General features: G+C 36.7%; 1 protein-coding gene across 1 annotated transcript; it reads right to left on the bottom strand.

Annotated features, from left to right (window-relative positions):
- Positions 1-20,898: 20,898 nt before the first annotated feature.
- LOC126974461 (lysosomal alpha-mannosidase-like) lies at positions 20,899-70,631 on the bottom strand. Its single transcript, XM_050821971.1, has 13 exons — positions 70,621-70,631; positions 52,466-52,651; positions 51,132-51,337; positions 50,175-50,311; positions 40,282-40,415; positions 37,999-38,091; positions 36,604-36,733; positions 35,559-35,637; positions 31,503-31,623; positions 28,139-28,244; positions 25,996-26,086; positions 22,500-23,041; positions 20,899-22,142 (listed from the first exon to the last, which is right to left on the bottom strand). The coding sequence occupies exons 1-13, from the start codon at positions 70,629-70,631 to the stop codon at positions 20,931-20,933; spliced, it is 3,048 nt and encodes a 1,015-aa protein (XP_050677928.1). The 3' UTR covers positions 20,899-20,930.
- Positions 70,632-72,089: the final 1,458 nt, after the last annotated feature.

Genomic DNA, 72,089 nt, shown 5'->3' with positions numbered 1-72,089 from the left:
GTCATCTTTATAATCTATATACTTATAATATATCTGTAGAGATCAAATTTCTGTACAAAGAATAAGAATTATCAAAACCGAGTCAAGGGGATGTAAGAAAAGAAGTAGAACAAGTCCCGATTTTTTTGAAATTTTTCGTTTCTCTGTCTGTTTGTACGGGCTAATCTCTCAAACTATTGGACCGATTTAATTGAATTTTTAATTTTGCATGATGATACTTTACATCCCCGGTCAACATGGACAGTAAAAAACCTTTATTTACTCAAATAGCGTAGTACACCAAAACTTTTGCACATAATTTAATAATATTTGGCATGTTGATACCTTATATTGCCGTTCAAAATCATAGATTCTTTTCATCCCATCAAATTAAAGAGTTCCCGTGGGACAGTTGAAAACCTCTAGTTACTTATATTGCGTAGTTCACAACAACTTATGCACCTAATTTAGTAAAATTTTTGATGTTGATAACCTTAAATTGCCGGTCAACACTTTAAATACTTTTCATCCCAGAAAATTAGAGTTCCCGTGGGATAGTTAAAAAACTATAGTTTCTTATACAGCTTAGTACACAACAAGTTATGAATCTAATTTAATATTATTTGGCATATTGATAATTATATTGCCGGTCAACATCTTGGATACCTTTCATCATGGAAAACAACGAGTTCCCGTAGGAAAAATAAAATACTATAGTTTCTTATATAGCTTAGTACACAACAAGTTATTCACCTAATTTAGTTGATACCTTATATTGCCGGTAAAACAAGTAAGTACGTAGGTCACACTAAATGTTTTGCGTAACTTAAAATAACATGTTATACCTTTTATCCGACTCCAAAAATTACAATAATCTTAACTAGAATTAGAATAATTAATTAGATTGTATAAAAATTCGCAATTATTTTTATACTTTTTAGTGCATTTTATATCTAGTGTTTTTGAAGTTGGTTGTTTTTTTTGTTAAAAAAACTTTTATTTTATGATTCTTAGTGAATTTGAAGTAACTAACAATTTGGCTAAATATGTGTAGATATACAAAATTTTTCAATGCAGCAGTAAGCGCTTTGCAATTTGATTACAGACAGTAAGAAATTCTGCCTCAGATCGCACCCTTACTGTAAGTCGTTAAGGAGTCCCATTGATCATCATATTCGACTACGACAATAACTTGGCGATAACTATGTTATGGTAGATGACTTAAATATCGAAATACCATAAAAAAGATTCGGCCGAGTATCGTTAATTTGCTCCTAAGAATTGAAGAGTTCCGTTTCTTTGTCATGGATTCCGTAATCAGAACCTCACCAAACTCATTAAACTATCTTTGAAGTATATCCTTTCCTATAAAAAAAAAATCATCGAAATCGGTAGGCGTGATTTTGAGATATTCCACTTTGCTATACGTATGTATAGCAAATTTAAGACTTTAATGGTTTTCTCATGGATGCCATCGTCAGATCTAGACCAAATTACAGTGGGACCACACGGGAAGCACCAGCTTTCAAATAAAAAAAGAATTATCAACTTCGGTTCACCTAGTCGAAAGTTTCGAGGTAACAAACAAACAAAAAACATACCGACGAATTCAGAACCTCCTCCTTTTTTGAAGTCTGTTAAAAATATTAAGTTTATTGCTTTTCAAAATACTTTCCTTTACATTTTAAAATTTTTTTCATGTGATCGAACCATTTTTTAAAACAGAAGGACCATAGATCTGAAGGCATGTTTTCTACGTGCTGATTGTACGCTATCACTGCCTCTTCGGAATTGGTAAAAGTTAAACCTCTCATCAAATCTTTGATTTTGGGGAAAATACAAAAATCACAGGGTGCTAGGTCGGGCCTATGTGCTGGATGGGATATGTACATTTTCGGAAGCTAAAATTGACTTACAAAACTAAGTTTGGAAGCGTTGTTGATCATTTTTTTACCAAAGTTACTCGCCTGCCTCACTTTAGTTAGCCTGTTCTCATCTTCAAACACCCATTCACAAGATTGCTGTCTCCTGTGACAATGTCATAAACAGCATTAGAATGTCCGTGGTCGTAGTTCATTAGCATCTGTGAGCACCATTCCACGCGAGCCCGCTTCTGCACCGCTGTCAGTTCATGAGGGAACCAACGACAACAAAGTTTCAGAACTTTCAATTCTTCATGACGTACGGTATTCTACTGTGGGTTCATGCTGCTGACATTGATATAGTGTTTTCTCTGCAAATGAGAGCTGTTTGTGCTATATATCAGCTTGGTTATAGACACTCTTTCAAAGAAAAATTTAAAGAAATAAATATTATGACTGTTCATTGTCAGTACATTTATGAAAATTTAATATACGTTCACAAAAATCGTCACCCTTTTGCTCTTAATAGTGATTATCATTATTATAACACTAGAAATAAGGGATTGCTTGTAACTAATTCTAGTAGGCTTTATAAGGTACATAAAGCTTTAAGGGTAAATGTATACACTTTTATAATAAAGTCCCTCCACTGTTCAGGCATTATCTATAAATAAATTTAAATCTTAATATATATAAATTACGTGACATATTGTTTGTCCGCGATGGACTCCTAAACTAATGAACGGATTTTAATGAGGATTACTTCATCGAGTCCAGTTCAGTCCAACTTGAGAGATAGGTTAGATTTTATTTCGATTTGAGACTTATAATTATTTTTAATTTATATTTGTTTTGTATGGACATATTTTCTATGAGAGAAGTTATTGACGCGCAGTTTGACAGTTTTGCTGTGAAACAATTTCATTATAACAACAGGGAGAATATTTTACGAAATAATTCTTAATGTTATGAAAGAAATATTATTGACAAGTTCATTAAAAACAGTATTTTATTTATTATGTACAGAACAACGTCTGTTGGGTCAGCTAGTGGTTTATAAAATATGGCTCAGTCGTAAATCCTATTACTCCACAGCTGAATATCTAAGTGATCGGACAGCTTGGGACTAGATTATGATTATTTTATAGCGATTTATTGAAAAGTGCGCAAAAAAGAATGCTGTGAGTTTCTTACGCCGCTTCTTCTCTCTCAGAGCGCCATTTATTTCTATATTAGAAATGGCATCAAAAAGAACTCTTAAGGAATCAATTTTGAGAAAATAAATGCCTTTTATGCCTTTCAGGTAAAATTTTCTGAATTTGGCTCATACCAATCCCCAATAGTCCCGAGTTGTCTCATAGGTAACCTGCAGGTTTTCTTCAATTAGCTGCTTAACAGTAGCCCCATATGATTATTTTCTTTGATGGCAGTTGAAGGCCGCCCTTCACGAAATTTGTCATGTAAAGAAAACCGACCTCTCTCAAATTCAGCAAATCATCGCCTCACGGTGCTCAAGCAAGGTGCTTCTCTCGTAAAAGAATTTTGAAGACTAGCGGCACTGTCTTGCGGACAGAGAGATCTTTTAAAATCATAAAAATCATCCCTCTAAAATATTTTCGACTTAATTCCATTTTCATTGCGTACGTAGAACTTTTATGTGTGATAAAAAACAATTGACAAATGATTTTCCGCCAATTATTTTTTTTTTACTAAGAAGGCTGCAACGTTTCAAAAAATATAACATTCGAAATTCAAATAGTTCCGATTAGCTAGAAGTGCAAAAATTCTAGTGTGCCCCATGTATTATAATATTTAAAAATCCCATAAACATCCATACATCGATACATACTAAACTTAATCTGACAACTCTGTGAAAATCTCAGCCCTACCATCCGGCTTTCCAAAGAAGTATCTACTCACATTATAAATAAGAAAGTTTGTATGAATGTATGGATGTCTGGATGTATGGACCTGTGAAAATCTCAGCCCTACCTTCTGGCTATCTAACGAAGTATCTACTAATATTATAAATACCAAAGTTTGTTATTCTTACAAACTTTATATATGGACGTCTGGACGTATGGATATATGTCTGTTGCTCTTATTATATGGATTTTATTCAAATTCAAATATTTTTATTCAAAATAGGATGTGAAATCACTTATTGAAAGTCAAAAAAAAACTACCACCCATTCCAAAGTGAATGCCTCAGGCCTGAGACAGGGCGCAACAAACTCAGCGGGCTTTTTTTTTCATCAAAAATATGTTTTACAATTAAAGTAACATTTACAAAGTAACATTGTACAATCCGCGTAGAAGATCAATCGCCTCTAGTACAATGTACCCGATGTCTCACGGAAAGCGACACTGCAAGAGCTTCGCCGACTTGTGTAGCCACTGTGCCATTTAAGATCAGAATGTGCTGAATGGCTTGCGGGAACGGCCCCATCATGCAAGAACTGCTCGACAGCGAAGTACGACCAAAAAGAACACAACGCATTCAGCCAAGCATGCCCGATCCGGAAACGGTGGGACACATTGGCTAGATCGTCTGTGTCGTACTGCTAAGGGCACCCAGACAGCATCAAACCCGTACCTTATTCTGCAAGCAAATCTCCAAAGAATAAAGTTGGACACCGAGGAGCTCATATTAGAAGCGGAAAAACGCAAAGAGACGCTGGCGCTCATACTTATTTATTAAATTTTATAGAAATAACTACGGATTAAACTCTCCCATTCAACTCATATGTGTAAATTCAAATTCAAATATTTTTATTCAAAATAGGATGTGAAATCACTTATTGAAAGTCAAAAAAAACTACCACCCATTCCAAAGTGAATGCCTCAGGCCTGAGAAAAATGGGCGCAACAAACTCAGCGGGCTTTTTTTTTCATCAAAAATATGTTTTACAATTAAAGTAACATTTATAAAGTAACATTGTACAATTAAACTTATTATTTAATAGCTTGAGGGCGGTCGTTCCATTCCCAATCTGTGGTATCATTAAGAAAGTCATTTATGTTATAGTAACCTTTACCACACAAACGTTTTTTAACAATTCTTTTGAATAAATTAATACTTTTGTTTTGAACATTTTCTGGGATCTTGTTGTAAAAGCATATACATCGCCCCACAAAAGACTTACTAACTCGACTTAGCCGAGTAGTAGGCATCATCAGTTTATGTCTGTTCCTGGTGTTAACATTATTTTTATAACAGTTTCTGGCAAATTCACTTATGTGCCTATGAACATATATTACATTATCAAGAATATATTGAGAAGCAACAGTCAAGATGTTAATTTCTTTGAATTTTACTCTCAATGATTCTCTAGGACCTAGGTTATAAATAGCGCGAATAGCCCTCTTCTGCACAAATATTGTATTAATATCGGCAGCGTTGCCCCATAGCAATATACCATAGGACATAATACTATGGAAATAACTAAAGTATACTAGTCGCGCCGTATCTATGTCAGTTAATTGTCTAATCTTTTTAAACGCGTATGCTGCAGAACTAAGTCTGTTCGCCAATCCTTCAATATGGAAGTTGTAATTGGAAAGTTCCCCATTGTAATTTGGAATCTAGAGTTATGCCAAGAAATATAGCAGATTCCACCGGTTCTATCACCTCTCCGTTTAACAAAACATTTGTATTTACATTTTTGACATTTGGTACGGTAAATTTAATGAATTTAGTTTTCTTGCTATTTAACAATAGGTTATTAGCGCTAAACGAGTACACGATGTCAGATAAAATATCGTTCACTTCTTCAAACATAGCTTGGTTTCTTTTCACTTTGAAAATCAGTGAAGTGTCGTCCGCAAACAATACTACCTTATGTTTTTTCTCTATAAGATTAGGAAGATCATTTATATAGATAAGGAAGAGGAACGGTCCAAGATTAGACCCTTGTGGTACCCCCATACTGAGAGGAGTCCCAGGAGATCTCCTGCCATTCACGTCGACCCTGTGAATTCTATTGTTTAGATATGAAGTCAGAAGATCGAGCGCAGTTCCTTTTATGCCATAGTGGTATAGCTTCCTGACCAGCGTTGAATGTTGAACACAATCAAAAGCCTTAGATAAATCACAGAAAATGCCAAGTGCATTCTGCGATTCCTCCCAGGCATCAAAAATATTCTTGATCAGCTCAACACCTGCATCCGTTGTTGAACGTCCCCTAGTAAAGCCAAATTGTTTCAAATGAAGTAACTTATGAGAGTTAAAGTAAGAAAGCATTTGGCTTAAAATTATTTTTTCAAAAATTTTACTAAGGTTCGGCAAAACCGACACAGGACGATAGTTGTTCTGGTCAGAAGAGCACCCCGACTTAAATATTGGTGTAATTTTACTATGTTTCAGAAGGTCAGGAAACACGCCACGATTAATACAATTATTAAATACTATCGCAAGATATGGTGCTATGACATCAATTATTGAACTTATTATTTTAACAGAAATGCCCCATATATCAGCAGTTTTTTTCATGTCTAGAGATTTAAAAGTTTTAATTATTTCTCCAGGACTAACAAAACTAAAATTGAAACTTTGTTGATACCCTATCACATTTTCATATATGTGGAGTTCACATATGTGGAGGAGACAAGAGTGTTTGTGATAATAACTGGAATCTCAGAAAAAAAAATTCTCAAAAGCAGTAGCAACTTCCTGCTGAGATTGAATTATTGTATTGTTTATTGATAGATTATATTCAATATTGCGGTCTTTCAAGCTTCCAGATTCCCAGTTAATAACATTCCAAGTCATCTTTATTTTATTTGGTGCATTTTTAATTATTTGTCTGATATGCATAGACTTTGCAATAAAACAAACACTTTTAAATAATTTAGAGTATTTTTTAACATACTCAAGAAAAGATGCATCATGATTATACAATGATCTCTCACTAAACAGTTCATATAGTCTTTGTCTGCTCCTATGAATGCCAGCTGTTGCCCAATCATTAAATGACAGGAGACCACCTGATTTGACTGTCTTAGAAGTAAATATAGTAGCAAACTCTGTTTTAATGATTTTAAATAACATATCATACATTTCATTTGGATTAATATTATATTTGAATAAATCCAAATTTGAGAGTTTAACTGACACATTGCCTCTATATTTCTCCATTCGCCTATTATTCACAGGAACAAACGTAAACTTTTTAATTTTAGACCAAAGTGGTCTGAACTCAGTTTGTTAATTATTGCCTGAGAAATATTAAAACTAATAAACTTATTAAAACTTTACAATAATATAGCTTACATATCAGATATTATATACATTATTTATAGTCTATACTATATTATTTGAACAAATAATTGGATAGTAATGACAATAAACAACTATCAACATTGTCTGGCTAATGAGGACACATCATCTACTTATTACTCTAGTATTATATACTAGCTGACCCGGCAAACGTTGTTTTGCCATATAAATTATTTTTAGTGTTCGACTGTTTTTTCTCAGACTTACTTTTTAAAGCCGACATTCACGATCACGAAAAAGTCTTTTCCGGTTAATATATTATAGTATAAGACACTCCCAAAAAATGTAGCTTTCTATTGGTAAGAAATTATTAGAATCGTTTCAGTAGTTGAAGAGTTTATCATTATTAGAAAGTATATTATTTATCGTCAAAATTTCAATGTTTTTATCTTATTTTGCTATTCGGAACGGAGACAAATCTAACAACTTAAAAATCATAAAATCAGTCCAGCCAGATATAAGTGTTCGAACAACTGTGTAATGTATGTAAATTAGTACTCCACGCCTCTTTCGTAGACGCTACGAATCACGTCAGGCTAAGCAGCAAATGCAGTTTCCACGTTGTAGTGCTCCGAGCCATTAAACATGAAAATAAAAAAAAAACATTAAAAATTATTTCATAAAATGCAATTAAGACGTATTCACTATGTAGTTCAACATCGTGTCATGTTCCGTTATGTAAATGTAATCTTGATATAAAATAGTGGCAATGAGTTTCTTGCTACTTCTTCTCATTAGCTCAACCCTTTACGAAGTAGCGGTAGATTCAATAAGAAAAATATTTTTTTCATTCATAAGTGTCATTTCGCTATCACGCGGTCTTGTAATCAGTAGCTTTTAGTAGATGAAACCCTTTTTGTTTTAAAACTACCTTCAAGAATAACATCGAACAATTGGTAAATTCTAGGTTTACCAAACTTAAAAGTTAAATTTAACTTGAATCTTCGATGACGAAACAAGAGCCTCCGTATTGTTTTCTAAAGGTGTGACGTCACAATTGTCAAATTGCTGGTGATCACTCATAATTGGATCATCGAAAGAAAACTGCAAGAGTATTTGACCACCTTCGTATATTCTACAGGAAATGTTATGACGACCCAGAGAGACCCGTACCGTACGACAGCCCGAAATAAATTACACGGCAAAATAACGTTTTCCGGGTCAACTAGTATACTATATAATGTGACGTGGTGACCGCCATCAGAACGTTCATGGTGTTGCTGTGTTTGCCAGCTCGACGGGATATTAGGTCAAAGAATGTAAGGAAAGATTTGAGAGTATGATGTCTGTGAGCTCTATAAAACAAGATACTCATTTTATAATTTACTTGTTTTGTTTCTTTAGTATAATATCTTTGAAACGGTTTAAATTGAAGCTGTAATGTTACATTGTATTTTAATAATAATACATATATATAATGTGTTGTGTCGGCAGCGGGTGCAAGCGGGGCCGGAGCGTGTGGCAGCCCGGCGCCGCAGGTGAATATGATGTTGCAGACGGAGCGAGGCGCCGCGACCGGGAGCCAGCGACACGGAACACCACGACCGACTGACTCTGTCTACAGATAGAGACACTGTACCGCGCGGCGTCATATAAAACAAATGTTGATTGTGACGAGAAACAAGTGTGAGGCGGACAGACCCGCGATCACTTGTGAACAGGGTAGTGATATACTGTCCCCACATCGACGTATTATATGAAGATAATCTAATTTATAACTTGAGCCTGAACTTATATTTTGTAAATAAAATAGTATATTTTGTAATAAGATGAATTTAAGCGTAATCAATCCCATCCATTTCTAACCAACAAGAAAATTCATTAATTATTGTTAAATATGTGTGTGTGTGTGTGTGTGAGGAGGGGGGGGAGACATCTGCTGTGAGCCAATAGTTCCATAAACGTCGAGCGTGGCGCTAGAGTCGCAGGAGGGCATCGCGTCTTGTTAACAGACCATTATATTTGTCACGATTATAAATACTATGCAAAGATTTGTTTTAATTGATCATTAATAATATAAAGTGTATTATTTGGCGCTCTATTAAGTTGGCCGCTTGCGACTGTGGCGCCCTCATCATTACGCACACTTTGTGAATATAATCATTGTTTTCACCGCAGTACGGCGCACCTAGGGTTGCCACTTTTATAAGGTAAATATGGAGTACAGACTTCCAAACAATAGATTTAATAAATGACAATTTATTTTATATTTTTAAAATGGTATTTGTTGCACGTGTCATTAGTGGCTGCGTTCAGAAACGTCCAAATATGGTTTAGGAAATTGGGGATACCAACTTATTAACAGTAAATAGTCGACATTTTTTATTATAATAATTGGTTTTCATTATATAGCACGACTGGCACTAGTATAGTAAACATTGTGTACAAATATAAAATTTGAAAACAAAATTTTATGAACTATGCGGGACTCGAACCCGCGACCTCTCGCGTTCCGTGCGAGCGCACTGTCCACTGAGCCAACCTTTCGAGTGACTTATTGTTGATAACATCTTGTATACTTTCTTCAACTCTTGAGGTTGTGGCTTCATCTACAGGATCTACTTTACAATTGAAAACTGTAACAGTAACATTGTTCATAAAATTTTGTTTTCAAATTTTATTTATGTATTAATCCTAGAAGTGAGGGTTATCACTTGAAAAACATAACAAATTGTTTAGATTGTGTACAAAAGAATATTTTATATGCATACTCTATTTTAAAGTGCGGTTGGCAACTCTAGGCGCACCGTCCACTATGACTGCTAACACTCACAACAGCTGTTACAAATAACTCCATGAAGGCCCAACACCTGGACAACGCTGAAGCACCGTGAGCACGGAGCGACTCGCGTCATTGGCCTGCCTCGAGCTACACGAAGCTACCTCCCCTTCTATCAACAAATCTTGATAGATTTATGATCAGATGTCAAATATGTGATAACAATTCGACGTGCCCGTGATGACTTCATGCGGGTATATGATACTGTATATTTGTATAGTGAGTAGCGTAATGTAATGTAAGGAAATGTAGGGTAATGTACACTCCGTTGTATGATATTGTAATGAACATTGTTTTGATCGGAATAAATTGTTCACTATGTTTTGTGTGTTTATTGCTCAGTAAGAAGGAAATGAGTGACACGGCAGCGTGGACCACTACTGGAGTAGAGTCACTAGTGATATGATGACGTCAAACAGCGCGGTACTATCGCGTACAGAGTTATAAAACTAACTGCGGTTCAATGACTTTTTTGTTGATCCAAAACCTGTTGGCACCGTTTCGGATCTACAATTGCTCGTGAACAACTATGAAGCTAAAATTTACGCAAATCCACTCCATACTTATTTGATCCAACGTAAATGGACCAATCACAGATCGCAGCCGCGTTCCTTGGTTAGAATAATCAATTTATAATTATATAGATAGGTTAATTATGAACCTTATGTTTAATTACAATTTATTCTGCGTGTCAGAAAATTTATGAAATAGAAACGGAAAAGTAGACGAAGTATATGTGTATAATGAATATAGTAAGTATATATTAGGCTTTTTGAAGAAGAACTATAAATCGTGTAAAATTAAATTAATATCAATCAGCTACAGAAATAGAGAAATACCACTCTAAAGCGGAATCAGTTAACTTACACATTAAATATTGGATACGGTGAGAGTCTGTCAGTTCTTTATTCTCATGAATATTTGTTTTAAATGACTCATAAAAAACAAGCCCTTTTTCTGTCTTTCCATCGAAACTAGGCAGCTCAATGGATGTAATTTTTATATGGAAGGAAGTATTGTTGTTCAAGCGCGGCTATGTGTGTGTGGCAAAGACAAGTGTTGGCGCAACTAGAACACCTACAGGACCGGTTCTCGCGTCAAGCCTACGTCGCGATCCCCGCTCCGGTACCGACCAGACTGCACCGTACAATCGTAGCGGCGACACGACCCGAGAGATTATAATTAAGAGAAATTGTATATTATATTCCTTACATATTATTAGTAATAGTTAATAATAAATTCAGTTCGAGTACTATCCTGAAGTTTTAATATCAAGAGAGCTTAGTTGAGGAGTATACCGAACATATTGGCGACCGTGAACTGCTAAAACCACGTGGATGTGTGGTGTGAATCTGCATAAAAGAATAAAGGAAGGAACTTCCCGCTGTACAATTAATACTTGGAATTAAATTGGATTGGACATATTGGATTTGGATTGGAGAATTGATGTACCCCCGCGCCGATTTTAAGAACAAAGGGAGGTTTGCCCGTTCCTTATCTTAACTTTAACTGTGTTAGCCCTGTAAAGCTTGGATTGTGTGAGCAGATCTCAATTTTACTTATTTAGTTTCATTAGTTTTAAATGTATTAAGGTCAATTGCAAATACCTATTCATAATTGTATTACGTAAATTTTTATTTAATTGATTGTAGGTACTATACCTAATGGACTGAAATGCATAAGGTGTTTTTCTAACGATTCACATCTATCTACCCAGATATATTACATTTTTATTTGTGCATTCAATTATTAAATTTAGTTATTACGATTATTGCATTAGCCATTTTTGTAATTAGCGCTTGCTACCTGTTTTATCTTGTGCATTTAATATTGCATTCGCTTAATTATTTCGCTAAATTATTAATTTTTCTTAACAATCGCTTATCTTATTGCATCAGCATAATAGCCGCTGTAGGTGTGTAAATAGTTTTTATAAAGGTTTGGCCGAACATTCCAGGGTCCGGCCCGCTCCCCCGCACCGATCCCGCGGTGGCCCGCGTCGAGAACTGGTTTCTATTGTTTCGTTATCGCTGGACATCTGTTTCATATTAAGCCATTCATTGAGGTATTTATTGCATTTTTATCTATTTTAAATTAACGGATTAAAATTTTATTACCTATTATGTCTGACGCAGAGTTGAGAACAAAGAGATCTTCGATTAAGGGTCGTTTAACGTCGTTTAGAAATTATTTAGAAGATTTTAAAAAGTGTAAACAAGTAACGCAAGCGCATCTTAATGAAATAAAGTTACGATTACGTAAAGTAGACTTATTGTTTGAGGAATATGATAGGGTTCAAACGCAAATTGAAGTTATTGAAGGAAAGGGAAAAACTGAGGATCAGATTGAAAATTCGGAGAAAGTATTTTTTTTAGCTATAAGTCAAGCTCAAGAGTTGATCGCCGCTAATGAGCCTTGTTCCTCGCAAGATAGACAAATTGATGGTAATCTGGATGCGCGCTCATCCCACAGTGTATCCGGAATGGGCGTGAGACTTCCCACCATCAAATTGCCTACCTTTGATGGAAGTACCAACAAATGGTTAGAGTTTCGTGATGTGTACATGTCAATTGTTCATAATAACGATAGTCTTAGTGATAAATGCAAGTACCAATATTTAAAAGCATCCTTATTAGAGAGCGCAGCGTCTGTTATCGAATCATTGGAGATATCGGCAGATAATTACGCCGCGGCTTGGAAGCTGGTTAGTGACAGGTTTGATAACAAACGTCAGCTGATTCACACTCACCTTAAGACATTATTTAACGTGCCTTTTATGGGAAGGGAGTCTGATAAAGCTTTGCGTTCTCTAATTGATCATGTTTCGAAACATTTGAGGGCTTTGAATAGTTTAGGTGAAAAAACTAATTACTAGGACACGCTTATTATATTTATATTCTCTAGTAAATTGGATGCTTCTACCAGTTCAAAATGGGAAGAGTATAGGAATAGTATAGCAGAAAGTCCCTCTTTAGATATATTTTATGATTTTTTGCGAAAAAGAGCCGATGTCTTGGAAATGATAAGCGCGAATACTTATGAAAAAATTGATACTAAGGTTACGTTTAAGCGAATGGATAAATTACAAAGGGCTTTTGTTGCTACCTCAAATGATATTAATATTTCCAATACATCGAGCAATTTGAACGTGAGCAATACGCGTGTTTGTCGTATTTGTGACGGTGATCATTTATTATATAATTGCGAAAAATTGAATCAAATGACCGTCGATGAAAGAAATATTTTAATAAGAAAACTAAAAGTATGTATTAACTGTTTAAGAGGTGGCCACTTTGCCCGCCAATGTAAAGCAAGTCTGTGTGCTATATGTAAGCGTAAGCATAATACGCTCTTGCATAAAACAATTACAACTAACCCACTTATAGGTGTAGAAAGTGAGGAATCTGTGTCTACGCCAATTTCATTATCAGCCTGGGTTGAAAGTCAAGTTTTACTTTCAACTGCAATTATTGTGGTGAAAAATAGCAACACAAATGTATCCCATGAAGCCCGCTGCTTGCTAGACTGCGGTTCTCAGTCGAGTTTTATTACGGAATCACTGATGAATAAATTAGGTATACAGGGTGAGCTTGTCGATACAGTTCGGGTGACGGGTATCAATAAAATTTCGTTTAATGCATTAGAAAGGTGTTGTGTTTCCATTCAACCGCGCCTAGGTAGTAGTAAAAAGCAAATATGTATGCAAGTAAATACCTACGTTATCCCTCAGATAACGGGCCAGTTACCAACAGAAAAAGTAGATGTATCGGATATTATTGTACCTCAAAATATTACCCTTGCTGATCCTAGCTATCACAGTCCTTCTCAGATTGATCTTTTGCTTGGAGCGGATATTTATTGGGATATTATTAGAAGTGAAAAATTAAGGCTTGGTCGCAATAAACCAATGTTGCAAAATTCTATATTTAGTTGGCTGATGGTAGGACCTGTAATAGTAAACAGCAATACTAGTATGTCGCCAAAAGGTACACACTGCAGTTTTAGTATGGAAATTCGCAACCAGCTTAGAAAGTTTTGGGAGTTGGAACAAGTACCAAATGCACCAGTGTTGTCTCCGGAAGAGGAGGCGTGCGAAGTACACTTCAAGCAAAACATACGACGCTTAGCTGATGGCAGATTTTGTGTTACGTTGCCTCTTAGGTATACTCCAGATGTATTAGGTGATTCGTACAGGCTAGCTAGGAGACAATTTCATTCTTTGGAAAAACGTTTTAGACGGCAGCCTCAAGTAAAATTGCAGTACGTAGAGTTCTTGAGAGAGTATGCCAAGTTGCAGCATTTATCAGAGAGTGAGAAGCCAGAAAAAACTTATTTTATGCCACACCATCCTGTTTTAAAGGAAAGTGAGTCGACAAGGTGTCGGGTGTTGTTTAACGGCTCGGCAAAGACTGATTCTGGCTATTCACTTAATGATATTCTTATGTTGGGCCCCACGGTACAGGATGACATCTTTTCTATTCTTTTAAGATTTCGTGAACATGCTTTTATATTTTCCGGAGATATAGAGAAGATGTATCGACAGATAGACCTTGAGCAGTCACAAAGATATCTTCAAATGATTTTGTGGCGTGAGAACGAAAGCGAGCGAATGAAGTATCTAACGTTAAATACGCTGACGTATGGTACTTCAAGTGCACCGTTTCTCAGCACTAGGTGTCTGGCACAGCTAGGACATGAGAGCAGTGATCCCTTGGTACGAGAAGTGATTATTCATGATTTCCTAGTTGATGATTTGATTACTGGGTTAAACAACGAAACCCAATTAATTAATCTTTACCAAAAAGTTAACAAAACACTAAAATCGGCACGATTTAATTTGCGAAAGTTAAAAAGTAATTCGAAGGAATTTCTAGATTATATAACTACAACTAGTAGCTGTTGTCAACAGGATAACTTGAAAATATCAAGTCTAAGTAACACTTTAGGTGTAGAGTGGAATCCCAATGAGGATAACATTCTTATTAAATGTTCAAAATTGCAGTTGATAGGTAACCGTGTAAAGTACACTAAAAGGACAGTCCTTTCTGTAGCGTCAAGTATTTTTGATCCTTTAGGATTGTTAAGTGTATGTTTTATTTTATGTAAAATCTTCTTGCAATCACTCTGGTCACAGAAATTGGACTGGGATGATGAAATTCCCCAGGCGCCGAACTGTATCTGGACTAGACTTATAAACAGTATAGCTTATTTAAAAGAAATAAGTATTCCACGTCACGCAATCTGTAAAAATGCAGTGACAGTGGAAATCCACGCATTTTCGGATGCCTCTTTAAAGGCATATGCTGGATGTATTTATTTAAGGTCCATAGATGAGTTAGGAAATTGCACTGTTCGACTTCTATGCGCTAAGGCAAGAGTCGCGCCTCTAAAAACATTCCCCGTTTAGAGCTTTGTTCGGCTTTATTAGTTTCGCAGTTGTGTGAAAAGGTTGTACAAGCCTTACGATGTAATATCACAGACAGGTATTTTTGGTCGGATTCTAAAATCGTATTGGGTTGGTTACGCATTCCATCACATAAGTTATGCACATTTGTTTCACATCGAGTTGCTGAAATAAATCACAAATGTTCAAATGCCGTGTGGATGTATGTCCCCTCAGCCCAAAACCCTGCTGACTTGGCTTCTCGTGGAGTATACCCGGATGAGATTCAGTCGTTGTCACTGTGGTGGGAGGGACCTGCATTCCTGCAGGATAATACAGCAGGTCAATGGCCAGAACAGCACGGAGTAAAAAACGAAACAAGCTTACCTGAGGTACGTTCGCATGCCATAGCCATTGAGAAATCGATACAAGTACTAATAGATATGTCAAGGTATTCAAGTTTTCTTAGGTTGCGTCGAGTATTTGTCTATGTGAATCGGTTTGTCGATCGCTTGATGCATAAACAAATTAATGGTTCAGATTTGATAACGGTGGATGATCTTGAACGAGCAGAGACGAAGCTCGCTTACTTGTCACAATGCGAAAGCTTTCCTAACTTTAATAATAATGCAAGATCCATTCCTGGTTTGTGTAAATTAAATCCGTATGTTGACGGCTCAGGATTGATTCGTGTTGGTGGAAGGTTAGATAATTCTAGTTATAATTTTAACAAAAAACATCCAATCATTTTGGATATAAAGCATAACTTTACAAAGTTGTTATTTCGATATTACCACCTAAAGTTAATGCATGCACCCCCGCAGCTTCTCCTTTCAATAATTCGAGAGCATTATTGGCCTTTAAACGGCAGAGTGCTTGCTAGGCGTATTTATTATGATTGCACACGCTGCAAAAGGATGAAAGGAGAAGTCGCGCAGCAAATAACGGGTAACTTACCACATCAGCGCATTACACCTGGCTACGTCTTTGATGTGGTAGGAACTGATTTTGCAGGCCCATTCTTAGTAAGTGACAGGAAAGGTCGTGGTGCAAAGCTAACTAAGAGTTACTTGTGTGTATTTATAGACTTTAAGGTGAAGGCGGTTCACCTGGAACTTGTAAGTTCTTTAAGCACAGAAGATTTTATTTAAGCGTTACGTCGATTTATATCTCGGCGAGGACCACTTCTAGAGATATTTTGCGACAGTGGGAGGAATTTTGTAGGAGCTAATCGCGAGTTTGGAGAATTTCTCAATGCTGCTTCCAACTCTGTGTCAGATGCATTTGTAGATGACAAAATTAAGTTCTATTTTTCGCCTTCTTATGCTCCAAATTTTGGAGGGTTATATGAAGCCGCTGTCCGGTCCGCGAAATTCCATATGAAAAGGGTGATAGGCAATACCCATTTAACTTTTGAGGAGTTAACTACTCTGTTTGTACAAATTGAAGCAATACTTAACTCTAGGCCCCTCTACCCTATGTCCTCATCACCACACGACCTAGCTCCCCTGACCCCTGGGCACTTCCTCATTGGGAGACCACTTACCTCATTGCCGGCACCTGACCTGCAAGATGCAAACCCTAACCGCTTGCATCGATATGCCAGGATCGAGCAAGCAAGACAGCATTTCTGGTCAAGATGGAGCCAAGAATACATCTGCGAGCTACAACAGCGCACCCGATGGCAGCAACGACGACCTGATATCAAACCTGGTCAGATGGTCTTGATAAAAGATGAGGCGGCGCCACCACTGAAGTGGCCATTAGGACGAATACAAGCTGTGTATCCTGGCACCGACGGAGCATGTCGAGTCGCAGATATACTTACTGCTAAGGGCACTGTGCGTCGAGCACTATACAGAATCTGTCCATTCCTCGACGAGGACAAGGAAGCTTAAAGCTGGATCTTTAAGAGGCGGGAGGATGTTGGCGCAACTAGAACACCTACAGGACCGGTTCTCGCGTCAAGCCTACGTCGCGATCCCCGCTCCGGTACCGACCAGACTGCACCGTACAATCGTAGCGGCGACACGACCCGAGATATTATAATTAAGAGAAATTGTATATTATATTCCTTACATATTATTAGTAATAGTTAATAATAAATTCAGTTCGAGTACTATCCTGAAGTTTTAATATCAAGAGAGCTTAGTTGAGGAGTACACCGAACAACAAGTGATCCGATAATATTTTATTACTAACCCTTTTCATTTTAATATATATAAATCATCAAATGATTCTATGCTTTCAAAATTAGGTGAAAAATCTGGTTTTAAAGTTAATTTAATATCAATAATCTGATGCAATAACTTTTTATACTCTACCCTCAACTCAGTTTCTGAATCGGCTAAAAACTGTTAATTAACGACGAAACCAGAAACATTGACGGATAAGTTATACAAAAGATTTATTCTTTTAAATAGTATTTCCTTTTCACCGTTCAACATACAAAGCTGTTTTGAGAATTTGTCATGATCCATTTTGTCTTTACTCATTTTAGTGGAACGAAATTTATATGATGAATATTAAGCTAATTGATTGTTGTATGAAAATAATTAAAGAAATATATTATTAATAATTTAAATACGTAATGATAATTATATGCTGTAAAATATCTGGCTCGAAGGACCATAAAGTATGGTAGGACGTTTTAACCCTGCACATAAATGATGGTAGGCTGTCGTGTAAATAGACAGTCTACCGCGGGGAACGTAAATCGAAAAAATTAGCGGATAATTATGGTGACAACTAATGCAAGAACCAATTCACTAACCTGTATTGAATCTAGAGTTTCCTAATGAGGAATACTCGCAGATCAGTTGATTCGTGGCTTGTTGTTGTCGCAGCAGAACGAATAAAACAGCAATCAGGGGGTCTACTCTCTTTCTCCGAAACGAAACTTCGTAAACGAACGAAATTTAAACGAAGTTAAACAAAAAAGAGTAGGGTCACCCTACTCTATGTTGTGTTCAGACACATCGACGATGTTCCGAACCATAGACAATATTCGTGAACGAATGGTGACCGATTGAAATGAACATTATATTTATCCAACTAATTTGAAGAGTTCTATTTCATTTCAACGTTGGGTAGTAACGTATGACAACCAAAAATGTCTGTATTACAGACGCAATGTAAACATGTCAAATTAGTACTTCAGTAGGTCTACTCTAATTCATTCGTTTCGAAGTTTCTTACCGAACGTTATTGCTTGACATTTCGAATTTCTAAACCTACTCTAAATCATTTACGTTCCGAACGAAAATATGAAGATGACGGCTATTTGTTGGGAATTTTAACGTCAATTTGACGAAACCAAACGTTACCTTTTGATTTTCGTTTGTGTGTATTTTGTTGCAAATTGGCTTGCTCTACGTGAAAAACAAAGAACATTGGTCATTGAAGAAACCAACGCCGCTTATGCAATCAATTTAATATTATTGAAATTCCCGACTTAGAGTTTGTAGGAAATTACAGTATAAAATAAAGTATAACATGCTATGTCTTACATAACTTATATATCAAGGGTGGTATTAATATTCCCGAGTTCACCGAGGATGAATTCCAATGTGAATGAAGCAGGCGGGTTCCCTCTTAATCAGCTGCGTCTTCACTTCAAGCTCTACAGGCAGGTCGAAGGGCATGAACTGCATTAGTACAACTGTCAGAAAGGATAGAGATACAACTTTATCTTAATTATTCCTTCCTAACAGTAGGTAGTATTCCTATCTTTCAAATAAATTTCATTTTTGTTATTAATGAAAGAACAAAATTTATTTTCTATTTTATTTTATTATAATTAATAAAGAGTACCTACCTACTCAGACATATAAAATAAAAAGTATAGCTTCATCATCATATGTGCAGCAGCAAAAGATGTACCTATAAAAGGATGGTAATATGTAGAGCGAATTCTTTTAGTGAAAAAAAAGCAAATAAATATATAACTGATATTTACTTGAAACTTTCTGATAGAACACAAATAGAATACAGACATCTTTGGTTGTCATAAGTTACTACCCAACGTTGGAATGAAATAGAACTCTTCAAATTAGTTGGATTAATATAATGTTCATTTCAATCGTTCACAAATATTGTCTATTGTCCCGAACTTCGTCGATGTGTCCGAAAGCAAAATAGAGTAGGGTCACTCCCGAAGCTTCGTTTAAATTTCGTTCGTTTGTCCCATCTGACAAGTGGGTCCTGTCTGGGGACTTGTCAATAATTGTACCATATTTAATAAAAAAATATTCGATTTTATTAACTTACTTACGCTTTTTGCATATCGATCTTATAAAAATAAAATAACCTTACCGATGATAAGTCACACCATCTTTTTTTTTGAGTTGTTAATGTATTATTTAAGCACTTTTTATAGCACACTTAGGCTTGTTGATTGACACACAGTTGACGCACGACTAAGGAGAAAAGTGTGCTTACATTGTCATTAAGCACTCTTTTGCCGTTCCGTTATCAGACTGCGAATGATATGTCCATATGTATAGAACGTCATTGTATATATGCATTAATTTGAATAAGACTGAAATATTGTTTTAATAACAATTATTACTTGAATATTATGCCTACGTCAATATTTTTAACTAATTTTATTTTAAGCAATAAATTAATTATATCTAAATTTTTTGAGTTATCTTGAGTGTAAATTTCTTGCACGCGACAGATCAGTCTCGTGCCAGAATCTGGCGAGTCAACATCTCCCAAGGATGCTTCGTGTAGAGGCGAAACACATGTCGAATTGATTGAAGTCGACATGTGTAGTCGACATAACCGGAATTTTCACTCAAGATAACTAAAAAAAATTGAATAATTATGAATTTCCGCAATCTAAAGCTCAATTCAATAAAATATACCTATATTATAAAAAAAAGTGCATTATTTCTAGGTATTTCAAATATCTTAAAAACGAATAGCATATTTGAAGTGACAGAATGGCGAAGTTTCAATCGAATCTTATTATTTGTCCATACTCTGGTGTAACACCGAGGGATTTATTTTTAATTTAATTAGCCAAAACATCGAAGGATTAACAGGAGGATTGCCAGCCTTTCATGGTATGTGCGCTTTTTTTGGAGGTATCCATGTCGTATCGTCACATCGTATAAAAACATTCCACACATTTTTTCATGGCAGAAAGGTTCTTGAATACCCATTGTTGAGCTACACATTCAGTGACGAGATAAGTGACTATGACATTCAAGTCTGCGGTGTGTCGTGCGAAGGAATTCGGCGGCAAGAATCAGGTCGTACTACGCTTCAGAATACTCCCTGCGATAAATAAGGTAGACAATAATAGACGAGACGAGCAGGACGTTCAGCTGATGGTAATTGATACGCCCTGCCCATTACAATGCAGTATCTCCAAAATATCTGAGCGGCACTACATTTACGCTCGTCATCTGAGACATAAGTATGCCCAACAGTAAGAGGCTTTATTTAAACTCTAAAGTCTAAACGTTTAACTTATCTAAGGTTTCAACATTAAAATCATCAAGTGCAGGTAAAAAAATTCAATTTTCTATATAGGCTAACCAATTACCTAGCCTCATGAAATGCATGCATGTCTGTTGTGAGGAAAAATTAAATCAAAAGCCATGTGTCGGTTGGTACAATAGCGATATATTTCTACATTTATTCGTAATTAACAATGAATGTTCTAATTTGTTTAGCCCTTAATTTTACTCTATAACCATCGTCTACAACATCTTCAACATCTTCAGCTTTAACACTCTCCGCGAAACTATCAAACTCCTTATTAAAACTATCAACGAATTCTGTCTCAGCATTCCAATACCACTTATCTCTTATCTCTTGGTTTGCAGCCAACATCACCTCTTGCATACCTCTCAATTTAAAATCAAACAAACTATCCAAATCTATCTCAATTGTAGAACTATTCGACTTATTCTTATAATTCTCAAGACGTAACAACATCTGCTTTTCCCTCCATGGTTCCAGCGTCAACAAATGCAATCCATCCGGCAATTCACGCCTTAGGCCTTTAAAACAGTTGTCTTTTGTTAGCCATTCTTCATATTGCAAATGTTTGGCATCAGCTACAAAAACAACTGGAGGCAAATGCAACTCTAGTATAGTTTTAGCTTTGAATTCATCATTATTTTCTGATGCATTACTGAAGAGTAACACGTGCTTTCCTCTCATCACTAAGCCAGCACCTTTTGCAGTTTCATTCAATGCTTCACCGACGCCAAATGCATCGTCATGCAACAGTCGTCTATGTAGCATCACTTCTATTGCTCCCTCTTCTAAGGAACCACCTCCTTGAGACCTATCTGTGAGTATAGAAACTCTGACTTCATTGTCTTCAATGTATATCTCATTAGTTATCGGATAGTAGTTTCCTGCAATCGGTTCTTCTAACGTAAGATTCCACTGCGGCCGTTTGTTTAAAACTCTCTTCAAGGTCTGTCTTCCGTTGGAATCAGTGTAGAAAATTCCGTTGTTGAGGAGATTTGTTTCATATCTTATAACGTATTCTTTGCCCTCTCCGTCAGAGACATCAATTGGTCCTACAACAAAGTCTAATTCAAAGACTTTAGATCCGTTGTAAAGTCTGGCGATGCTGCCAACGTTTTTGTCACTTTCCACCCACATTTCATGGACCACGTTTCCTTTAGGATTACCGACAGAGCGGTATTTCATATCGAATGGTCTGGTCGTTTTCGGTCTGAATATATAGGCGCCAGAAGATCGCTCGGAAGGGCTAGTGTTGTTTCCGACGCAGCCAGTCCAGTAGTAAAACTGAGCGGCTAAATTAAATGTAATATCAGGTAGCATGGCGTGGGTCAGTAGTCCTGAACTGTCGAAACGCAGTTTGAGATGCTGGAAGAATAAATGGAAAATTAAAAAGGTATGAACCGATCACACAAAAATAAACTAATAGTAGAATTATGACTTTATCTTTTATAATATCATTTGATATTCAAAGACTAAAACCTAGATTAATATAAAATTGTTCAACCCATAGAAATCTTTATTATATGAAAATAGCATTGGCTGTATTTTATTTCAAAATATATTTTTGAGGTCCCTACGAAATTGAATCAAGTTCGCTTCAAACTAAAAAAAGATACTCTAAATATTAATTACATTACTGATTATACTTTCTTTTCGAATCTTTATCGAAAAAAATCTCGGGTAAAGTCGGAACAAACTATGAATCTTCAATACAAAGCTTACTTCATTCTCCAAATAGGTCTCATCATCCCTTTCCACGAGGACTGGCTCATCGGACAGCATCCTCATTTCTTCATCGCTCAACTCCGGGAACTTGCGTCCGGTCGCTCGGTCCCTCTCATCCACAAGTCTCCGCAATTCCTCAATATCTAAATTATCACCATCTTTATCTTTCAACACGTCAATATCAATCGGTTTCATCGAATTCATAGACTTTTCAGAATTAACGCCGATGCCAGGTTCTTTGGTCTTTAAATCATTGTCTTCATAGTTGGATTTGAAAACGGGTTTCAACATCGGATTGTTTTCAAATTCAACCATTTTGGCGTTGTCGCCAATTTTAAAATAATCATTAAAATGTAAGTAGTAATCGTTCATTTTACTCTCCCGTTTTTCTTTCTTTTCTCTTTTGACGTAGAAAGACTTGACTCCCATCGGGTGGAGGTGAGCAAGGAATACAACTTCATGGGTCGCGTTCGACTCTCGGGTGGGGATGTTTTTAACGAAGTCAGGTATTCCTACCAGCTGTGAATCTATCGCTTCTCCTGTAAATTAAATTAAAAATAACTGTTAAATTTCTTTTCAACTATGATGATGACAGTTAAACGTCACTAACAAACTGTGTGACAGTACCGTACTACAGAGAGAGAGAGAGAGGCAATGTCACAAGTTGTCACGCTCACGATTTCGGGATTTCAAGATTCCTGAGCGCTGTTGTAATTCAAAAACTACTCACAGTTTGGCTAGAATAATATTATGATACATTAAAAGATTATCTTTTGTGTAATGCCTCCGCAGTTGTTTAGGGCTTGGCACCGACTTAAAACCTATCAATAGGTAAACATATACAAATAATAGTATTTTATTAATATTAAAGGTAAAGTTTGGCATAAGAGCTGTATTAAATTAAATTTTTAGTTATTTGATACTTTTCGGTTTTTGAAGTCGGTGTTTTTAAACGTAGTTTTTTTTATTTTTTACTTTTTAGTGTCAGTTAAGAATAATATATAATCGACCGGAATGAAAACTCCTAAAAAGTTGTACACAAAAACAATTATATCATCCACGTAGACAATTTAGACACAGAAAATTTTCACAAAATGAAAACTACTGGGCAAAACTATGTAATTTTTTTATGGGACGAAATGGCATTTATTTAACATCGAACTAAAGAAGGATTACGTAAATCGGATAATAAATCTCAGAGAGACAAGTGTTCATACATAAAAAAATAGCGATCGAACTGAGAACGTCCTCCTTTTTGAAGTCGGTTAAAAAATAAGCCCTCAACCAGAAAGATCCAATTATCTAAACAAATACTAACAATTAAATAAAACTTAAAACATAATAATGTAAAAAAATAAATATCCCTACTAATATTATAAATGTAAATGTAAGTTTGTTTAATACGTTTTTACGCTGGAGCTACTGAACCGATTTTGATGAAATTTGGTACAACGATAAAATAGAGCTAAGGAAAGGAGATAGGCTACGTTTTATCCCGGAAAAATTCATTGTTCCCGCGGGATTTGTGCAAAACCGAAATTCACGTCGATGAGCTATTACTATACCAATAGTAGGTTTAGTTTGCCAGAGCAATCTTCCTCGAAATAAGATTTATATAATATGTTGGGAACGGGAGCGAAAACGGGATAGGACATGATAATTTTTCAATTCCAAGCATGCCTATTTATTAAAAAAACCCTTTATCTACGCGGACGAAGTCGCGGGCAACAGCTAGTTAATAAATAAAGGCTCATTATTATAAAATATACACAACAGACGAAATATGGCAATTGGTAACTCAATACAAGTTATATTGTAACAATTGTATACAGATACAAACTAAATAAAGACTTATTGTGCTGGTAATAAGAAATACGACTTGGGTTTAAAATAGAATTGTGTGGTTTTATGAAACCACGGGAGCACATTCACATTACGTGGAGCACTGGCACAAATGAGTAATAGATATACACTACACGGTCAGCTGCTGCGAACTATAGGCGCCGTCCGACCGTCACGCGACATGCAACACACAGACGAAAAATTTTGAGACGATTAAAAGCTTCACTTTAAAAAACGCCAAAGGTTGTTAAGGCTCGTGTGATTCCTCTGGAAATGAAATGAAATTATTTATTTTGCTATGGAATAGAGTATGTCCAGATCATTACAATGTGTCCTCTATCCAGCTTCAATTAAAAGCATGCAAAAACTTAACACTTATTGAAATATTCATATTATTGAAAGTATGGATTTTTTTAACTCCAATATTTTCCAGGTCATGTTAATTCTTCTGGCTAGTTTGTCTAGGTGAATTGTGTTCTTGATTTGTATTCCAAGTTATATAGAGTTCTGTCGGTATTCAAGAGGTGTGTTGTGTTTTGACATGTGGTTTATTTAAATATTCATTCATATTATAAAAAATATTTTCAACCAACTATTTGTAGAGTCTTGGTACATATATACATTTTATTTGACAGTATTTTCAAGTCCTTGGGAAATTTGTTATATAATTTTATACACAGGTTATGGCTATTCTTAAGAAAAAGTGTTGTTTTAGGACAATGTTTCAAAACCAGTCTATCTTGTTACTGTAGCATTCACCTCAACAGCTGACGTGAAAAGATATCTGTGATTACGCACAAATTACAAGCCTCGAAAATGTTAATACATTTAGCAGATTATATTTTATAAATATGGTTTTACAAGAGTGCCACGGCACTACACCTACTATTGCACGTAAGCAGTTTTTTGGGCAACAAACACTCGGTGAACATATGATCAATTAATATTAGTAGTCCATACCGTAAAACTGATGCAACGTATTTACGTAGGTTCAAGGAGTCCATCACTTACCATCAAGTGATACCTATGCATGCTCGACGGCCTAATTCCAATAATATTTATTTATTTATTACGGCTTACCAACTACATACATAATTGAACATATACGAATAAGATAAACTAATAATAAGTAATACTATTTATATATCAATATTAAAGGTATGCAGCACAAAGTTACTTAACTAACTAATGCTAAAATCAATTCTAAAAACAAATAAAAATAACAAATTTACCACTAATTACTTAGTAATCAATATTTACGGCCGTTTTCTTTAACTTACTAGAGGTCGACAAATCTATCCTTTTACGCTTAATTGCATTTCAATAACCTATCGACATAAAGCATTGTAAAACTATGTTGGACATAAGTATGGATAGATAAAATCTTGTCATTAAACGGTGACAGGAATGTATCCGTAACTAGAGATACGTTATTGAAAACGGCTGTTAAGTTTATTTATGACGAGGACACCTGTTCTTTATAAAAGTTAAAATTTGAAAAAATATCGATTTTATGATCAAACTTAAATATTTTATTATAGCTTACACAATATGAGTGGGATGGGAGCGTCTAATCGGTAGTTATTTCTATAAAATCTAATAAATATTAGTAGTAAATGACCCTTATGGCGTATATGGAAGGTTAGCTCACCATTGGGCGCGTACACCGTGTAGGTCCCCTCCATCACCGGCACCCTGACCGGGTACTTCACCTTCCACCCGAGCGGGTTGTAAAGTGTCACCTGAAATATGCCGCTTGTTAACAAAACACTTCAACATCAAAATTGACAATTATACGAATGCCAACACAACATTAACTTCTTTGGCGTAACAGAACAATTTGAATCTTGAATATTTTTATGGTTCCGTAGACAAATGACAAAAAACGGAACCCTTATAGATTCGTCATGTCTGTCTATCTGCCCGTGTATGTCACAGCCACATTTTTCCAAAACAACAAGAGTTGAAACTTGGTAAGATGTATTCTGTGAACCGCATTAACATTTTCACACAAAATTAGAAAAAAAAAATACAATAAATTTTGGTTTCCCATACTTAGAACTAAAATTAAAAAATATATTTTCATCAAACCCATACATGTTTATAGGATAGTTCTTCAACAATTTTCTAATATTTAGTATTTTCACCTAAACTGAATATATTGCGTAAGAGACATTCTCAAAGTGGTAAAATGTGTGTCCCCTCCCCTCAAACTTCTAAAATAAGAGAATTATTATGCAAACTTCCATCGAAAATTGGTTTGAACGAGTTCAAGTAAGTAGTTTTTTTTATACGTATAAATGAGATGATGAGAGCTCATTTGCGCTGTATTATTTTGAGCAAAGATTTTTGCCTTTTCCATTTAAAGTCGAGTTTGTGTGTCGCGGTCGGTGCGCGCGCGAAACAATAACTTTTAAAATGTGTTTTTTTTATAAAAGAGGGGGTAAACGGGCAAGATGCGTGGTGATTTGTGGTGAGACAGCCGCCCATGGACATCCTTTAGAACAGGTGTCAAGAAATGCGTTGCCGGCCTTTAAGGTATCGGTTTACCAGTGAGAGGCTCCTTTGCACATGAAGTCGGCTAGATTATTTGTACCACAACGGCGCCTATTTCTGCCGTGAAGCAGAAATGTGTAAGCATTATTGTGTTTCGGTCTGAAGGGCGCCGTAGCTAGGGAAAATAAAAGGCATAAAAGGCATTTATTTTCTCAAAATTGATTCCTTTAGAATTCTTTTTGATGTCATTTCTAATATACTAGATACTACTACCGCTTGGGTAACAAATGGCGCTCTGAGAGTGAACCGGCGCAAGAAACTCTCACAGCATTCTTTTTTTGCGCTCTTTTTAATAAAAATATACAATATTGTACATTCGTTGCTATTGCTATAAAATAATCATAATCTAGTGCCAGGCTGTCCGATCACTTAGATATTCAGCTGTGGAGTAATAGTATTAACGACAGAGACATTTTTTAATAAATCATTTAAATTTATTTATAGATAATTCCTGAACAGTGGCTGGGAATTTATTATAAAAGTGGATACATTTACCCTTAAAGCTATTATGTATCTTATGAAGCCTACTAGAATTAGTTACAAGCAATCCCTTATTTATAGTGTTATAATAATTCTTACTTAAATACTTGACAAATGAGAATTAACATCTTACGTCTCAAGGTGACGAGCGGAATTGTAGTGCCGCTCAGAACTTTTGGGTTTTTCATCATCATGAATCCTGAGCGGCACTACATTCAGGGGCGTACACTGGTTTTCACAAGGCACTCGCATTGTAGATCTAACTACTCGTAGATTACGCTTTAGTTCAAAAGCGCTATGTTTTTTTTTTCGCATAAAGTTTCCTTAAAATCTGGTCAACCTAATACCTATTAGGAGTAGTTTGTGTTATTATAGGTACAAGTAGGTACTTGTACCTTATATTATTAGGTAGGTACCTAATAATGTAATAGTTGGAAATTTAGGTATTGCAAAAAACACTAAACACTTATTAAAATAAAACAATTTTAAAACTAGTACTATAATTATTTAGGTTCCTAATGAAATTGGCACTGCCTAATTCACCATATGGAATGTACGCCCCTGACTGCATTGTAATGGGTACGAACTTCCTGTTCGTCTCGTCCCTTATTCTCATAAATAAAAAAAACTTTAGCTGGCTATGGTCATTCCTTAAGGAGCGGTCGCGGTGATCACTTATCTGATTAGGTAACCACTCGTTGCAGTCTTCCTATGGCTAGGACAATAAAATAAATGAGATGTTTTAGAGCTTCACTCACCACAAACTGGTCACTCCGTTCGGTTAGATCACAGCTAGACTCGTTGAAGCTACACCGCTCATATTGGAACAGCGGCGGCTTGTCTCCGTCACGCTGCACTATTTTGCTGCAAGACATTCATTGTTTAGTGAATCATTTCTTAGTAAAGGTATAAAAAGGCATTTATTTTCTCAAAATTGATTCCTTTAGAATTCTTTTTAATGAAATATACAATAATGTACTGTCGTTTCTATTGCTTTAAAATAATCATAATCATTTATTTCAATAATTATATATATATATATATCAATATTTTACGACAGAGCCATTTTTTAATAAAACATTTAAATTTATTTATAGATAATGCTCGAACAGTGGCTGGTACTTTATTATAAAAGTGTATACATTTACACTTAAAGCTATTATGTATGTTATGAAGCCTACTAGAATTACTTACAAGCAATCCCTTATTTCTAGTGACACTCTAACGCTCCACTCAGAGGTAGTAGAACTGTCTGTTCATATATTTTGTTCACAGCAATATAATTTTTTGTATTATTTAAGTGTTTATTGATTCTTTGATCTAAAATTTGCGGTTTTTTTATGACAATAATAGACGAGACGAGCAGGACGTACAGCTGATGATAATTGATACGCCCTGCCTATTACAATGCAGTGCCACTCGGGATTATTGAAAAATCCAAAATATCTGAGCGGTACTACAATTACGCTCGTCACCTTGAGACATTTGAAGTTAAGTGTCATTTGCCCAGTCATTTCACTAGCTACGGCGCCCTTCAGACCGAAACATAATAATGTTTACACATTACTGCTTCACGGCAGAAATAGTCACCGTTGTGGTACCCATAATCTAGCCGGTATCCTGTGCAAAGGAGCCTCCCACTGGTATTCAGTACCGAAGTTAGCTTTAAATTTTCCTTAAAGTCTAAAACTTATGTCTACGTCAAAATACCAGTGAATTTGAACTTTTGGTTTCCCAAAGAATGCACTAACCCTTGCAGCCTGTCTTCTTGACTGTGCCACAGTAGACATATGTACCTTAGCTACCTACAAACGTTCGAAATGACACACTCACACAAACATACGCATCGACGAGGTCCCTAAGCGGTTTTCGCGGTCAGTCCAGTCGAGTGTCACGTTGTTATTTGTTTCCGCGATCTTTTTAAAAATGCCAGCGTGGTAGATATATGGCTATTTGAACTAACTAATAACTCCAGTTTTCGATTTTTAAAGTATAAAGTAGTATAGTATATAAGAATGATTAATTATTGTTATATTATTATTATAATTAGTACGTATTCGAATTATAAGTCTTCGAAAGATCGATTATAACTAATTCGTGAACATAATTCACAATTTACACTAAGATGGCGACTGCAATATTTATTATCATTTTTTATGAGTGTGGTTTAAGGGTTTTCTATGATGTTTTTTATATTTATTTATTTTGGACAAAAATACTTGCCCTATGTTATTTGTCGTGGTTTTTGTGAGTGTTGAAACCAATACCAGCTAGTGCTGTCAAAATGAAAATTCAAGATGGCGGCTGCAAAAAATTATCAAGTTTTTCGTCACGCGTGTCGCTTTCATGGTTTTCGAGGGTGCTGAAATAGATGGTGGTGTCAGAATGTAAATACAAGATGGTGGCTGCATGAAATTGACAATTTTTGCATCATGGGTGTCGTTTTCATGGTTTTTGAGGGTCCTCAAACTGATAGTACTGAAATAGATAGAACTGTCAATGTAATATAAAAAAAATATAAATGTAAATCCAAAATGCTGGTCCCATGAAATTGACAATTTTTTCGTCATGGGTGTCGTTTTCATAGTTTTTGAGGATGTTGAAGCTCATAGTGCTGTCAAAATGTAAATCCAAGTTGGAGCTACATTAAATTATCAACTTTTTTTATCATGGGTGTTGTTTTCATGATTCTCGAGGGTGTTGAAGCCGATAATGCTGGACTTTTAAAATAAAATTGTGTGTTCACCGATACTCCCGAACATCTCAAAAATGATACCCACATTGATTTTATTGAAAATGTCACATCCGTCATCTGGATCTTGAAATGGGTATTTGTAATTGACACTCCCGAAAATCTCGAAAATGATACCCAATTTGATTTTATTGTAAAAGTCATATCCGCCGTCTTGGATCTCAAAATAGATGTCATATTCGTTATTGACACTCACGAAAATTGCCCCGTCCAGACATATTCGTGGGATAACTGCAGGGAAGAGTTTCTTAAGACTATGGTAGAAGTGTCATATATCATCGTATTTCAAGGTTTCCCGTCAATATTTCAACGAATACAAAAAATATTCAAAAAAAAATATTTCCAAGAAAAACATTCGATAAAATGTTGTTTTTAAAATAACATTAAGTACATAACAATCATCATGTAGACTGTATAATATTGCATTATACACTGAACAGCTATCATACATACACTATACATAAAAATCTTACGCTCAATACACTGAATAGCTATCATACATACACTATGCATAAAAATCTTGTTTACACTCCGCAACGCCCCATAATGAACTTCGTTCCAAAACTCCTTTTAAAGACGGTTAGAAAAATAACCTGACAACCCTATTGCTTCAATGGAACATGCAGGTAAGTATTTTATCAACAAGGCTTAGCTTCCATATTGATACATATGTCTACTGTGACTGTGCTAAAGGTATTTTTTATTCAGGGCGTCCCACGGCGATGTCACATTAATTATTTAAAAATCTATGACTGCAGTAAATTATTTTTGTCAATTAAAAAAGACTTCTTCAGTAAAATGTTACATAATATACAATATTCAAGGTATTACCCCTCCAAGTGGCATAACCGTGGGACGCCCCGTATATAGAGTACACAAGAACTTTATGGCAAAACCCCCCAAAAACATGACAGACAATGTTATACTGATCATCAGATACATATGATGCTCTGAACTGTATCAATAGTACAAATAAAGTTTTAAAACAAAATTTTATGAACGATGCGGGACCTCACGCGTTCCGTGCGAGAGCTCTCCCAACTGAGCCAGTCGTTCGGGTCACGTATCGTTGACAAAATCTTGTATGCTTTGTTCAACTCTCAGGTTTTGGCTTCATTTACAGGATCCACTCTACAGTTGATAACCTGCTCCACCCTAATATTAGGAAATTGACTTGTCGCTCTTGTAAATCTAAACAATTTATTATGTTTTATTAAAACATAGAAAATTGTTAAGATTTCTAATAAATACCAGAAGTAAGGGTTATCACTTTAAAAACATAACAAATTGTATCAATAGCTTTATTATGTGGATCTTTTGCGGTTGACTGTACCTGAAGGTCAGCTACTTCCGAAGTTGTCTGTACTCACTTGAAAGCCTGCTTGGCGATGATGCTGGAGTCCTCGAGCGCCTCGTGCAGGATCCTCTCGTAGTCGTGCGCCACGTGCTGCTTCTCAGTGCCCGTCACCGCGTCGTGATGCTGCATCATGCCTGCACCACAAACACGTAGCATGTATATGAGATATTGTACCCTAGACGATAAATGTCGGCAATACTGCGCTTCTTGTTCCTCAAAACATGGATGAAAGACATTACTATCACCGCTACCATATTTATGTTTTCCTAGTGTTTATTTAGTAATACGACGTGAGTATGATGTCAGAATATATTAAGGTATACTGGCGTCATACATAAGACAATCTCTTCATCAGCTACGATCGCCTGGTACCACAACACTGTATAATGCTTCCCATCTCATTATCTCCCACGTTAAATCATATGAATTTATGTGTCTGTCTCTTTTTACTCTCGCTTTTTCGTTTAAATTACAACAATGCTAAAAAGTTTTCACTTCAAAAGCTAATGATTAAAAATCAGATAATCACAATCCTCGCAAATACAATAGAACAGATACTTGTCATCATGGTAGGCACCTTAACGGGTCCCATATCACAAAACAAGCACGTTTTCACAATCGGCGTAATGAACAGTACGATAAGTGCAGAGGCTGTCTAGCCGACGACGAAATGGTCAATTATATAATCCTGGAATGTACAGGGGTGGCCAACCAACGGGCAATAACCTTAGTGGATACAAAATCGCTCCAAGAATTCTATGAACACCCCTGGAATGGTCTGAACTTCTGAAAGGACCTGGGCTGGTTGAACTGGCCAATACTGCACGCAAAATTGACCCAACTGAGTGTTTTTTTTTTATGGAATAGGAGGACAAACGAGCGTACGGGTTATTATTATGACAGTAACAGATTCCCCTATACCATACCATACAATAATAGTCACGCATAGTTCTGATGACGTCAGCCAACTACTACCTTTTATTGTGTACTTATTATTTCAGCTATCGCCTACTACGATAGGGCCGTACGACACTTTAATTATTGGGGGCTTTTTTTTTTTTTTTTTATGGAATAGGAGGACAAACGAGCGTACGGGTCACCTGGTATTAAGTGATCACTGCCGCCCACACTCTCCTGCAACACCAGAGGAATCACAAGAGCGTTGCCGGCCTTTAAGAAAGGTGTACGCGCTTTCCTTGAAGGTACCCATGTCGTATCGTCCCGGAAACACCGCACAAGGAAGCTCATTCCACAGCTTCGTGGTACGAGGAAGATAGCTCCTTGAAAACCGCACTGTGGAGGACCGCCACACATCCAGATGGTGGGGATGATATCGTAACTTGAGGCGTGTCGTGCGAAGGTGAAATTCGGCGGCACGAATCAGGTTGAACAGCTCTTCGGAACACTCCCCGTGATAAATGCGGTAGAAGACACACAATGAAGCGACGTCTCTACGCAACGCCAAGTGATCCAGCCGTTCACAGAGTACTGGGTCCCCGACAATTCGAGCTGCTCTGCGTTGCACGCGGTCAAATAGATCGAGCTGATACTGGGGTGCGCCAGACCAGAGATAACAGCAATACTCCATGTGAGGCCGGACCTGCGCTTTGTAGAGCGCTAGAATGTGGGCCGGCTTGAAGTATTGCCGTGCTCTATTTACGCCCAGTTTCTTTGAAGCCAGTTTGGCTTTGCCCTCCAGATGGCCACGGAATTGGCAATTGCTCGAAATTTCGAGAGCCAGTATTCCGATACTAGGCGAAGCTTTAAGGGAAGTGTTCTCGAAGAGCGGTGATACGGCAAATGGGGTTTTTTAGTGGTAAACGCGCAACCTTGAGTCTTCTTGGGGTTAAATTGGACAAGGTTCAACTTACCCCATTCCGCGACCTTCTCGAGAGAGGACTCGATAGAAGACACAAGTTTCTCCCGGCACTGGTCGACGTTTTCCCGAGAGAGACCTGCTTGGCCCGTGTATACGGCATCACCAGTGCTGTCGTCTGCATAGCAATGCATGTTGGCGGTGTCCAACATATCATTGATATGCAGAAGAAACAGCGTGGGAGATAGCACACAGCCTTGGGGCACTCCAGCGTTCACGGGCTTGGGATTCGAGCAAAAACCGTCGACAACGACCTGTATGCTGCGCCCAGTGAGGAAGCTGGAGGTCCACTTGCATAAGCTCTCGGGAAGCCCAAATGATGGAAGTTTTGCGAGGAGCGCCTTGTGCCATACACGATGAAAGGCCTTCGCTATATCCAGACCAACTGCCAGGCCTTCCCCCTTGCTTTCAATAGCCGCCGCCCATCTATGTGTTAGGTATACCAGAAGATCGCCAGTCGACCGACCATGGCGAAAGCCGTACTGCCGGTCGGCCAGAGCCTAGAGCTGGCGGTTAATTATGCTCTCCATGATTTTGGAGAGTAGGGAGGTAATAGCAATAGGCCTGTAGTTTGCCGGATCCGAACTGTCTCCTTTTTTTGGGATCGGTTGGACAAGGGCTGACTTCCATGAATCAGGGACTACGCCTTTTGAATAAGAGTGCCGGAATAAACGCGTTAGCACCGGTGTCAACTCAGGGGCACACGTTCTAAGCACGATTGGAGAAATGCTATCCGGCCCGCTCGACTTCCTGACGTCCAACGAAAACAGAGCTCGCCTAACAGTTTTCTGTCGGAACTGTACTTCAGGCATGGAGCTCTGACACCGCGGGATGGTCGGCGGTGTATTTCCGTTGTCGTCAAGAGTCGAGTTGGAGGCAAAAAGAGTGCACAGGAGATCGGCTTTCTCTTTTGCCGTATGGGCCAGGGTGTCATTCCTCATGTGCAACGGCGGCATGGACGGCTGGTTGAAGTTACCAAGAGCAGCTTTCGACAACGACCAGAACTTGCGTGTTCCGGTCGGGTAACTGGAAAGCTGCTCGCCAATTTTGAAGACGTGCTTCGATTTCGCTCGGGCGATTTGCCGCTTAAAAAATCTGGAGGCACGGTTATATTTCCTCTTCAGAACTTTGCAGTTCGGATCCTTTGAGCCCAGCGCCGCAACCCAAGTTCGATACGCCTGTTTTTTGCAGTCAGATGCTGCTTTAACTGACGCATCGAATCAGGGCTGTGATCTGCCACCGATCGGTACTACAGAGCTTGGTATAAAAATATCCATGCCCTGCAGTATCACATCAGCTACTGCAACGGCGCAGGCACTAGGATCATCCGAAGGGAAACAAACACTGCCCCAAGGGTAGGATGCAAAAAAGGAACGCATCCTATCCCAATCTGCTGACTTGTAGTGACAAACGCGGCGGTTCGCTGATGGTCTGCGACGTTGGCGTCGGATATGCACTACACTCCTGACCAGGCAATGGTCGGACGTTTCGAGAGGGGCGTCGACAGAGATCTGGTAACCATCGGGATGTGTAGTCAGCAGAAGATCTAATAAGGACGGCATGTGGCTATCCACATCCGGGAGCCGCGTCGGCTACTCAACCAATTAGGACAGACCATACGCCAATGCAAAATTATGCACAGATCGCCCTGCGTAGTCTGTGGTACGTGATCCAAGCCATTCGGCATTGTGCCCGTTGTAATCACCCAAGACTACGATTTCAGCGGAGGGGATCTGAGCAAGCACGTCATCAAATGCCGCTTGAACGCAGCCCATGAGGTGATCCGTTTCTGCGTTACCACTATGGGACCTGTAGACACACGCATAGATGCGGACGCGGTCCTCTAAATCTACGCGGAGCCAGAGAGTAGACAGGCCCCTACCCTCAAAATTGGCCTCCGGTCCTCGACACTAACCTATGCGAAACATAGCGGCACTAGGCCGCTACTTCACGCCGGTATTCTGTGCGAGTGTGGTAAGTAACCCGGACGAGTCTGGCCCGATTGTGCTGACGTCATTAGACAGCAGCGTGACTCTCCCAAGCACAGCGTGCAGGCTAGGTTGGTACCACGTTGACACCTTCTTATGCCCGGAAGCAGTAGTTGTAGTAGCTGGGAGATGCTGCCTGCTGCTGGGAGAAGATATCTAAAGTTCCTGTAAGTTTAAGAAGAAAGTTTATTAGAATATAACTCACCCATGGCGCTCTTGAGTTCATTCAGCACGAACATGTTGTGTTCTGGTAGCTTGGCGAGGACCTGCAGATGTTTCATGGCCTGCAAACAACAACGGCACTAAAGAACATTTTGTGGTGGAGACAGTTTTCTCTACGGACCCTACGATTCATTTGAGACTCTATGAAAAGACTGATTGAAAAGAGTGGCCGCTGAGTTTCTTGTATTTTCTTCTCACGAGCTCAACTTTTTCGAACTTGTTGACTTAAATTGACTTTGAAAACTTAAAAACTTATAATTTATTGTTGGAAGAGGAGAACAACCGAACATGTTTGTGTATTAATGTATCTACTGTACTCAATAACTCTTGTTTTTACTTATTAAATTCCATTTACTTTTTTTTATTTACTGGTGTAATGCATTGACTATTTGACGTTTGAGTATGTTTGTTGCATCACTTTACATATTATATTGTAATTTAAATGATTTGTAAAACGATGAGGCTGTGAATGTTAGTTTAAAAGAGTGGTAATGGGTTTTGATTTGCTTTTTTCTGATTTGCTGGTGTTGGGAATTAATAAAAAAAAAATAGAAAAACTATTGACTCTAAAGGCTATCCCTGCAACTTCCCACTAATTCTATACCTAAACGATTAAAATATGACGATTTTGAACTCTTCGAGCTCAAAAATATAATTTGTGTTATTTTTTTCCTAGTCTACCGGTCTGAGTCGGCTGAATTGTATTCAAAATCTTAGTTTGGTCAAGCCCTTTCGAATGGCGCCAACCGCGATGAAATCGGTCGAGCCGTTCACAAAGCTATAAGAGGTTTACATACATCCTCACACACACATATACACACACACACGCACACACATACATACATGTACAGACGTACGGACACCAACGCGGGAATAGTCAGGGAAGCTTCTTAAGACCTTCAAACGTGGAGATCTAATGAAAACTGGATTTTCGAAAAACGGGGTTAAACCAATAACTTTCCGATTTAGGAAAATTTTCAACCAGGAAGTTAAAAAAGCTGTTAACAATATTAGTTGTCACAATGTACCTGCAAGAAGTCGTTTCCTTCTCGTTCGAAGTACTTGGTGGTCGGTCTGGACGTGAAGTATCCAGTCCAGTAGGCCGTGGGGTCGCTCGCGTACGGGAAGAAGTCGTCCTGCTTGATGGGCAGCGTGGGACTGGAACGGAAGACAAGGCAGCCGTATTGTCTGATTCACGATTTTACATTATTATATTATAGGTAGTGTTACGGATTGAAAACATCTTGAAGACTGGTAATGACATCTAGAATCAAACTCGGGACTTATCTAAAGCGTAATACGTCACTTTAACCGGCAATTGGTCTCTTGTTTATAGGATTGTTACAAAGGCTCATACCAATCCCCAATAGTCCTCAAATTGTCTCATAGGTAATCTGCGGGTTTTCTTCAATTAGCCGCTTAACGGTAGCCACATTATTTTCGTTGACGGCAGCTGAAGGCCGCCCTTCACGAAATTCATCATGTAAAGAAACCTGACCTCTCTCAAATTCAGCAAACCATCGCCTCATGGTGCTCAAGCAAGTTGTTTCTCTCCCAAAAGCATTTTGAAGACGAGCGACACAGTCTAACGGAGTGAGAGAACTTTTAAAATCATAAAAAATCATCGCTCTAAAATCTATTCGTCCTAATTACAATTTCGTTGCGTACGTAGAACTTTGATGTGTTATAAAAAACAGTTTTTTTAGTACTAAGAAGGTTGCAACATTTAAAAAAATATAACATTCGAAATTAAAATAGTTCCGATTAGCTGGAAATACAAAACTTTTAGTGTGCCCTATGTAGTAATTCGATTTTATACAAAAACAAAGTGCGTAGAATATTTAATTGTTCAACAAGTCAGCAAAATAATTTTTTGCTCCGAGTGCTGACTTAAATCAGGAATTGGCGAAGTAGTGTAGAATTGAATCACGAGCATAACGAGTTATTCTAATATAGACTACTGAGGTAGTGAGTTATATAAAGGCACGAAACAAAAAAAAATTTGCTCTCGTGTGAAACATACAACTTTTCACCTCGACTAGCGAGAAAAGCGTTATATATTATAGTAAGAGAAACAATTAAGATAATATTTAACAATGTTTATCATAGATATCAAACCTTGAGTTTCAAAACGCACTGGATCGCATTGTTTATTTTTCTAAGCGCGGAGTAATTTCCGGATTTGTGGTCACGTGGGGTTCGAAATTTAAATCACTTAGCCTCACGCTCGCAGCAAAAACGCATTTGCTGCGAGCTTTCAAGTAGCAATAGCGCCCTTTTCGTGCTGGAGAGGTGAAAATGAATTAACTGCGTAAACATTGTGATCAAGTGCGCGGACAATTACTAGATACGACGTGGCACGTCAGGGTAATTGTAACAAATTGTATTCTTGTCATTTGCATAAATCATCCAGAATGACTTACTTGGCGTCTCGTACGGCCTTCAGATAACAATCAGGGGTCGAGTAGAACAGGGTTATGTTGAGGCCGTCCTTTGCAGACTTCAGATTAGCGTACCTGCAAGTATTTTTTATTAAAATATTATCTTTAATGATGCACACAAACACAAGAATCTGCCTCACAACTAGGCACTGCGTACTAAAGTTGCCACATAATATAATATAGTCGAGTTTGTTATTCTTTTGGGGCATTCTTTTTAATGACAGTAAGGGACGAGACCATTCCCAGTGGTATCATTAAGAAAGTAGTTCATGTTATAGTAATCTTTACCACATAAACGTCTATTAACAATTTTTTCTGAAATCTTGTTGTAAAAGCAAATACATTACCAGTGGGAGGCTCCTTTGCACAGTATACCGGCTAGATTATAGGTACACTAACGGCGCCTATTTCTGCCGTGAGGCAGTAGTCTTAAGGGCGCCGTAAATAGTGAAATTACTGGGCAAATGAGACTTAGCATCTTATGTCTCAAGGTGACGAGCGCAATTGAAGTGCCCCTCCGAATTATTGAGGTTTTTCAAGATTCATGAGCGGCACTGCCTGCAGGGCGTATCAATAACCATCAGCTGAACGTCCTGCTCGTTTCGTCCCTTATCGTCGTAAAAAAAAACATTAATATACTAATGCCATAAACTGGCTACCCTGGAGATATAAAACATCGGTATTCACCCTGTTCATCAAATACAAAGAATATTATAAAAAAGTATTTTGCACTTTGCCTCCATTATGTTCCCATGTCTCTCACAGCAAGGTGATCACCGGCCCACAAACTTCTTTGTTACTACAAAATATGGATTGTGTAGTTAGTTGATTAGTAACCATTTTCACAGAATCATGCGGAAAAATAGCAATTACAGTTTTAATGTGTTTAGCATATCAGCATCGTGTGTGACCCCTGCGCGTTAATAGAGAGATATAACCTTATCATATCAAAAATCTGCGTGACTTCAATGTGACGTCACTAAAATGGATGCCTTTCCCTATTTCGACGCGCGGGTATTACACTAATATACAAGTAAATAGCTACATCATTCGTTATATCGCTCCACATGCACAAGTCACTATTTAACATTAATATTTTAATATAATACTTTGTAAAAGATTAACATGTACAAAATTATAAAAACATTACTAATTCAATTATTTCTAAATTTAAACAAAGAGAAAAAAAAGGTCACTTTTTATCAGTGTTGCTGAAACCAAACACCGAAAACGAGACACTAAATGGCGCCAAACTATTGAGTATTGACAACTGGGAGAAAAATGACTCCTGTCAACTTGTGTCAATTGTTAACCTGTCAGTCTACGTCAGTTACCTCGGGGTAAATACCTATATACGCACCGTTAAATCAATTTCAATATAAACGCTTTTTATTATTTATGGTATGTTTGTTGCCTATGTAAGATTCAACTAACAGAAACTAGCTATTAAGGAATACACAGAAACAAAAGATCTTCAAGTACTAAGTAGTACAAGAGACTAACCGATCGTTTAAACTTCCACTGGCATACTCTTAATTGTATCTCATGTACTAATTACAAATCCGCCTAAAGAACATACTTGTTCAAGTGATACAACAAGCCAGAAGATCGCCTTTTAAGTGATACATCCCGCCCATTATGATGTAGCGTCGTTTAAGATTATTGATAACATCCAAAACTGCGCTCATCATTAGAAGACATACGATGTTAAGTCTTATTAGCCTAGTAATAGTAGTACCCGCACCGACCTTCAAACAGAAAGACAAAATATGTGTAAAAAATGTGCAAAGTGAAAACAGAAATGAATTCGAAAGCCGAAAACACATTGGTTTATGGCGGGCGAGGGTCGAAATGGAGTCCTTGTCAGTAAGCTATGGAGTGCAGAATTCAGGGAGTCAAGAGATCACATTAGAAATATGGAACTGCGCTCAAGAACTGGCATTGCAGATGTTGGAGAAAAAACCGCCAGGCTATAGTGGAACTGGGCTGGGCATGTATTGTGGCTCACGACGGGTAAAGATGTCCATCTGGATGTCTATAATAAGACCGGTTGAAGCTGGCACAGGACACGATAGATGGAGTTAGGCTGGGGAGGCTTTTGCCCAGTAAGTGGGATCTGATAGGCTAATAAAAAAATTGTTTTACTCAGGTAATTATTGATTAGTGCACTCAAACTATCTGGACTTCAGACAGTTCATTATTTGTTAAACGTGTGCTGTCCAAGTGGAGTCCTGCCAGGGTTCTCTCCGGGGTTCCAACACTTACTCGATCAGCTTGTCCAGGTTGTGGTACCACATGCCGGCCTCCTGGTAGGTGAAGTCTCCGCCCATCGTCACTATCACGTTGTTGCTCCGGTACCTCCTCGACTGTTCTTTTACGTACGATATGAACAGCTTGAGCTGCCAACAACGATAGCGGCCTGAGTTTAAACTTGACACTTTATCTAGCAGGGAGTTGGCAAAACCGTGTACTGGGAAAAATATTGGCATTGCTTGTGGCGGAATCGTGGAAGGGGTCGTTCGCGTTCTTTAGTATGGCGAGAGCTGCTTAGGATGACTGCATCATCTTTAACACAATATTTCCCAAGTTCTAAACACTTTTTTATTGATTGTAAGTAGAAGAGTATATCTTTAAAGAGTACTTCTATTGCATCGTTCTGGATAGATTTCATTAATATTTTGTAAAATGTTGAAGCTATAAATATTAATCAATACAGCGGCAATGGCTTGCCACTTCTATCGTTCAACCTCAACTTTCCGAAGTGCCAGTATAATACAACTTTAGTATTTATAAGTGTCATTTATCTGAATTCTGACCTAAATGGATAAATCATTTGGTTGAAGCCACGCCTTTGGAAGATCCACAGTTTGGTTGCGCGTTTCTTAGAATCACAATCAGAGATACAAGATTATTTTATTTTAAATACAAGATTATTTTATATATGAGGAGGTTTGTTGTGAGGTTTTAGATCTTATTCAGTATATCTATTATGCCTTCTGCATGTGCTCGAGCGCATGTCCATTATTCCCACACCATTGGATGTGCTAAAATCGAAGCTATTGATCAAGATCTACGTTTTGGTCGTGCTTTTGCGTTTCGTACGTAACGTAACATATTTTCGTACGGAACGTACAATACTCTGAAGTATTTTTGCATTTTGAATTAATTCGTTCGATTTACGTGTTATTTCTACTTTAAGAATCAACGTAATAAAATACATAATTTTTTTGTAAATAGTTTCCTACCATCTATCGTGTGCTGAGGTTTTCGTCACTAGTTTTAGTACCGCAGTTACTCGTTACATGGCCAACAGCGTCGAATATCAAACAGGCACAAAAGCACTTTGACAGCCGCCAGTGCATTGGTTTAGAGGTCAGTGAACACGAAAGAAACAGAAACTTCATCAAGGTGATGTTAATAAGACCAAACACAAGCAGATTCACCAAACGAGTCTCTAGAACTAGCGTTACATATCCAAGCGTGACCGGTTCAGTCTTATTTATTTATTTATTATTACAAGGAAACATAACAAACACATCACAAGAACAGAACAATATAGGAAAGAGATACAAAATATAAATGTAGATGCGTCCTAACACATGTTTCACAAATACAATAATAACAAAAAGAAAAATCAAAGGTATAGTCACAAAACGCAAACATTCACAGAAGTAACTAATTTAAAAGATGTAGACAAATGAAATTAATTAAAACTAAACATGGGGCAACGATAAGAACGATTTTAATTTTAATTCTAAACTGTGTCTGAACACAGCAGAGGAGCACGAAAATATGTCGATGTCGAGAAAACTATTGTTGTAAGATTTACACATTCTGTGTAATGGCGCGCGAAACCCAATGTTTGTTCTTGGGGACGATAGCTCAAAAGTAATGCATGTGCGGAGAGACCTGGCTGGGACGTGAAAGCCTACGAGACGAGAAGATGTCAGCTCACCAGTACATATTTTCTTTAAAGTTACACAGTCTGTTATAGTGCGGCGCTGACATAGCTGAAGAAAGTTGTATTCAAGCAACAAATCATTATAGTGGGCTCGATTTCCTTTTACACGATAATTTAATGTGCGTAAGAACTTTTTTTGAACAGTCTCGACTCCTTTTTCGTGGATCGAGTAAAAAGGATTCCATATTGGGCTTGCATATTCTAGTTGGGGTCGCACGAGGGACTTATAAAGATATGTGTAAGTACACTTGTCCTTAAATTGCTTGGACACACGTGTAATAAAGCCTAGCATGCGATTTAGAATATGGTCTATATGGGTGCCGAGGGTTAGTGTGCGGTCTAAATGAATACCCAGATCTTTGATGGTAGAAACTGACGTCAGCTGTTGATTGCCGAGCTGAAAATGAGTCGTGATAATATTTTTTTATTTCTGGTGAACACGATATGTTTACACTTTTTGTATGCCAAGTATAGTTTATTACGTGTGCAGTATGCATCAAGTCTGTTAAGATCCTCCTGAATAGGGACAGCGTCAGATGGACAAGTAACTGTTTTGTACAGCTTTAAATCATCAGCGTAAAGTAAATAATGACAATGTGAAAAGCACTGAGATATGTCATTGATAAAAATAGTGAAGAGCAAGGGTCCAAGAACAGAGCCCTGCGGTACACCGGATGTCACGCGAACTGGAGAGGAACGATATCCATTAACAATTACCGACTGAATGCGGTCCTGCAGATAGGCCGCAAACCACCTCAAGAGGTTACCTTTAATGCCATTGAAAGAAAGCTTCTGTAAGAGTAATACATGGTCAACCTTGTCGAAAGCCTTCTGGAAGTCTGTGTATATAGTGTCTATTTGTGTTTTACAATCTAAGCCGGTGAAAATGAAGTTGGTAAATACGAGAAGATTGGTGATAGTTGATCTGCCGGCAACAAAACCGTTGATCAACAGTTGATCAAAAATAACATTTTTTAAGCTGGAGAGGACATGACGGTGCAATAGCCTTTCTAGTACTTTGGGAATTGTAGAGAGGATAGAAATGGGACGATTTACTATGTCATTTCTTGCTCCAGATTTAAAAATGGGTGTAATGTAGGCCGATTTCCAGAGTTTGGGGAAACAGCCTGTTGACAGGCTCTTGTTAAAAATAATTTCTAGTGGCACACAAATTGACTCGTGTGTGTGTTTAAGAAATATTGGACTGATATTATCTGGTCCAGGGCCTTTATTGCGGTCGAGTGTACGCAGTTTTCTGCTTATTTCCGCCTGGGAGATGCATACGTGACTAATTAGAACATGCGAGTCATTGACGATACTCTCACCAACAGCACTGGAATCAGGGAGAACCTGGTTTGCTGAAGGCTCGAAAACTGATTGAAAGTACTGCGAAAACATTTCAAAAATGGCGTTTGGGTCACTAGACAAAGTATTTCCGTATTTCATGATATGTGGATACCCTGAGTTAGATTGCTTTAGCGAGGAAGTATATTTCCAAAAATGTTTATTGTTGCTTTTTAGGGAATCTTCAACACATTCAATATACCGATTATGACATATCTTAAGAAGCATTTTCACTCGCGCTCTTAACAGAGAAAACTCTTGATAATCACGAGGATTTTTATAGGTTTTCCAATGACCCCACAGCTTTTGTTTTCGTCTGAGAGTGCGTATTAACCCTCTACTGAACCAAATGGGGTATGTATGTGATTTAGGCTTCATCAAGGGCACGTATGTATCAACGATATTGTTTATTTCCGTGTAAAACACACTGACAGCCTCATCGTATGGCAGTGGTGTTAAGAGTGACTTCCATTCAACCTGTTTGACTACAGTATTTATAGTTTGATAGTCTGCCTTAAAGAAGAGTCTTATTCAATACCCACAAAATACAGCACCTAAAAATGTCTTTAATAAATTCTTTATTGCCATACAAAAGATTACAAAGATAAAATGAATAATTAAGCTATGCGATGAAACAATAGGCAATATGAAAAGGCTCAGCTTCACCTGTCATGGAATAATAGATTTATGTTTCCATGAAGCGCTGTTTTTCAGCCACTCCTCCTCCCTAAGGTATTGAGTGGGTGTGGATGTATTATAGCACCCCGATTACCTACTTACCATCTTTTTAACAGATTTAAAAAAGGAGGAGGTTCTGAATTCGTAGGTATGTTTTCTTTTATGTTTGTTACCTCAAAACTTTCGTCTGGGTGAACCGATTATATATTTGGTCCAGATCTGACAATGGCATCCATGAGAAAACCATAAAAGTCTTAAGTTTGCTATACATACGTATAGCAAAGTGGGTGATAAATTTACGAATAACTCAATATCGCGTCAACCAATTTCGATTATTCTTTTTTTATTGAAAAGGATATACTTTAGAGATAGTTTGGTGTGAGTTTGGTTAGGTTCTGATTACGGAATCCATGACAAAGTAACGGAACTCTTAAATTCTTAGGAGCAAATTAACGATACTCGCCCGAATCTTTTTTATTCTATCCGGATATATAAGTCATCTACCATAACATAGTTATGGTCAAGTAATTGTAATAGTCGAATATGATGATCAATGGGACTCCTTAACGACTTACAGTAAGGGTGCGGGTGTGTTAACAATAAAACAACCGACTTCAAAAACACTATTCCAAAACAATAGATATAATATGCACTAAAAAGTATAAAAATTATTGCGTATTTTTATACAATCTAATTCTAGTTACGATTATTTTAATTTTTGGAGTCGGTGTCATCCATGATAGGTTTGTAACTACATACACAGTTATAGATGAGATGTGCTTGAGTCGTGAGGAGGCGAGAGGCGAGAGCGGGTCGCGGCGGAAGGACACCGATTCCAAAAATAAAAATAATCGTATCTAGAATTAGATTGTATAAAATACGCAATTATTTTTATACTTTTTAGTGCATATTATATCTATTGTTTTCGAATAATGTTTTTGAAGTCGGTTGTTTTTTTGTTATTTTTTTTTATAAAAAGTAATATTTAAAAAAAGTGTTCTTATTACTCTTGCAAGTGTATGTAAGTGTGTGTTTTTTTCCAGAGGAATGGACAAAAATACTCTTTCGTATCATCACGGTCTAACCTGAGTATGTCGGACTCGATGTTATTTCTACACCCGTACCGACTAAAAAACCTTAGTGCTCGACCAACCGTCAGCGCTCACCTCGGTGGAGTGTAGCTATAACTATGAAAACATATGAGAGCGTTCAGTCCAGCGCTGATGAATTGCTACGCGCATAGAGCTACGTCGCGCTGACGAGAATCTTCGATCGAGCTCGTCGGTCCGCTGACGTGCTATGGCTATAAATTAGTGTGTTGAGTGCAACGCTGACCGAGCGACCGACCAAAGGCGCATGTTTACATCATCATCAAAAATCGTACAGAAAGATTCGATACATACTCCAACATATATCGTTCTTGTATACAAAACTTAACAAATAATATACTAAAACCCTCCTCGAAGACCACGCTATCCATTGGTGAAAACAGAATGAAAATCGGTGCAGTAGTTTTTGAGTTTATCGCGAACAGTTACTTCAGGGGGCCAGACTTTAGCACTAAGAACCACCGAGCTTATATTTTGATCCCTATCATAAGATAGATAGACCACGGCCCTTACAAAAGAAGCACAATAATGCACGTCCATGACCTGTTTGTATGTACAACCAAGCGTTTGTTTGTATGTACGGTATAACAACACCCTCAAAGAGAACCATGAAGATAGACAATCCAGCCGGCGTAGCTAGCTGGTGTGCCTCCCACTGGCAGCTAATGTTCGAGGATCAAGTACACAGACAGGGTCTCTCACTGGACTCTAGTAAAATCTGGACAGGCACGATTTGGGATTTACCCAGCGAGGATTCCGTACAAAATTTGTAAGCTTTGTAATTTTAACTTTTTGTTCTTCGCGAGGTGAATCAGTTCTACCGCATTCGCGATTCCTGTCCACTCTCGGATGTTGCGGAGCCAAGACTTTTTTCTGCGAAGCGGCGTAGGACCTCTTCTTCCGGCAGCTTTTCCCATCATCATGAGATGTAGGAGTTCGTACCACTCGTGCCTAAGAACGTGCCCCAAATATGCGACTTTCCTCATCTTGATAGTTTGAATGAGTTCGCGTTTTTGATTGACGCGGCGCAGAACTTCCACATTTGTGACCTTGTGGGTCCAACTTATGGCCAACATACGTCTATATGCCCACATTTCAAAAGCTTCTATACGTTTCCTGGGGTCTTGTTTAAGAGTACGCGCCTCACATCCGTATAGAAGTATGGGCCAGATGTAACGGTAAGGGGTCTTAACAGACGGACAGATAACAAAGTGCTCCTTTAAGGATGCCATTCTTTTCCATTTGCGGTGGTCCCGTTCGGAGTATAAGCCACATAAACAAGTGATGCACAGAACTCACTCAATTAACTTGTCCAGGTTGTGGAACCACATGGCAGCATCCTGGTACTGGAAGTCGTCTCCCATTGTCACCAAGATGTTGCTCGTGGCGTAGGGCAGCGACATCTGCCGGGCTTTCGCGTGAAACGCTGCCACCTGGTTATGAGTTTATTTATGAAAATAAGGGCCGAGACGTGCAGGACATTCAGTTGATGGTAATAGATACCTCCTGCCCATTATAAGCAGTGCCGTTCAGGATTCTTGAAAGCGCCCAAAAATTCTGAGAGGCATTAAAATTGCGCCCGTCTCCTTGAGACATACGATGTTAATTCTCATTTGCCCAGTAATTTCACTAGTTACCGCGCCCTCCAGACCGACACAATAATGCTTACACATCACGGCAGAAAAAGGCACCGTTGTGGTACCCATAAACTAGCCGGCATCCTGTGCAAATGAGCCTCCCATTGGTAAATGCCCTTGGTCCCATCTTGCGACACCCTTGGGGGTGGGTTGGGACTATGTCGAATGGTCGAAGTTGAATGGGTCGAAGAGTGCCACCGACTATGCGTGTACGCTTCAAGTACTTCTCTGACATTGTTATCAAAATCTTCTAAGAGTTGAACAGTTCCGCTACTTTGTCATGCATCCCATAATCAGAACCTAACCAAACTCTCACCAAACTACCTTTGAAGTATATCCTTATGCCTTTAAATCAAACTTTGTGTTTAGTTTGAACTCAGCTTAAGTTAGCTTACGTAAGTAATGTCTGAGCCAAATCTGAATACGCTCTAGATCTTAGCCTAAGAGACGTCACAAATTACGTCAGCTATCAAGTTTATTCATAATACTTTTTAACTGCCTTTCTTGTCTGACATTCATTCACAGTTTACAACCGGTCTTTTCTACATGAACAACCTTTTTTCCATTATCTTTTGTATTAATAATATATTCTTTCACAAACTTATCCACCACACCTTCTACAAGATGGTCGTGGAGTATCTGAACATCCACAATTCCTGTGTTTATAAATCGCAATCTGCTTTAAATAATTAGACTATTTAACTACACCCATGTTTTAAATCCTCTTTTAAAGATTCTAAAACACTTAGCTTGTTGCCAACATTAAAACACCCGATGTCCTAATAACCTTTACATCATCCCGGATGATGTAATGTTGTACTGAATTTCATAACAACACTCCTTTGTTTTTTTTCGATCCCTTCATGCGCAAAAAGTTTCAACAGACAGCTACAATCTTATTGCTCAATTCGTGGTATCTCTTATGAATTTCAAAAAAAGAACATTTTCTTTTATGCGCGTTTACACTACCAGAACGTCACGCGGCGAAAAAAAAGTAGTTATTCGAATCCCCGCCATTATTGTTCGATATGTTTATTGTTTTTTTTTTTTTTATAAAAAATGAGCGATTCAAAGCACACCGCCAGATAATTTAAACGCTGAAAAATAATTAATTCTTTCATTAATACTTAGTTTATTTGTATATAATCAATAGTGGATAATATTAGGTTACTACTAGGCCTGGCTGTTTTAATGTTAGCAATAAGCTAACTGTTTCAGAATCTTTTAGAGGATTCATATTATGGGTGTAGATAAAGTCTTGTATGCAACTGTTGATAATTAGGTATTAAAACACTCATGTGATACTATTACTCACTAATGTAAACCCACATGCGTGTTTTAATACCCCTTATTACACAGCAGTTGCATTAATAACTAGTTAGTTTATTTATATTCATATAATTTATTCACTTTTTTATGAAAACATCCGTTACATTAGTTTTTATTCTGCTATTTATCTTGTGAACAGACCCCAATAAAGTAGCATCCTATTACTTGTAATTCTGTTTTTGTGAACCAATTAAAATAAATGAGATAACATTGCAGAAAGTGGCCCTTTGCATTCATGCAACCGTAGAGTTCATATGCATGCATGCGTTATGACTAACTCGATGACTTTGTCTAAGTTCCGGAACCACATGGCCGCGTCCTGATAGTGGAAATCTTCACCCATTGTCACCAGTATGTTGTTAGATTTGTAGCTCTTAGATATATTCCTTGATATCGCGAAAAATGATTGCACCTAGAAAAGTGAGGAAGCAGTTATCGTAAAGAAGAACGCTTACGGCGGTTTTCAATAACATATCTATCCTTACTTTAACTTACTAGAGGTAAAGAAATCTATCATTTTATGCTTACTTAAATTTCAATGAAATAAAGCATTGGACTGTAACTATATTGGACATAACTATGGATAGATAAGATCTTCTCAATAAACGGTGATAGCAATGTACCTATCACTAGAGATACGTTATGAAAACGGCCATTAAAGAACAATGGAAAATTCACCTAATACATTGGCCTAGCACATTCATAGTGATGGAGGTAACAACTGTGGGACGTCCAGTACACGGCTCGATTCCTCGGCGCTTCGTAAAGAACCATCGCACCACACGCAACTACTTTGGATATCATATCATCGCTTTGCTTTGCTCGCAACTTGACCAGACTACCCACGGAAAATTATAGGTGTTATAACTGGCCAATGTCCCTTACGAACCATCTTTTTACCAAGGTGTTACGAGCAGTCCTTTATGCAGGGGATGCATGGAAGCAAAAGAAACGCCATTGCATGTGCTTACAGAGTGTAGGAGCGTGGCCGAACAACGCGCACAAATTCTCCAATTTCCAGTATCGCTCCTGGATGCCTGCAGCAGTCTGAAAAGGCTGGTATCTTTCTGGGACAGTCTGGGCTGGTTGGAGTAAGAAGATTAACTGACGCTCACAATGGCCCAATCAAGAGGCTAAGTGTGCAATCAGCCCAGTCAAACTAACTAACTTACTGTTTGTAACTTTCTCCCACGTACAACCAAGCTGTGGAATGAACTTCCTTCCTTTCCTGGACGATTCGACATGGATACCTTCAAAAAGCGCGCACAACCATCCACTGGTGTTGCAAAACAATATGCTCAAAGGTGATCCCTTGCTAATAAATATACGAATACAAATTTAACGCGGACACAGGAGAAGCAAGGAGATCAAATTCTAACAAAAAGACTAACTTCTTGAAAACAGCACTGGCATGGAACGCCAGAGGTCGTGGGTTCGAGTCCCGCATCGTTAATAAAATTTTGTGTTTAGTTTTATTTGTGTAATTAATCCCAGAAGTGAGGGCTATCATTTGACAAACAAAAAACAAAAAGATGACAAATTGTTTAAAAGTTTCCATGTTATATACTGCTGGCTGCAAAGCTTACAAATAATTCAAATTGGAATTGCAACTAGAAACTGTCGCGATTAGAAACAGTCGAGAATTGGCCGAACATACGATTATTTAATGAGTTAGGCATTATTTTGCGGAAACTCATAAATATTCAAATGTCGTTAGCTTTCTTGACTGTAAGTTTCGCTAAGGTTCGTCTACAATCAATTCGACACGTGTTTCGCCTCTACACGAGGTATCCTCAAAAATATTGACTTGCACTGGTAAGCTATACGTCCTCCCATTGACAGACAGCGTCCACGGATAAGGTGATTTACCGTCCGCGTCGATAAGTTTATTGAGACAAAAAATGAACGATAGTTACAATTTTTATATCAAGTAGGTCACGACCGGAGATAGATTGAATATTGGGAACGGTAAGACGAATCTTAGCGGATTTACACTCATGAAGGCTCACAACATTTGAACGAATATACAATAATATTATGCAACAGAGTAGTGAACAAAGTAGAGTACAAGTTGTCATATGTGACACGAGCAGCCCTCACCTTCTGCTCGACGTTGTACATCGGCGAGTGTTCGTCGTCGACGATGGGCTCGTCGTCACAGAGCACGTCGAAACAGAAGCCGGGCGGCGGCGAGTACGTGTTGTAGAGTACGCCCGTAAACAAGTCCGACGACTTGCCTGTGACAGTCGACCACCACTTACCATTAAATGGCATAAAATGCATTTATTAAATGCAAAATTGATTCCTTTAGAATTCTTTTTGATGTCATTTCTAATATACTAGATACTACTACCGCTTCGGAAATACATGGCGCTCTGAAGAAGCGGCGCAAGAAACTCTCCCAGTATTGCTTTTTTGCTCTTTATAATCAAATATACAATAAACTGTCAATCACTATCGCTATAAAATAATCATAATGTAGTCCCAGGCTGTCCCGAGTTGTGGAGTAATAGGATTTACGACAGAGACATATTTTAATAAATCATTTAAATTTATTTATAGATAATGCATGAACAGTGGCTGGTACTTTATTATAAAAGTGTATACATTTACCCTTAAAGCTATTATGTATCTTATGAAGCCTACTAGAATTACTTACAAGCAATCCCTTATTTCTAGTGTTATAGTAATGAAAATCATTATGAAGCTTTGTAATAGCAAGTAGATCAATAACAGTGTAACTTAGTTGTAAGACGACATAATATTTTGATCAAGTCTAAACAAAAATGAAACCCTGCCAAACCTAAGTTCATCATGGCGACCACATAGCGGAAGACGAAGTTTTGGTGGACCCACAAGTTAGACAGGCGATTGCTGGAGTAAATTAGATGAGAGCAGTGCAGGAACGATTGTAGAGGCGATCTTTGGGGGAGGCCTTTGTACAGCAGTGGACGTCTTCCGGCTGATGATGAAACCTAAGTTCTATTGTTTCGCTAAATACGCCTTCTAAAGTAATTGTTTTGTAAACGAGCCATGTCATTTACGTGCGTGACTTACCCAAGTCGTCATCCCCCCGCCACACCATCTCCATGGTGCTGTGCTTCAGCCGCAGCGCCTTGTCTTGATAGTCAATGCGGCCCAAGAACAGTCCGTCGTAGCCCATGGCAGCCAGCAGCGACGCGAACTCCCGCGAGTGTCCGAACGGGTCGATCTGCCAACCCACGCGGGGCACGCCGCACACGCCGAATGTGTCGTTCAGTTTCCTTCAACAATACGGCACATTGCATCTTGTTTACTGTTAGCTTCGCCTGTATGTTTCTATGTATCTGTGTAACAGAATCTTAAATGTGCATTTCAATAACTTCACGCCATCCGATTTAGATGGCCATTTGAAATTTGAAGGTCATTAATTTGCACTTATTCGTGGCCAAGATTTTCGATTTAATTAAAAAATATACAAATAAGATAGATGAATTAAGTACTTGGAGCTTGCTAGTTCTAAGTACTTTTAATGAGTAAAGTATAATAATAATAAATAATAAAATTAATTTTAACGTTATGTCACCTGACTAATGATCGGGATAGTACAACACTCATCTAGCATTAGGCATCAAACAACTTTTGCGTATCTCTGGAAACTAATTCTGAATATAGGGTTGAAAATGAATTAAGAATCGATGCAAACTTTTTATTGACGAGAAACAGTGACTCAGTAATAGGTTCATTAGCATAGGTATAGTAATTGATTTAATTAGTTTCTCATTTTATAGAGAACTTTTTTATCTTATCAGAAGCATAACATAATTTAGTGAGACTGTAGTATATACACGTAGCATTGAGATCTTCCTATAACAAATTCAATCTGCACTCTTCTTTACCTGTTAAATAAATCATCGCCATATGTCACAATAATTGAAATGTTTATGGAGGTCATTTAAAAATAGCATATAAAGTACTGACTCAAATATTGATCCCTGTGGAATGACAGACACAATAATACAAACACAACATAAAAATACATTAAGAACTACCGTTTGAACTCGGCATAAGATAAGAAGAAAGCCTATTCAGAAGGTTACCTTTAACTTTATTGAAATTAAATTTTTTGAGCGATAAGAGGTGATTCACTTTGTAGAAAGCTTTATTGCTTTTGTTAAGATTGTTAGTAAAATTACAAAAATTATATATAAAGTTTTATTATTATAATTTCTTTTTTTTTTGTTTGATCTGCGGTTTGTTTTTGTTATGTACCATGTTTTCATTCATTCATAATATATTACATCAACTATTTTATAGAATGAAGACAAAGTCGATACCACCAGCTAATTTTGCTAGAAGCCGGTTTCCCGTACAACCAGGGTGTGCTATACTACATCAGTAGGGATACGTACCTCAGGCCCCAGGTGAACTGGTCGAGGATGCTCTGGTAGTGCGCGGCCGCCTCGTCATTCATGCTCCACGCGCCGCCCACGAACTGCAGGCGCCCCTGCCGCACCAGGGTGTGCACCTTGTGGCGCACGTCGTCTCCCTGCCGGACCCACCACTTCCAGAAGAACGCAGTCTCCACATAGATGAATCTAGAACAATGTTAATTAAATTTAAAAAAATTAACAAATAATAGTATTTTATTAATATTAAAGGTAAAGGTTTGCATAAGACGTGTATTAAAATATTTTTTTTAGGTATTTGATACTTTTCAGTTTTTGAAGTCGGTTTTTTTTAACGTAGTTTTTTTTTAATGTTTACGTTTTAGTGTCATTTAATAATATTCAACCTGAATTAAAACTCTAAAAAAAAATTATGTCATCCAGGTAGATGAAAATTTTCATATAAATGTTCATAAAATAAAAACTACTGGGCCAAACTGTGTAAATTTTTTATGGGACCAAATGACATCTATTTCGCATCAACAAAAGAATAAAAGAATTACGTAAATCGGATCAAAATTCTCAGAGTAATCGGTGTACACACATAAAAAAATACCGATTGAATTGATAACTTCCTCCTTTTTGAAATCGGTTAAAAAAGAGGACATAGACATCTCTCGATGGTAAAGATGACGAACAAACAGTGCTGCTGCAAACAAGAATAGAAGAACCTGTTTTCAGTAGTACTGGTTACAATGATGATGGAGCGTCTTGGGATTATTAGAAAGTATTTTATGGAATAGAAAGACATGGAGGTGATAGAGTCATTCCTTAGTAGTAGCAAAAATGGTAGTACGTACTTTCGCTTCGGATCTTCCCACAGCTCCTTAACGACGGAATCCAAGATGTACTGTACACCAGCTTTCTGAATGTTATTGCGACCTGGAACAACGATTGACTGGTTTAAAGCAAAATAATATTTTAGATATTTGAAATGGAAAACTAACGCGACTTATATTTGAAGACGACTCGAATACGTGATTTAATATTATGCCATCGTAGCCTGAAATGTACCCTTCAGGCAATACCAGTGGGAGGCTTCTTTTGCACAGGTTGCCGGCTAGATTATGCGCCACAACGGCGCTTATTTCTTCCGTAAAGCATTAATGCGTAAGCATTATTCGAGCGGTCTGAAGGGCGCCGTAGTGAAATTACTGGGCAAGTGAGACTTGACATCTTATGTCTTAAGGTGACGAGCGCAGTTGTAGTGCCGCTCAGAATTTTTGGGTTTTTCAAGAATCCTGAGCGGCAATGAATTGTAATAGGCAGGGCCTATCAATAATACGAACAGCTGAACGTCGTGCTCGTCTCGTTCCTTACTGTCATAAAAAAATAAAACACTACTCCGCCGTTAATCGAGACACTTATACAATCGCTTACCGTGGACTTTTACATCGGGTCTATCATCAGCTTTCATCTTCAAATAATATTTAGAAACTTTATGCCTATATATTTATTTACAATACCTATATAAAAACACTAGGCATAACTTGTCCTGTAGGCCACCAATTTGTGTGTGTGTGTGAGTATCTGTTTAACCAATTATTCACATTACGTGAATGCTAGTGAATGCTAACCTATCACTTTAAGAATGGCATCTCTGTATTTTAAATGACCTGATGGACCGAGCAATTTTTAATAGAACTTTTTAAGTTTACATTGTTGTAAATATATATTTATGTAATAATAAAGTATTCCTTGTCCCTTTTAACAGTCTGGGCCACTCAATACCACGTATTCAACATACCGGAAGTAGATGATTGAGCATGATTTTGTGCTTCCTGCTCAGGGTATTAGAATGATTTAGTGGGGATTTTAATTCAATTTATTTTTTAGGTAAGAGTTATTCTGTCTTCTTTATTGATGTTTTATTATATTCTCTTCTTAATGATCATCTTCATCCTGACTTGCACTAAATAACTTATAAAGTTTTACAGTGAATAAAGATTTGATGAATTGAATTGAATATTTCTATTATGTATGGTATGTTAAATGTTTTATTTTTTTATTTAATGTAGGTTAGTATTGTTATATATTGTGTGGGGGGCCTACCACCACTGCGTCTTCCGGTACTTGGTCGCCATTCGAGAACTTCACTGTCCCAACGGCCATCTATCCGTCGAACTATATGCCTTGCCCACTTCAGTTTTCGCAATCATTTGGTCTTTGTCGATGACTTTGTTGTTGTCAACAACTTTGATGACGATCTGGTCAAGAATGCCGGAATACGTTGGATGAGGGCAGCGCGAGACCGATCGTCGTGGAGATACTTGAGGGAGGCCTTTGTCCAGCAGTCGACGTCTTCCGGCTGATGATGATGATGAAGTATTGTTTTATTATGAAGGTATATTTATTCGGAGCATTCCGAGGGAAGTTTTTAAAAAGACAATTTAATTGAATTGATTAATAATGTCTAATCATTTACATACAATAAACAATAAGAGTCACAATCAAGCTCAACAATTGTTTGAAGCAAAACTCTGCCTACGTGTCTATTAGGCAGAGTGTTCGTTCAGTTGTGTTTCGACCGCGCTTCGAATACAACGCCACGCAATGATAAAGTGTTCAGTGAAAAACTGCCAAAAGTATGTAGTGTCGTATTTCAAGTTTGTACTTTTGTACGTTTGTTCGTTTGTTTATACGTTTCCTCACACTTACTGTACTAGAAACTACTCACTGCCAAAGTAATACTGGTCGACAGTCTTCAGCCAGCCCACGTCGTCGTGGGTATGTGCTACGATGTGCACGTTCAGAACCGATGGGTCGGTTTTGGTACAACTCTGCAATTAAAACAATATAACGGTCATTAGTTGTTTAAATATTAGAATATTTGATATCAGTCACAAGAGGTTATCACTCCACAGAGCGCTGGTGATCTATCGTTCATGTCATAAATGACAATTAAGAATGTCAACTTCATTAATATACCTTTCACAGAAGCCACAGTAGGATGAAATTCCTACAAATATTATAAATGTGAATGTATGTTTGTTTGCTACGCTTTTAAGCCGGAGCTACTGAACGGATTTTGATGAAATTTGGTACAGCGATAGACTAGAGCTTGGGAAAGGACATATACTACATTATATACCAGAAAAAACCTTCGTTCCCGTGAGATTAGTGATAAACCGAAATCCAAAATAGTTTACTTTGCCATAGCAATCATCTTCGAAATAAGATTCATATAATATGTTGGAAACGGGAGTGAAAACGGGAACCGGAACTGGAATAGGACACGAGATAATTTTTTATTCAAAACTTGCTTATTATTTTTGAGAACTCTTTATCTACGCGGACGATGTCGCGTGCATCAGCTAGTAATAGAATAAAATCAACATCCACAGTTTCAACTTTCAGTATTCTACAAGTTGATGTAAATAAATTATTTGAACGGTTCACCTTCCTCGAAGTTAAAATAAAAGATTATGCAGCAAATATACACAAACTTTAAATGAAATAATTTATAATAATTTTTAATTTTTCAATAGATTCTCGTCAATTCCTCTGGTGTTGCAGGAAAATTTAAATTCAAATATTTTTATTCAAAATAGGATTAAAAATCACTAATTGAATGTAAAAAACAACCACCCATTCAAAATAGACTGCCTCAGACCTGAGAAGAATGGACGCAAGAAACTCAGCGGGCTTTTTTTTTTTAATATATAATATGGATTACAATGTGATATCGTACAATAAACATTTATAATTAAAGAGCCTGAAGGTGTTCGCTCCATTTCCAGTATGTGGTATCATCAAGAAAATCGTTTATGCTATAGTAACCTTTCCCACACAAACGTTTTCTAACAATTCTTTTAAATTTCGTAACACATTTTTTTTGTACATTTTCTTGGATAATATTGTAGAAGCATATACATCGCCCAATAAAAGACTTACTAACTCGACTTAAACGAGTAGTAGGCATAACAAGTTTATTTTTGTTTCTGTTTGGCGCAACAAACTCAGCGGGCTTTTTTTCGCTCGTTTGTCCTCCTCTTTATTGAATGTTAGAAGGCGGGGCTGAGAATTTAGTATCGGGATAATGCACATCCTCGTTTGCCCACTTATTTCATAAATATCACCTGGTATCCACAGCGTTCGGAGGTGTCTAGGGGTGTCACCTCGTCAGCCAGCGGCACCGCACTAGCAGCAACGGCACACAGAACAATCAGTAGCAGCGACATCTGTTACACAAAATGAGTAAATTCATTACTAAGTCACATTACAAAGCACAGCACGGTAGAAATATTGAACAGTTATGTATTTTCATAGGCACTTCAGCGAATATTCTCGAAAGTGTGATAATGTTAGTGTTAACACGAGCAACAAACATAACCTTGTTATGCCTACTACTCGGTGAAATGAGCTATTAAGTCTTTGTTTTCTAATAATTAACATTTCATTTTTTGACTTACTCATGTAAGGCATTGACTATTAGACGTTTGATTATGTTTGTTGCATCACTTTACATATTATATTGTAATTTAAATTATTTACGAAACGATGAAAATGTAAATCTTGATTTAAAAGAGTGGTAATGAGTTTCTCGCTACTTCTTCTCATTAGCTCAACCCTTTACGAAGTAGCAGTTATAAATGTAATTTCTGTGACCTGGATGAATAAAGTGATTTTGATTTGATTGATTTGATTTTGTTAGGCGATGCATAATCTTTTACATGAAATTCAAAAGAATTCCGCCCGCTAAGTTTTCTGCGTCCATTCTGTCAGGTCTTAGGCATATATTTTTACGAGTGAGTGATACTTCTTGACGTTCAATAAAATAAAAAAAAAAACCCTATTTTGAATAATAGTATTTCAATTTGAAAAAGGTTCATTTTCTCCCATCCCGCGACCTTCACAACTGAAGACTTGATTAATGATTCAAGAATTGAATCCCTTTAATTTGAAGTGATTTTAAAATCTTATTTTGCATATAATATTAATTTGAATTAATGCAAGCATTACCTATATTTAAATCAACACCGGCAATTGGTCTCTAGAGATACCTCTAGACATGACAGTTCATTGACATTACATTTATGAACATTTCATATACCTTTACAAAAATCTTCACCTTTTTACTCTTAATGGTGATTTTCATTATTATAACACTTGAAATAAGGGATTGCTTGTAACTATGTCTAGTAGGCTTCATAAGATACATATTAGCTTTAAGGGTAAATGTATATACTTTTATAATAAAGTCCCAGCCACTGTTCAGGTATAATCTTTAAATAAATTTAAATGTTTTATTAAAAAATGGCTCCGTCGTAAATCTGTGTGATCCGAGAGACTGTGACTAGATTATGATTATATTTTAAAACAATAGCAACGACAGTACAATATCGTATATTTCATTAAAAAGATCGCAAAAAAAATAATGCTGGGAGAGTTTCTTGCGCCGCTTCTTCTCTCTGAGTGCGCCATTTGTTTCCGAAGCGGTTAGTAGTGTCGAGTATATTAGAAATGACATCAAAAAGAATTCTAAAGGAATCAATTTTGAGAAAATAAATGCCTTTTTATAAACAATGGTTATATGTTTAGTATAAAGTATTAATATATATAATACTAGCTGAGCCAGCAAACGTCGTATTGGCATATAACATATTAAAAAAATCAATTATAAAAATTTTGATGCAACCGATTCTCACACCTACCAAATAAATATATCGTACTACAAGTATTGTATTCGATTGCCATCTTGCAACCTTATATCGGTTTGTTGGATGGAACAGAATAATATAAAAATCGTGATAAAAAAATAGTTGTAGATCGTAGAAGGGCGAAAATTTAAATTTTGTATGTATTTTTCAATGCTGTATCATGATAAAATTAAAAATAATAAAATTGTCAAGAAACTAAAAAAAATATTTGGGGTGAACTACTTTAACATTTAGGGGGATGAAAAATAGATAGTATTCGATTCTCAGAACTACTGAATATGCATACAAAATTTGGTAAAAATCAGTAAAGCCGTTTCGGAGGAGTAAGGTAACTAACATTGTGACACGAGAATTTTATATATAAGATTTATAGTACGAAGGAATCCTAAAATGCCACCCATTACAGAAGCGTCGCAGCAGGATGTACTAGGGTCATATAAATTGTAGGAGTACAAGACTAGTTTTTGTTCGGGTCTGCCTACATTCAGGTTTACCGGGACATGTACTAGGAACACATAGATCCAAGTAGGTCTTGCTGATTTTTTACATCTAAAACCGGTCTCAAACAATTTTCTATACCTCTGTTGTATTTATGAGTTGTAAGTACTTTCTGTACACGCACCGTTAGTAACGTTTAGCTTAAGTTGTTATTAATTATTAAAATTATCATGAACATCAGATTTAAAAAGGTTTATATTATTAAGTAGCTGACCCAGCAAACGTTGTATTGCTATATAAAGTAATAAAAAAAATTTTGGGGTGTAAAAAGTAGATGCAACCGATTCTCAGACCTACCAAATTTATCGTACTACAATTATTATAAGTATTGATCCATTGCCATCTTGCAACCCTGTAGCGGATTTGTGGATGGAACAGAATAATATAAAAATCGCGTTACGAAAATAGGGTTGATCGTAGAGGGTTGAAAATTTTGAGTTATATGTATTTTTTAATGCTGTATCATAAAAAAATAAAAACAAAAAATCACGTCTAAATAAATACAAAAAAATTTGAGGTGGACATGTACCCTTAACATTTAGGGGGATGAAAAATAGATTGTAGTCGATTCTCAGACCTACTGAATATGCATATAATATTTGGTAAAAATCAGTAAAGCCGTTTCGGAGGGCTAAGGTAACTAACATTGTGACACGAGAATTTTATATATAATATCCAAATTTATAACGGAAAAGTTTATCCTAACCCATGTTATCCTAATTTGAAGCGTTGGTGACGTAATTATCTTTCTTATTACTGGCTCTGATACCTAGTTATCGTTTCGCATAACATCTATAGATGGCGCTAGTACAACCGCACATCTGACATCTGACGCGGTATTAAAAAATTTTACACTTTTGTCTGGTCAGCAGGTATCTACCAACATCATGAATTGACAAATTCAGAAACCGTCTGACACCTAACCTTTAGTTTTTTTGGGAACTGGTACTTGCTTAATGCTTTGATACCGTTTATAATTAAATAAATTTAAGAACTGACCTGGCAAACGTTGTTTTGACTTTTGCCATATAAATTATACAGGGTGGCCCACCCAAACCGGTCAGTATGGGGATTTTAAAATATATAAGAGATAGAAGAATATCTTCTAAGGAACCACGATGTCGATTTTAGAGAAAACAAAAACTGCATTCAAGATTTATCATTTATATTATCATACACGACTCGGGAATCGAACTCGGTCTTTTTGTAAAAAAAAAAAATACATTTTTGTTTTATAGCCATATTGATAGTGTAGGTTGTAAGGAGTGATTGTTGCTATGAAACCTTTTGTCTAAAATTAAAAGAATATTTTTTTAAATGTAAGTTTTATTATTTTAGAAAATGTTCAAAATGGCAATTATTTTGCAACATTCAACTCGTTTAGGTAACGATTTTGTTATGGCGTTTTGTACTTTGAAGTTGTGAACTTGGGTTAAAAACTTAAAATAGTCTCTATGGCTATTTTTAGATCTTCAGTGGTGTCGTAGCTAATTTTGTAGACTTCATCTTTAACAAGAAATAATCTAGTGGGGTTAAATCGGGTGACCTCGCGCATTTTTGTTGGAAATGATTATTTAAAAAATCTATGGTGTTCCGACTATTGTGTGCCGGTGCTCCATCCTGTTGGAAATACACTGGTTCTCTTTCTACTACCGACATTTCTCTTGTGACATCTAAAACATCTTCTAATATTTCGATGTACTTGAATCTCCAAGTCCTGAAGTCCAAACGTCCATCATAGATTTATAAGAAAATAACTTTATTGTGAAGAAGTCCAACCCAGCAGTCAAATGAAAATCTAACTTGACGTCGTCCTTCATACACTCTTAAGGGGTTTTGACGAGACCAATAGTGATGATGTTTGCGGTTGTACATCCCGTTATTGGAAAATTGTGTCTCATCAGAAAATATTACGTACTTTAAAAAATTACTTTCCAAATCTATCTGCTGTTTTAACCAATGACAAAATTCAAGTCGTCTGCCGTCATCACCTGCATGTAAGGCCTGAACCAAACGTCCACTTCGATAGCACTTGAAATTGTGTTTTTTTAGAATTCGTTGAATATTGGTTCGTGAAACGCCAGGGATATCACGCTCTGCATCACGAGTGGAGGCATCTGGTGAAGCTTCGAAATACGTTTGAACATTTATTTCCATGTCAGTGTCATACTTAGTAGACTTCTCTGTTTTCGTTTCTTGAAGCTTCCATAATTATTTAAATTGTTAACTATTTTCGGAAATATCTTGCGAGTTGGTAAAATCCGTGAGGGATATATCATACAATGTCTCTCATTTTTAAAGTAAGCTTCTAATAAATCTATATTCTCACCGTTTGTCAATGGCATATTTAGAAATTACACACAAACAAACAACACAGTACAAAGAAAAAATACTGTAAAATAACAAATGAGAGTTAAATTTCCCGTTCTTCGTTTTGTCTTTGATTGAAATTTGGTAATCCAGAAGTTCACGTTCCATTTTCAAATAACAGCAAAAACATATTTTACTGGTAAGCAGACATGAAGCGTTCATTTTTTATAATTGAAATTCGGCAATCTTAGAAGTTCACATTCCATTTTCAAATAACAGCAAAATAAAATCTTTTTACTGGTATACCCAGACAACATGACGATTGGTTATTGCCTACATTTTTTAACAAGTAAAACCGACAACTTACATCAAACAATATCAAATAAAGCTATTTCTTTTAATTTTAGACAAAAGGTTTCATAGCAACAATCACTCCGTACAACGTACACTATCAATATGGCTATAAAACAAAAATGTCTTTTTTTTCCAAAATGACCGGGTTCGATTCCCGAGTCTGTATGATATTTTTTTGAAAATCTATGAATGCAGTTTTTGTTTTCTCTATAATCGATATCGTGGTTCCTTAGAAGATATTCTTCAATCTCTTATATATTCTGAAATCCCCATACTGACCGGTTTGGGTGGGCCACCCTGTATATCATGTAAACCTTCCTTTAGCTTCAACGAATCTATTACAAAAGATTTCATTGAGATGGGTCGAATAGTTTAGGGAGTTATTAGGAAACATACAAACATACATTATCTTTTATATATATAGATATTTAAAACGCAAGCTTAAATCATAATATATTTAAGGGTAATCGTATAGGTACACTTTTATAATAAAGTCCCAGCCCTTGTTCATGCATTATCTATAAATAAATTTAAATGTTTTATTAAAAAATGGCTGTCGTAAATCTTACTACTCCACAACTGAATATCTAAATGATCCGACAGCCTGGGACTAGATTATGATTATTTTATAGCAATAGCAATGACAGTTCAATATTGTATATTTCATAAAAAGAGCGCAAAAAAAGAATGCTGCCGCCATTTGTTGCCGAAGTATCTAGTATATTAGAAATGACATCAAAAAGAATTCTAAAAGAATAAATTTTGATAAAATAAACGCTTTTTATGACTTTTCTATAAAATACCAATTATAATTTTTACGTAATTGCAGCATTCCCGAGCAAAGAATTAGCAATCTCCCGCGGAATGTGACAGGCATTCGTCCATTATGGTTTTACAACATTTTTATGTCGACACACGATGAGTGACCTGTTCGTGTGATAAGAAATTTATGTCGAACTCTTTATTACTTACTAGCTGACCCGGCAAAACTTAAGATTTATCAATCTCCATATAGCTTGTTGTCAAATGTCAATTGCGTTCTGAAATTTCATTTGCGATAAAACTTAAGATTTATCAAAATAAATATAAAATAATCTGATAGATAGTTAACAACTGTAGTTAATCTACCAACTATAGTTATCTAAAATTAAATTTATTTTTTACCTCCTGCGAAAGTTAGAAAGATATAAATATTTTAATTAGTTATTCATTTTCAACTATTCTTTCAATTTGATTTCTGAACGACGGGGGACACGTCAAAGACAAATCAAAAATGTTGTTTTTATTTAAATCCTAGCATTTTCATGTTTATTCAAACCTTTTAAACCTTCCCTGGACTTCCACAAACAATTCAAGACCAAAATTAGCGCAATCGGTCCAACCGTTCTCGAGTTTTAGCGAGACTAACGAACAGCAATTCATTTTTATATATATAGATATATGTATATAGATAATTTGCGAAATATTTAATGATTTTTCTTTAAAAACACTCGCGTTTAGATAAGTTTTGCCTTATGATACACTCTGCCCAAATACAATGCAGTGCCGCTCATGATTTTTGATTTAACCTAAAACTCTGAGCGATCTCCTTTTTACGATGATCTTTTTTTCAATTTCATGCATTTCCGCTTACATCTTTTATACTTCTAGATAGACTATCACAGATGTGACAACATTGAAAAAAAATTAGATTACAACTAAACTTGATTTTGAACACACTAACACAAAGTGTCATTACAAAAGACGAGTGTAAGACGTAGACCTGGCCTAATTTTTCCGTTAACACACAGAACAATAAACGCAGTCCAATTTGACAGGAGACCAACGGACACTAAATTATTTCATAACGGTTTCATGGTCTTCATCTATTCCGTCTCTTTCTCATAGCTAGGTTTTTATGTAATGAGAGTTATCAGTATATCATCCCCACCATCTGGATGTGTGGCAGTCCTCCACAGTGCGGTTTTCAAGGAGCTTTCGCACTACAAAGCTGTGGAATGAGCTTCCTTGTGCGGTGTTTTCAAGACGCTACGACATGGGTACGTGAAAAAGAAGCGCGTACACCTTTAAGCGCCGTCAACGCTCCTGTGATTCCTCTGGTGTTGCAAGAGAATGTAGGCGGCGGTGATTACTTAACACCAGGTGACCCGTACGCTCGTTTGTCCTCCTTTTCCATAAAAAAAGGTACGAAAATAGTTCGTTTAAATATGAAAGAAAGATTTATAATTTCGAAATGACGTTGACACATTGACGTTATCACTAACTCAAGATGTATCTTTATCAATAATATAAGTGGCACGAGACACTTTCGACAGTTCTTGCTTGACACAAAATATATTACGAAATTTAGAAGGTGCATTATTAGGGTAGCAACAATGAAATCTATTTTAACCTCAATGTGATTTTTGTGAGACAAACGGGCAAATATTTCGCCATGCGGAAAGTAGCAGACAGCCAGAGATGTGCGACTGACGGCTCTGAGATGGCCAGAGGCTCGTATTCTACTGCCTTTCTGCTACTTATTTTGAATAACAATTTAAAAAGATATGAAGGCGGGGCTGTCTCCTCTTTATTCCTATAAAACGTGACCATACCACTGGGGACTTACTTGCTCTGCTCGTAGTGCTAAAATAGTCGTAACACAACACTTAGATTACTACGTCGTAATTATACTGAGGCGGTTCTGCCAATGGCAATTTAATCCTGCGCACTGGCGTCGGCAGGAGTTTCAATCGAAGACTGGCGATTTTGTTTTGAAAATACAGCTGACGTGAAGTGGTTCCCATTCCACGCACCAGATGGAGTGCGGTAACGCATAAGATTCATAAGATCCCGCATATTAAACTAATATTCTGACCTGTTTTTATTTTAACGTAAATTATCTAATGTATATAGTGTTTATTCTAAGCTTGAAAGTCTTCTAGACTTTTGTCTGTTTGTTTTTGGAAAGTGATTATATTCTCTTTGTTTGGAACATAAGAGCAATCATATGAACAACTATTGCCGTTGTAATAGCAATTATCAAACAAGATCGAGAATTTCAAACTAGCCGCTGCAGCTGTGTAAATAAAAAAATTCTTATGCCTTCTACGCCTTTTTACTCTATTGTTTTGCAATATACATAAATATTTTTATATTATATTTTTTATAGTTGCACCGATTGGTATATGATAATAAAATATCGCGAATCGACTAAATGTAGTCCCACAAAGCTTGGAAATATTTCCCGGACTGTTTGAACACTTTCAAATATAAACTAAACGAAAAATAAAATATAAACTAAAAAATAAACTCGTTCTACTCATATAAATAATTTATAAGTTAACTAGTGGACCCAACAGACGTTGTCCTGTACACACGAGTTAAATTTGAAAAATTGGTCCTGCCGTAAGGAGGAGTTCACTAACGTACACATGAACAGGATAATTATATTATATGGACGGAATTAAGAATCTAAATCAATCTCAAATTCACTGGAACACACAAAAAAATCATCTAAATCGGTCCAGCCGTTTAGGAGGTAGATCAATTGTGAACCTAAACCATTATCAAATCTACCCGAAGACACACACCACTCTCAAATTCACCGGAACACACAAAAAATCATCTAAATCGGTCCAGCCGTTTAGGAGGTAGTTCAATTGTGAATCTAAACCATTCTCGAATCCACTTGAAGACGCACAGAAAGTTTCATAAAAATCGGTCCAGCCGTTTAGGAGGAGAGGAGTGACATACACACGCACACAAGAAATATATATATAAAGATTGTATTAAGTTATGTTATATATGACGTGTATAATATAATATAAAATATAAAATGTTTATATTTCCGATCTTATACAACACAACACTAAAAGGTATATATGAGTACTTAAATATGAAGTCAGCAATTATAATCCAAAAGACTTTAAAAATCCTGCATAAAATAATAAGTAACAACAATAAATCACACGTTGTATTTTATAGTTTCGCAAGCGAGGTGGTGTGGGGTGGGCCGATGTAACAAGGGCCTGGAGCGCGAGGTCAATAACCTGGCAATTTATTAGTAAAATTGTGAATTGAACCAAACGTCAACAATATACCTATATTACTTTCTATGGATAATTCTTTGACATTCTCTTTTTCTATACTATATTTAATCTTCTCATTTATAAAATTCTCGTGTCACAGTTATTTTCACCAAACTCCTACAAAACAGCTTGGCCGAGTTTTATGAAATATTTGTCCAAATGATTTGACTTTTTTTTAGTGTTAATTCCGCCAAAATAATATTATATTATATATTGATATTGGCGGAATGGAAATAATTATGGATTTCCGCAAAGTAACGCCTACTTCAATAAATTTTCTGAAATATTTGTCTATTCGGTAGGTTTGAGAATAGATTGTAAACTATTATTAACACTAAGTGATAAGTGGCTCTAAAAATATTTTTTAATTAATTTTAACATATATGGCAATCAATGTTTACCGGATCGGCTAGTAACATCATAGAAGTAAAGTTTGTGAAGTTGTAGGGGGCAATCTCTGTACTCTACTGAATCAATTATGAAAATTCTGTAGCCAATGGATAGCCATATTATATGTGTGTGTCATATATTAGACTAGCTGAAGCCCGCGACTCTCCGCGTAGATAAAAAGTTTTTAAAAATAATAAGCAAATTAGGAATTGAAATCTATCTCATGTCCCAGTTCCGGTTCCCGTTTTCGCTCCCGTTCCCAACATATTATATGAATATTTCGAGGAAGATTGGTATGGCAAATTAAACCTACTATAAATATAGTTATCGCTCATCGACGTAAATTTCAAATTTTTCACAAATCCCACGGGAACCATGGATTTTTCCGGGACAATATTTTTTCCAAGCTCTATTCTATCGCTGTACCAATTTTCATCAAAATCGGTTCAGTAGCTCCGGCGTTAAAGCGTTACAAACAAACTTACATTCATATTCATAATACTAAGTAGAGATTATGTGAGGCTATAATGTATTAAACTGAAAAATGAAAATACTTTTTCGTGATAGTCGGATTTACAAAGTGAGATGAAGAAAAACATTTCTTTCGAACGCTGCCTTAAGGATGAGAGATATATTATGATTGTTATTGTGGCACACTGCTAAATGCGGGCGAAGTCGAGGGTAACAAATAGTTATTATAAATTGTGTTCAGAAGTAGCAGTTTTAATTAAAAGACATTATCCAAATGTTGTGATTTTTATTGGCTTTAAATTCCTAAGTTCTGTATTTAATATAATCTTGGATACGTTTCTCAGCTCTACACGAGGTATCAAATTAAAAATCTAATATTTTTACTAAAAATGACTAATTATTGAACGTCAAAAACTACAACCCAATCAAAATAAGACTGCCTTAGACCTGAGAAGAACGGGCGCAAGAAACTCAGCGGCCTTTTTTTATAAATATACGGATTTAAATGAAAATAATATCGTACAATAAATATTTATAATTAAAGAGCCTGAAGGTGTTCGCTTCATTCCCAGTCGGTGGTATCATTTAGAAAATCGTTTATGCTATAGCAACCTTTCCCACACAGAGATTTTAAACAATTCTTTTAAATTTAGTAACACATTTTGTTTTGTACATTTTCTGGGATCATATTGTAAAAATATCCACAGGACATATAGACTCGCCTCTGACTTTAAAATCACAACATTTTGATAATTATGGATTTTCGCAAAATAACGCCAATAAAATTTAATTATAAGACATATTATTATAGAAACATTGAGCCTCATAACACGAGGACAGCGGTCGCTCATGTTATCACAGAAGGAACTATTTATTACCGCGTTATCAACGACGTCGTGTTTACAAAACAATTTATACTATCTACTAACGCTGTTGTCCTGCTCACTGACATGGGAGCACACTCATTAAACAATAAATTACATTATCTTTACTTGAGTATGCCAACTTATGAGATTATTGCCCTTAATGGTTATTGATTTTCCTATTTACAACATTACCAATAAGGAATATAACATAAATGACTTTGTAAGTAGTACCACAGATTGTAAATAAAGGCAATGAACCAGGCTATTTAAATTATTAATTTGATTGTAAAGAAATTTTATTAAAAACAAATTAAGCCAGCTGAGTTTCTTGCGCACGTTCTTCTCATGTCTGAGCAGTGCCGGATTTAACGCTTAGCAAGTGTAGCAATTGCTACGGGCCCCGCGCGAAAACGGGGCCCCGCATATTGTAACCCACTCATCTCTAACTGAGCGTAATTTTTTTAGTGAATTTCTTTAAGATTTTGGTATATTGAATTTACTTAATATCATAAAAACGTCAAACCTTACAACTTTTCCTACCAAGGCAATCGTCAGACTCGGTAACTGACTATTTGCAATATAGATTAAGGGCTCTTTCAAAGAATTTGCTACGGGCCACGCGCTGCTTTATCCGGTTTATCCATTATTATTAATAATAATAATAATAATAATAATAATCTTATGTAGGTCTACAAAAAAGTCCACGATGGCATATTATGTCTTTCTATTATGGATAACAAACTATATCCATTTAATTTTTTTTTTCTAGTGACAGATCAGCGTCTGTTCAGTCAACTTTAAGTAGTATACATAATATAATATAATATAATAACTTAGGTTCAAAGAATTCTGGTTCAATATTTCGCTTGCGAGACATAAATAATGTAATAAGTACAACTGATGCTCTGACTAAATAAATAATAGTTAAAAAAAACTAAAAAGTACGCTTTATATAAAATCCAACTAAAAATAGAAAATAAATTTAAATTGAAAATAGTGTAATTATATATTTATTTTATTTATTTATTTTTTATTTTTTAGATAAATTTTCTATAAAAGCGTTTTTTTAAAACTATTAAGTACTTTAACATCAATTCCTGCCTTATCGACTATAGATGAAAATTATATAAATTAACAAAAATAATCATATTTTGCAAATTGAAAAATTTTATCAAATTAGTGTAATGTCATCGGTTCTCGATAAATCTACAAAGTTTGAACGAAATCTAGCCGTTTAAATTGGGTCAAAATCGGTTGGTCCCAATGAAGTCGGTTACAAACATATATACAAACATACAGGTGAAGCTAATATAAAGCGTATAAAAATATTAAATCTTCAAAAACTTACTTTAAATATTCCGTGGCGGTGTTTTAATATATTCGCTTACCTATTGTTGTCGTGTACTAGCTACTAACTACTAGCTTCTGTTTGCAGCCTATGTCATTAAGCTGTTCTTAATATGTTTTGAAGTGCTCTAGCACAAAAACAAAGATATCACACACAAATAATGATAATATTGATTTTATTAGAAAATAATATTGATGTAGAGTTAAAGACCAACGAGAATACAGCCGAGAACGTTTGTATGGAAGAAAAGAAAAAACAGGCTTACTGATGTTAGATTATCACCGCCGTCCTCATTGTCTTGCAACACCAGAGGAATCACAGGAGGTACTCATGTCGTCCTGGAAACACCGCACAAGGAAGCTCATTCCACAGCTTTGTAGTACGTGGAAGAAAGCTCCTGGAAAACCGCATTATGAGGACCGCCACACATTCAGATGGTGATAGTTGGGTAGGTTGGGTGGCTAGTTTGGGGAGTTTCGTGGGAATGTGGAATTCGGCGGCGGCAAGAAGGTGCAACAGGTGTTCGGAACACTCCCTGTGGTTGAAGCGGTACTTGTGAACGTCAAGTGCAATACAAGAAACAATATTCTATAATAAATTTAATCTTATAAAGAAACACTGCACGAGCACTTTAGGCCCGGTTTCCACCAAAGCGGAGAGGAGAGGAGATGGGTTTTAAAAACCAATCAGATGTCGTTATTCCTACTTCTCCTCTCCGCTTAGCTTCGGTGGAAATGGATCAAGCGGAGAGCAGAGGAGATGTCTCATTTGCGCGCGCAAAACATACCTACCGAATATTGATTGGGTAGTTTTTTTTATTGGATAACTTTTCTAATTTGTCGCAGTTTTTTTGTTGTTGTTGAATTTCAGTAAGGAACCAAAGAGGATGTAAATACTAAGTAATACGAGGCGGGACTGCCTAAGTGAAATTAAATTTTAGTTTTATATGAAACGTGCAGTGATTTGACATAAGTATTATTATTCAAATAGTAGTGATTACAGTATGGCGATTGGCGACAAAGTATAATCCGCCAAAGTTTGAAAGCAAACAGTTTCTTAAAACGTACTGGATTTTTACTATCTTCTTTTTTTATATTATATTTAAGATTATAGCCGTCATCTGTTAATCTATCAATGACTGCACGTTTCATACTTCGAGTTGCGCTAGCCGGTAAGGAACAAGTTAATCAATATTTACTTGAAGTACAAATGGTCCACCTTAATGTAGAGTTGCAGCTCGCGAGTGGCACTTCAAATAGGCACAAGAAGTTTGCTGTCAAACATATGGAACAACCTGTCCAGTGGTATTTATACAGGATTTAGCAGATCGTCGTGTCACGACCAATGATATTTAAAAGTATAGATAGGTTACCTAGACAACATTCGGTGTTTGTAAATGATACACTAACGCACACATGATTTTTTTTTTCTTGACACACTTTTTACACAAATTATCTTGCCCCATATTAGGCGTACAAAGCCAGTGTTATGGGTTGCAAGACAACGATATATTTAATACAATATACTTACTTACTTAAATATACATAAATACATATAAACATCCATGTCTCGGAAACAAATATTCATATTCATCATATAAATGCTTATTTGAATAATTTAACATTGCAATATCACACTACATTACGATTACACGTCAAAGAAGGATAATAAATGCAATCATCGCAAGCGAAAAAGAAATAAAAATAATTTGCTAATTGCTACGTATTTGAATATAAAAATACAGAATAAGTCATCAGATATGATTTTTACCGTACACCATGATTTATGCCTAAAATACGATTCATTCACGAGTTCATGTAGTAAAAGTTATAAAGTAGTAAAATCATTGGTCACAGTACGTTTAATGGCCGAAGATACAAATTTCGAGTGGCCTTGTGATCAGTACGAACTCTTAGGGATGGGAAAATTATCGCGCAGTGAGGTCCCAGAATACTAATCGATGTTTCGTTCCATATTTATAAGATACTTAGTAGTTTTTAGTCACCTTAAATGCAAACTAGAGTCACTGTTATTATTTTTATGGAATGATGTGTTCTCGTATAATTGGTAGGACATACAAATGTTTTAGATGTAAGTTAATATGTACAACTGTTGGAGATCCCTACAAATTTATAAATAAATAACGGCTCACAGATCCGCCATTGGTATGACTGCAATTCGACATACTGTCTTTCTTACGCCCAGTGATCACTATCTATTTTCTTTATATTTATGAAGGGCTATTTGAAAGGACAGAGATTGGAAGATGATGAAGCCGTAGTCGCTACAATATAGGAATTTTTATATGTCCCGAAAGAAAAGTTTTGTAAGAAAGGAATTTTGAGTTTAGAAGAAGATCGAAAAGTTAAGGATCGAAGAGAAAAGTTTTAATAAAGTTTACCAACAACATAGACATTTTCACTCTTTATTGAGCGCCCTACGACGATACGTAATATTATGTTTCTGATTACAAATATACAAGCGTTCTTGTTTCAATATTTTAACCCTAAAATCACAAATTTGTGGCTAAAAGAAAAAAAACACATTCAAAAGCGTAGTTTGGTTTAGCAAAGCCATTGATCATCATATTCGACTACAACAATTACTTGACCATAACTACTTTATTAAATGACTTAAATATCCTACCAGCATGAGAAGTATCGTTAATTTGCTCCTAAGAATTGAAGAGTTCTGTTACTTTGTTATGTAACGTATTGAGTTATTCGTAAACTCGTCCACATACGTATAGCAAATTAAAGACTTTTATGGTTTTCTCGATACTCGACTTATATTGAGAAGGAGGAGGCTCCTTTATTGAAGTCGGTAAAACATATAAAATCTAGTTTGACTGCTGTTTCTATCATAAAGTGTGTTTCCCTCTATTTTTATATGTAGGTATCATATCTGGCCCGCGAGTTAACTCTTGTTAGTAAATGATCACCGCAGCCTGTACACCTTTGTAACACCAGAGTATAACAAACATATGAATAAGAAAATCTAAATCACATTGGTACGTCGCGGACGAGGATCAGACCTGGGGCTCCGTGGTGAGAGTCAAACTATTGCCAAGGACTTAATATAAATAAAGGTAATATTCACTACATTCTACGATTAGATGGTGAGTTACTGAACAAGAGTACCTAGTTCCAAGTCTCAGGCTATTACAATATTTTTTACGACAATAAGGGACGAGACGAGCAGGACGTTCAGCTGGTGGTAATTGATACGCCCTGCCCATTACAATGCTGTGCCGCTACGGATTCTTGAAAAATCCAAAAATTCTACGGTACTACAATAATTGCGCTCGTCACCTGAAGACATAAGATGTTAAATCTCATTTGCCCAGTAATTTCACTAGCTACGGCGCCCTTCAGACTGATACACATAATTTTTACCCATAACTGCTTCACGGCACCAATAGACGCCGTTGTGGTACCCATAATCTAGCGGGCATCCTGTGCAAAGGAGCCTCCCACTGATAATATAAAAGGCCTCCCTTTGACACTTTTGGAGGAGTTATTTAGATTCAAACAACCAACTGAATTCAACCGCCGGACACTGAAACGATCACGACGTCACGTTGATGTCCGACATTCCACGAAAGCGCTTTTCTCATTAAAA

Source organism: Leptidea sinapis, chromosome 2, assembly GCF_905404315.1.
Source record: "Leptidea sinapis chromosome 2, ilLepSina1.1, whole genome shotgun sequence".
Classification (NCBI taxonomy): Eukaryota; Metazoa; Arthropoda; class Insecta; order Lepidoptera; family Pieridae; genus Leptidea; species Leptidea sinapis.
This window is presented reverse-complemented; position numbering and strand designations above follow the sequence as displayed.

Excerpts from the sequence above, each read along its gene's own strand:
- LOC126974461 (XM_050821971.1), bottom strand. Across the intron at positions 40,416-50,174 it reads TGTACAACGTCGAGCAGAAG|CTCAAGCTGTTCATATCGTA; the intron begins GTGAGGGCTGCT and ends CGTTGTTGGCAG. Across the intron at positions 22,143-22,499 it reads AGACCTATTTGGAGAATGAA|CATCTCAAACTGCGTTTCGA; the intron begins GTAAGCTTTGTA and ends TTATTCTTCCAG.